The sequence below is a fragment of the Brachypodium distachyon genome, chromosome 1 (assembly GCF_000005505.3).
Source record: "Brachypodium distachyon strain Bd21 chromosome 1, Brachypodium_distachyon_v3.0, whole genome shotgun sequence".
Taxonomy (NCBI): Eukaryota; Viridiplantae; Streptophyta; class Magnoliopsida; order Poales; family Poaceae; genus Brachypodium; species Brachypodium distachyon.
Window position 1 is genome coordinate 55996912 of NC_016131.3, and position 64125 is coordinate 56061036.

The window sequence follows — 64125 nt, forward strand, 5'->3', positions numbered from 1 at the left end:
TGTGCCTTCTCTATGTTTTTGGTTGGTCGTCGGCGATGCGGTGGGCGTCCGTCCATGGACGAAGCGTGGTACGGCGACCGGAGCTCCGTCGCCGTGGATCAGGAGGACTGTGGAGGAGGCGGAGGCAGAAGAGCAGGAGACGGAGGAGCTGCAGCTGCGGGAGACGGCGGCGTGCGGTCCGATCTGCACCAGCGGGAGACGAAGGACCTCATTTTGCTCTCTTTTTTCCAAGTCTCGTCAGGAGTCAGAGGAGAGAGTTTTTGTTAATTGTTTGTGAGCTGGTTGAGAGCTAGCTATGAAATGATTGCACAGTTGCTAAGCCTAATCAATGCTGACCCCTTACTCATATTTGTGTTGCTGAGAAGATTCATTGACCATATTTGCATGTTCTTTTTTTAAGAATTTGTATGTTCTCGTATTTGTTTTTCCGTCTGTGCTCTCTGTCGCTAGCTTTGTGTGTTCATGGATTGCAAAGTGAACAACTCTCATAATCCTGCACACAAGATAAAAATTTACTAGATGAATTCTGGATACCGTATTTTTTTATTAGCCACACAAAACAAGAATCGAGTCTTTGCACCCCGTACCGACCGCGTATTTATGGAGGTACAATTAGATGAAGTTGGGGTACCGAAGTTATAATATAGACACATAAGCACATATTCTACATTTCAATCCATGTACCGAGCACATATTTTGTCGAGGCACCGGTGGTATTACTTGGGGTACCGGAGAACTCTAATAATCATTTTCTCGTCCGATTAAAAATTTGGGAGGCACACAAGATAAATTTAATAGATGAATATTCGATCATTCTTTTAATATGTACCGAGTGATTTAAATCTAAGTACCGAGCACATATTTTATTGAGGTACCGGCAGAATTAACTGGGGTACCCGAGATTTGTATCGACACTGCACTCGTATTTAATTACACGTGATTTTGTAGGCCCAGTATTCATTCCGGTGGCAACCGCAACATGCCGAGTAGGATGCATGTGCATGCATTGAAATGTTCGTTGGGTAATAACGTGCATGCATTGAAATGTTCGTTGGGAATAACGTGCATGCATTGAAATGTCCCTCGTTTAATAGGGTGCATGCTGCTGGGTAATATCACCAAACAGTAATGATGCATTCAAATATCCAATGGTCATGTATATAGATTTCTTTTGCTGGCACGTGAACCATTTTTCATTAAAAATCTTATCACTGCACACAAAACATGAGCGCAAGCATTATAAAAAACGGTTTATATGTAACGGCACGTCAGTAACGGGTCTGGCGACACCGTTACTGATGAACAGAGCGGGCTCCGCCCGTTCCCGTCCAGCCACACATCAGTGGCGGTCGGTTAAGAAGCCACCGCCACTGATGAGCCATGCATCAGTAACGGTCGGCCTACCGCGACCGTTACTGATGTGCCCACGATTATCAGTAACGGTCGCCCAATCCCCGACCGCCGCTGATGATCGTCGCGGTTTAAATTCGCTGGGCAGAGCCGCAGCTCGTCGCGCTGCGCGTCGTAACGGACCAGCTGCGGCCCCTTCACTTCCGACAACGGCGAGGCGCTGCCCGATGGTGCCGTGGCCGCCGACGAGCCCCCCAGGTAGCCCCACCTCCCTCCCCCTGCGCCGGCGGCGCCGTCTCCATGGCCACCGAGCTCCATTTTGGAGCTCCGATTCTCGACCCCGAAGCTTCCCTCTCCCTCCCGATCTCTCTCGCCAGCCTCCAATTTCTCTCCGAAGTTCCCCAATTTCAAATTTTTGAGCTCCGTGGCCGCCAGACAAAATGCGGCCTCCTCGTCGTCGCCTGGAGCTTTCCTCTCGCTTGCGAGCTCTCTCTCCCTCCCGATCTTTCTCGCTGGCCTCCAATTTCTCTCTGAATGTCTCTAATTTTAAATTTTTAGTTAGCTCCGATTAATTAACACTTTGATTCCTTTGTCAATGATTAGGCTAACTATTTTGCTTTGTTTGTTTTCTTGTGTATTGTGTCGTAAATCGAAGGACTGTGTTTGGATGTACGCCAAGGAAAGAATCAATGCTCGATGGATAACCGAATGGGCGGTCTTTTTTGGAGTCGCGAAAGGTGATATGGAACGAAAAGGACTTTTGATGATGCGTTGTCCATGTCGCAAATGTGGAAACACATGCATGACGAAGCCTGAAGATGTTCAGATGCACGTGCTGGCATCGGGTTTTGTGGAAGGTTATTCTCGCTGGACTTGTCACGGAGAAGATGCCGTTGATGTCGGTAGCGGTAGCGAAGATGATGATGTCCTGCGGTATGATCCGGCGAATGATTCCGAGGAAGAAACAAAGGTCGATGAGGAGGCTAATGTGGAAGGTGAAGAAGCTCCACGTGGCAGGATTACCGAAATGCTAGATGACCTGTACCTACGGGACCAGCTGGAGAACCCCGAAGATGAGGCAGAGTCTACTCAGTTCAAAAAATTGTTGGAGGACGCAGACACACCCTTGTATGATGGAACTGGCGAAGAAAACAACGTGCTCGAAGTGACGCTCGAACTTTTGAGGCTGAAGGCAGCATCATGCTGGTCAGACAAGGGCTTCACGAACTTGTTGAGTTACCTTGCTTCAGTTTTTCTACCGCCAAACAAGTTGCCCAAGAGCACATACGAGGCGAAGAAGATTACATGCCTGCTTGGATTAGATTGCGTGAAACATCATTCATGTCAAAACGACTCCATGGTATACATTGGAGAGTACGAGAACCATGAGAGCTGCCACATATGCGGTGCATCGAGATATAAGAAGAAAAACGTCAGGGCTGGCGAAGACGATGGGGAAGAAGTGATGAAGGGCAGGCCGGCAAAAACTGTCTGGTATCTTACGCCAGGTGGCCGAGTTGAGTGTTAAGGACGCGAGGTATCTTGTCTATCACGATCCGGCGCAGGCTACATTCGATCCTGACGGGCACTACCATGTGGAGGAAGGTGGGGTCCTATGACACCCTGCCGATGAGACTCAGTGGTGGAACTTTGACACGGCATTTCCTGATTTCGGGGCAGAGCCCAGAAACCTGAGGCTTGGTCTCAGCACTGACGGGATAAATCCTTTCGAAAGCATGAACATCAAGCATAGCACATGGCCAGTGATCTTGTTTGTCTACAACCTTCCTCCATGGTTAATCATTAAGAGAAAGTACATCCACATGTGCATGCTCATACAGAGTCCAAAGCAGCTGGAAATTAACCTAAATGTGTATCTACAGGTAGTGAAGGATGAGCTGAAGCAGCTTTGGAACCCTGGCAGAGTGGTTTGAGACGCAAACAGGAGGGAGTACTTCACGATGAGAGCAGCGCTTCTGACCTGCGTGATGACTACCCCGCGAAGGAGCTTGGTATCTCTCTACAACCAGTGCCGGCCCTCTATGACTCCATCTCCCTCCGCCCACAAAGGTACTTCTCAATCGCCGCTCGGCCTTTCCACTAGGATACTTCCTCCTGTCGATGCCGACGGAGATGAAGAGCGGGCAATGTCGATGCCTGCACAGCTCAAAGATAACCAGACCACAGGGTCGGCACAGGTTGGAAGCGTCTCTCCTACTTTCTCTCTCTTGGGTGCCGCTGAGTCCATGGGTGGCCACAAGATCGATGACAAGTACAAGGCAGAGGAGCAAAAGGCATGGGACAATAAGAGGAGGCATAAAAAGAGGGGGCGCGGCGGCAAGACCATCAAGGAGTCGTCCAATGTCACTCAAGATGAGATGCATTATGTGCCTGACATAACTGGAGTCTGAGAGGACAATAGGCCTGACATTCTCATCAAGAACCCATATCAAGGCCAGAAATTCGAAGACGGATCCTATTTCGTGGCTAGGGAGTTCGACCGGGTGCTTATTTACTATCCTGGAAGACCGATGGTCACCGAAGTGTTGGAGATATGCCCTAGAAGCAATCATGTGATGATGTTATTTCCTATGTATTCATGAGTTATTGTTATTGTCCTTGAACATCATCACTAATATGTATCAATAAATACGTGATTTGTTTGTAAGATTATGCATTCTATGATGTTGTTCTAATGGTCCTTGGTCATTGAGGTTATGCGGACACATAACCTACACTAGCAATGTGAATCAGTATGATGACTATGTTTCACAAGCCATAGGGCAAGGTGTTGCCGACTAATAGCATGGACTCGACAATGAAATTGTTGAGTCGGACAGACTCGCTCTGAAACACAACAAGATGATTGTCATTTGTTAGTCTCAAGTACGATGTATATGTCAGTCCTAGACCTGAAGTCATCGCATGAGCTTGAGATGTGAATCAGCCTATTTAGGAGTTACCAAACGCTACTCCGTAACTGAGTGGTTATAAAGGTAGCTTTCTTGTTCGTGCGCTGAATGACAAAGGTGTGGTTGCCCTCCTTTGAAAAATGGAATATTAGACAGTCGCGCAAGGCAATCCCATGGTCAGCAACAAGCTGCCCCCACTTGCTTCCGCATAACAAAGTTATGTCGGCGTGGACATCAACAGTGTAAAGATACCCGTCGCCGTTTTCTAGTGTTATCACATGGAACATAGCTTGTTGAACTGCTCACGGATATAGCAGGGGATGTTCTGTACAAATTCGGCAAAAAAAAAATTCAATGAAACATATACAAAAATATGTGAACATGAAACAAAAAGAGGTGAAAGGAAGAACCAAAAATACCACATGGTCATGAAACATGTCAACGGTGTACATGCAGAAGAAGCTCTTCTCCTTGTCTTTAATCCTGCATGGCCCATTTGGCTTTTTGCAGACTTGACAAGGGCCCTTGCGGCAAAACAAAAGACAAGTAAGTTCAGAGCAAAAATAAAGAGGGGTTGATTTAGGAGAGATCTATACCTCCATAACCTAATGGATGGCTGATGAACCTGCCAATCTTTTTTACAAAGTACGATTAATGGACAGAGGAGAAAACCCTAATTATTCTCAATTTGATGATACCACTAATTGTAGTGTGATGTTCAACAAAATCAAATTTCAAAAAAATCTTGCTCGGTAGTCACCTACTAGATTAATTATTGCAAATGCAGTTCAACTACCATATAAAAAATGCACTAGGATGAATAAAAAAAAGGAAGGGCATGTGCAAGTGCAACAAAAATGCACCAAAGCCACTACTAGAAAACACACCTGCTGTTCAAGTACACTGTGAACCTAAGAGGATTGTGCAACCATGAAACACAAATTGCAAATATGCAACTACTAGTCGGTAGGAACTCAATTGCGTTTCGTGTTAACTGTATTTGCAAAAATCCTGTAGCGCTCCTTCAGTTCAAAAGAACAAAGTAAGATTAACGGACAGAGAAGAAAACCCTATTTATTCTCAAGTTGATGATACCACTAATTGTATTGTGATGTTATCAAAACCAACAAAATGATTCTGTGCGGGTTATCAAAACCAAGCTGAGCATAGGCTTTGCAGGTGTTCTGCTCTTGATTCTCCTATGGACTAGCTGAGCTGTTCTGCTCTTTGTTCTGGGGTCGCTTAATTCTGTATGGGGAACTATAAGCAAGAAAAGTAGAAGGGGATTTTCACCTAAAAACAGAAATCAAAATCCAAAAAACATAAAACATAAAAGGTTACTTATGCCCAGTGATCAACTCAAAAATCAATTGGGATGAAATCCAAGTTACAGGTGCAACTGCACTTTGTAAGGGCTTCAAATCAATTTGAAACCAATTTTCAAAAACAAGTGCAATGCAAAGGCATTAACACTGCAATCAAAATAAGCTACAGGTGAAAAATTCAAAAGATCAATGCAATTGCATTTGAAAGACCTTGAAACTTTAGGATTTGAAAATTGCTACAGGTTATCTGGGAGTGGCCGTCTAACACAGGTTCCTACTTTGAAAATTCCAATTTGGATGCAACAGAATACACTAGGAAATGGATCACAAAGATGCAATTTGGATTTAAACCAGTTCAATTGTAGCAGGATGCAATCTAGATCTCGACAATCTAAAAGGGACCCAGTGCAATCCCGTGGAAAGCACCTATTCAAATTCGAAATTCAAAAGGAATTCAAAAACAGATTGGACAAGCTAAAAGGGAACCCAAAAGAAATTCAAATTGAATAGATCCACTGTGATTGCAGAAAACAGAAACTTGGACTTGTATGCACTAATTCAATCGTAAATCAATTGCAATGATGACATCTGAGTTTAGAATCAATAAAAGTGAAGCGCCTGAACTTAAAGAGCGCACCGGGGCTTCGCAATCAACGGCAGGGGCTTCATCTTCCAAAGAGAAAAAACACAAAAGAATAGAAAAGAGAAATTAGAAGGCATAGTGATTGCAAAGATGCAATTGATATTACATAGGCTAGCAATTGCAGAAGACATACATATGAATTGCAACAGTAGTAGAGATGCAAAAAATCATTCAATTGAAGTGCAATTATGAATTTCGACAACTAGAAATGGTGCAAATTAAAAATTTAAAACTGCAATGTAGCAAAGACATGGGAGGTCAATTACATAGGCTAGCAATTGCAGAAGGCATACATATGAATTGCCACAGTAGTAGAGATGCAAAAATCATTCAATTGAAGTGCAATTATGAATTTCGACGACTAGCAATGGTGCAAATTAAAAAAATTAACCTGCAATGTAGCAAAGACATGGGAGGTCAATTACATAGGCTAGCAATAGTAGAAAGCATACATATGAATTTCGACAACTAGCAATTGTGCAAACTGAAAATTTAAAACTGCAATGTAGCAAAGACATGGGAGGTCAATTACATAGGCTAGCAATTGCAGAAGGCATACATATGAATTGCTACAGTAGTAGAGATGCAAAAAAACATTCAATTGGAGTGCAATGACAAATTTCGACGAGTAACAATGGTGCAAATTAAAAATTTAGAACTACAATGTAGCAAAAACATATTATACTTTACCATTGCATGGTTTGCCGATATTTAAATCTGTATCTCCCATAGATGATACATTTCCATCGGCAGCAACAGCACAGATGGGGCAAACAGAAGGAGACATCTGTCCCCTCAATTGGGCCTAAAAAAGGCCTACCGGGACCGGAAGAAACCCGTTAAAAGGGTGCGGAGAAGAAAAATAAGGCTACAACAGCTCGAAAACAACCCATAAGCAGCCCAGGAACCCAGCCTGCTACAAAAAAAAACACGTGAAACCAAGCCAAAACACACATTGCAGCTTCATAAAAGACCAAATTGAGCTACACGAAAGCGATGCCAGACCGATCTAGAGATTGATAGGAGCAGCAGAACAACAGACGGAACACACATAACAGAAAAATGGGAACATCAATGAAAGAAAAGATCAGCTGAGCATTACAGCAGAAAATCATCACCTGGCCAACCCAATGCAGAATCGACAGAATCATGTACTCGATGCTCCTGGAGGAAGATCCCTTATTCAATGCTCTCCCCTTTTTTTTATTGTGAAAAAGGTAGATCCATGGAGTTGTTCGGACAAAAACAAGTCGAAAATCAACTTCTAAGACCTCTCACCGCGTGATAATAAACACAAGAAACTCTCACCGCTTAGACTCAAACTTCAGCTACTACTCCCTCCGTCCCATAATAAGTGACAAAATATTACATGTATCTAGACGCTTTTTGGGTATAGATACATCCATATTTGCGCAACTTTGAGTCACTTAATATGGGACAGAGGGAGTACAACTTAACTAACTAGACAAAATAGTCATTGCGGCACTAAAAAACGTGATGATTTGAATTAATCTAAGGTGGATCATGGACTTTAACTGTCAGTTCCGAGACATACAAAAAACTGAAGATACAGTGACTGATTTTTTTTTCGTAATTGTTAAGTTCTCTGTGTAGATGTTAACTTCTACCAGCTTGCGAAACAGAAAAAAAGGATGTACTCTTCAGTTTAGAGAGCAGAAATTAAACTGTGACCAAAAAAACCTTAAACTGATCAAAATTGCGCTGACAAATATGTGCTATTTGACTTGCATTAGACTAACCATGGGGCTTCTCATTCTGAAAACAAGCCCTATAGTCCATTTAAGGGCTCGAGCTTGCTTATCCAGAAGGTCGTATAACTTTAATAATCAGGTCATTCTACATGGTTCAGATATGCAACTTGACATTGAATTAAAAAATTCAGTAACTGACCGATGGACTATGGCACAGACTTTGAAACTTAGCTAAATCAGAATCATAACTGAGACTATTCTGAAACTAATTGGAAACAAAACTGACACTAATCTCAAATTTGGCCTAATAGACACTTGACTAAGACAAATATCTTCAGAATGTTTTATCATCAAGTATTTAATGTTAAGTAACTGGGTATATTATCTTCAGAATTTGACTGAAAAATTGGCAAGTCATGAACACATGCCTCAATACTAACCATAAGCTGCTCCAGAATCATTGAACCAAAACTGAAGCAATCACAACACACAAAAATACACCTGAATGACCTAATGGGGAAAGGGTGAGGAAATAGCTAATAATGCTTCTGTAGAGACTTCCCTGTGCACTAATCCTTGCATTTCACCAAATTTTCCTCTGTTAGTTCCAAATTTTGCTCTATAGAAACAGATCTAACACCAACCAGCTCACACTCTTCAAGCAAAAAAGTGACCAAACAAGTCAAAATCACATCCACCAACCAATCCGCACTCTTCAATCTCCATTCCCTAGTCCCTACCCACTTTTTCCCCTGCCAATCGGAGACTGAAGCACACCCTTCAGCTACCGTGGCCCCAAATCACACCCCTATCGGCCGGGAAAATCAAGGAATGCAGCCGCAAAAGAGCGCCCGAGCGCACTATCAGCTATTTCAACAGCAGGGCCTTCTGCAAAAAGGGGAGAAATCACCGGAAGAGCAGAACGAAAAAAAGGAACAAACCACAGGAGGGCGCGCGCGCGCGCGTAGACTTCGCCGGCGACGAGAAGAGCTCGACTGCCGACACCCTTCGCCCAGAATCGTCGCGCGCTGAGGAAGTGAGGAGGATCGAGTGCAGGCAGTTGCTCCTCTCCTCCTCGTCCAACGAAGTCGATAGGTTCCCCGCGAGAGCCTGCAGATCGGAGAAGAGGCGCGCCCCAACGGCCGTGGTCTCGAGCCGGAGACGAACCCGGTGCCGCCTGTCTCCTTGTGGGCCGGCGCGCCATGCTCGTCCGCGCCGTCCGTCGAGCGGCCGGCGAGCAGAATCTCCCCCGCCCCCACGTTGCGGGCGACGAGCAGAACCTCCACCTCAACCCCCACCCCTCAGCCTCCCTCCGCACCACGATGCGGGGTACGAGCAAAATCCCCCGCGCCGTCCTCTTGAGCGCTCTGTTCGGCAAAATGGGCAGAAGACCAGAAGAAGGTGCGAAACTGCGACGGAGCGATCGGAGGGAAAAAAGACTTATCCGAGAAAGTTGACACGAATCTTGATGCAATGATGGACGGTCCACGAATCGACTGCGTTTCAAAAGAAAACACGAGACGCCTGGTGTACAGCAAAACTGTAAAGCAAAAGGAAGAAAGAAAAGAACGAAGACAAAACAAAAAGTGGGAAACAGAGACTGGAACCTGCGACCTCCAGCATCCAACCCAACGCACGGCACAGGTGCTAGCCAGCGCAGAATCACTTCATACAGCTTTATAATAGTTGTTATGTTATATATATGTTCTCATTGTCTCTGCTTAAACGCCTGCACGAATCTCAGTGCAAGATCGGATGGCTCATAGCATCGACTGAGGCCGGACTAGCAAATCCGGAAAAAAATAGTCATCAAACGAGTGTTTTCTAGGGAAATCAAGGGAAGGGCCGAGACGAACGACCATTGGCCTTCATCTGCCGATTGCCAAGTGCTTCGTTCTTTCAGTAAAAAGAGCACACACAGACACACGTGCAACATATCAGGGCCCCCTTTAAGCATTAAAAAAAAAACAGGGGCCCCTTAGCATTGTGGGCCCTGGGAGGCCGTTCCTTAGGGGCCGGGCCTGTGTGGAATAGAGGTCAAACCAGCATTGGGCCATAAAATTCCTGCCAACGTGTCACTCTTTCGAATCGAGGAGCTCTGTCAACCAGTTTCATGGCCACGAAAGAGAATCGAACGTTTTTATCATTTTTTTTATACGATGATGGCAAGCTTGCCGTCGCCCGGCAGGGCAGCCTGGATCGGGACCGACATAAAAGCAACCATTATTCCGCCAAGCAGTACTGAAATGAACCAACAAGAAAAAAAAACAGAGGCCTCTGCTTGCTCTGACTAAAACCCAAGCCAGGGTGTACGTGTACTGTACAACCAAACGGATCAAATTCGCAGATTTGCTGGAGTAATCTCTCTGTGCACAAATGCCAAGTTCATATCACCAACTTGTAGCTAAACCTGATCGCCCTACGATTACACTATGGCGTGTGCGCGGATATATAGAAACTGGAAGGAATTAACCAGAGAGCTGAGAGCAAGCCAATAAGAGTTGACCCCGGCCGGCATGCCGGTCTCAGGACGATGGCCTTGCTAGAGCGAGCGGCGTGACCTCGGCTAGCGGGCTGGGCAGCGGCGAGGTCCGGCAGACGGGACACGTGGCGCGCCGCCGGAGCCACGGGTCGACGCAGCCGCGGTGGAACACGTGGCCGCACTCCGGCAGCGCCCGGACCACCTCAGCTTCGCCGTAGCTCTCCAGGCAAACAGGGCAGCACGCCTCCGTCTCCTCCTGTCCCCGCCGCCGCTGCTTCTTCCACAGTTCCCCGTACGCCATGGTCGGGTACGCCTCCAGAGTCGCCTCGTCCACGCCGCCGCCGGCCTCCTCGTCGCCATGACGAGGCGCGCCGGCGCCGGGCGTGGGCGCGGTGCGGGCGCAGCAGAAGTAGAAGGCGGCGAAAGCGATGATGGCGAGGAGGAGGAGGATGCCGACGGAGACGACGACGCCGTAGCCGAACCCGCCGGCGCCGCTCGACCCGAACATGCCGCCGTGGCCGGCCGGCGACGGGCTGCCGCCGCCTCCGGTGCTCATCGATCGCGCCCGCTAGCGCGCTCTCTAATAATTTTTGGACGATTCTGGATGCTGATTAACGTGTCTTTGACAGCAGCTTAATTAGTTTGGATGCTGACTCTAGAGAGGACTCGTGCAGGTGGAGGCCATGGAGACGAAGACGGCCACGGGGCGTGTTTAGTCACGGTCAATGATCGGTAATCTAGTTTGTTTATCTTAGATACTGTATGTATGATTATGTTTCTAGATTTGTCCCTTTATAAAAAAAACTGACCTGATTAACAGCAGCCTCCAATGCTTCAAATTTTTCAGTTTTCAGTTTCCAACAGTTGTGAGCCGGCAGACTTGGGCTCAGCCAACAAAAAGTTCAATTTGGGCTAGGATCTAGCTAGGCCTGAAAGCAATGAGCTACTACCTTTTTCGGGCCAGGCGGAACTGGGGCGATCATTCATTTTTGGGGGTCTTTCTATCAGTGCTTTACTAGTGCCAGTATCCATGTTCGTTCGGCCTCTTAACTATATTGGGCTGATATGGACGGCCCATCGTACCACGTTGGCCCAAACAAACAAAACATTAGAAGAGTACCGAACACCGGGGTATTTTGTTTCTCCGTGTGTTTGGAATTTTTGTGCGCTATGAACAGCAAGATTATTTTTTTGAGCGGTGAACAGCTAGATGTTTGGTATTGTATAAAGAAACCTAGATTATTTTAAAAATAATTATATTCTGGGGAGAAATAGCCGGCACGTTTGGAATAGGAGAACGTCTCGGCAGAGCAAATAAATCCCAGTTTTTTTATTTAAACTGGGGAGGAATCGTGCGCTCTGAACCAGTAATTGTAATTAGTGTTTGTCTGAGATTTAGAAGTTGAAAATCGGCAAAACCGTATTAAAAAAACTGCTATATTCGGACGCAGAGTACATTGCATTCAGCCATTCACGGATTCACCAGAAAAGAAAAGAAAAACTTTTTTGACTTTTTTCTACACGCAGCGGGAGAACAGAGATTGAGGTAGCAAAAGATGATCATCCTCCTCTGTTCTTCTCCTCCACCTTCCCCTGCAAGTAGCGTAGCACGTGAGGGATGGAGACTCCGGCGGCGGCGCCATGGGCCGCGGTGCGAGTGCAGAGCCTGGCGACGATGACGAGGTCCCGGAGCTCCCCGGCGTCGTAGGTGCCGCCGAGGTCCGCGTCCACCATCCGCTGCATCGACCCCGCGAACCCGGGCTCCTGCACCCACCGCACCAGCTCCCCGTCTCCGCCCCCCGGCGACTGCCCCGTCACCAGCTCCAGCAGCAGCACCCCGTACTGGTACACCAGCTCCCTTCTCCTCTGCTCGATCCCCTCTGAAGATTCAAGAAGAAACAACAGGCATTGTCAGTGTCATGTCCGGCTCAGGCCAGCCATGTTTGTGTTCTTGATGAAGACGACGATGGCAGGCAGGGGAGAAAGAACCTTGGAAGGAAGCGGCATTGGAATCGGTTGGATCGATCACGCTGATGTCTGATAACTGAAAACGAGTGGAAATTCAGTTTGCCAAAGGTCAGATGTTTGTCTGACATTGTAAGAAGATGTGAGAGTTTGCTCTAGCTAGTCTCACCTTGGCGACGAAGTCGGCGTCCATCATGACGCTGCTGGAGCTGACCGTGACGTGGAACACCGGAGGGTCGCAGAAGTAGTAGAGGTACTCCTGAACCAACAATCCATATGCCTCAAGGTTCAGAAACTAATTAAATCTGCAGTGATCCTATGTACTACTAGTAGGATGCAAGTTGTGAAATTTCTATCTTGTTTTCTGCAAGTTGTTGTTGTTGTTACCAGGGCTGCTGCGACATCTATGGCAACCTGCAGCCTGGTCCTCCAGTTCAGTGGCGTCCTCAGAGGATCTGCCAAAAATTCTTCAGTATTAATTTACAACTGACAAAAGAAGACAGATTTATGTGAAGGATTTTGGTGTTGCCTGAAATGTGCATATCGTACCATGTAGGCATTCCTTCAGGCTCCTGTTCTCCATCTGATCAAACACCAGGAACCTGAAACCACAAAGAAAATACTCTACTAGCAACTCAGAACAGAGCAAAATCTGAGACGATTTAGGATGATCAGGAGGAATAAGAGGCCGGAAAAGGCTTGGAGAAATGGCATGTGGAGCCATGGATGATGAACTGAACGGACCTGTTGTGGCCTTCGGAGAAGCCGCGGAGCCGGACGACGTGGCGGTGGTTGAGGCGGCCGAGAAGCTGCAGCTCCCGGTGGAACGCGGCGGCGCCGCCGTCATCCTCTTTGCCGCCGACGGCAGCAGCCCGCCGGACCGTGGCGACGAGGCCGTCGGCGAAGCGGGCCCGGTATGCCGTGCCGCGTGGGCCGCCCGTCTCGAGCGCCGTGCTGAAGCCGCTCGTCGCCGCCTCGATCTCCCTCGGCTTGAACCTCCTCACGAACGGCAGCGAACCTAATCAAACAGAAAGCCGCCATGGACGGTATCACGTCAACGGATTGCTATTAGAGTAGGGAGAGCAGAGGCGTACGCGTGGCGCCCAGCCGGCGGCGGAGGCAGCCCATGATCTCCAGAGGCGACTGGCCAGCAGGATGGATGGATGAATCGGGGGACTGAGAGAGGACGGCGCTCCGGGATTGGAGAAGATATTCAGAAGGCTCTGTCTTGGCTTTCAGAAGCAGATGCAGAGCAGAGGCCACTGTTTTCTTGCGATTCTTTAATGGAGGTTTACTTTGCAGGTATACGGCGACGAAATCGAGCAGCGGGATCTCTCCTCTTCTACTTCTCCCGTACCGATGAATTTACAGGTTGTCGGAGGGGATGCGATGCTACTATACGGGCTGCATGCTCCCCTGTCGTCCGTCCGGGTCCCGGTCCAGCGAGCCTATCCACGCTTTTGTCTCTCGCAAATGCCATGGCAAAGCTTGGAATCAACAAAAGGAAGAAAAGTTATTACAGCATGCGAGTGATTCTTCTTTGGGCCTTTTGTTTCGGGTCCCTCTCTATATCTTCTTTTCCAGAGATATCTAGCCGAAAGCAATGTTCTGTTTTCTTTCTTTCAGGCCGAATTTGTGAAACACGAAAGTGTAGCCGAGAAGTCATTATATTGGCAAAGTTTTTACAATGAGTTTATACGGCTATGAAGATTTTACAATGGCAGGTCGAACAGTAAGCTAAGCTGGCGTCTGGTCCCATGCAATTTCACATGCAAACTTTAAAGAATCTGAGGCACCCATGGCAAGATCTTCCTTCCATACGGCCCAGCCTCAGAAAACCAGAACACCATGTCCTAAACCAGAAATTTTCCCAAACATCATCGAAACAGCCAACAAGCCCAGATCTACGCTACAGTTATTCCGAAAATCAAGCAGCAGTAGCTCCATAATTCATCACACCAGGCTTTTCTTTTTATTGTAATGTTCAACTCTTGATTAAAACGTCATAGTCGAACATGCAAGCGTATATGCAAATTAGGTACTAGGATACAGAGGTTTTATAGTTACATCCACACGTGTATTTCTGCTGAGTGGCGCTCGTCAGCTCAGACGAACACATTCAGCGCAGGGCAACCGGGGCGATGAAGCCGATGCTGAACCCAAAGGAGATGCAGCTCAGTTCCTCGTCGTTGTCCCCCAGCATCTTCATTTCAATCATGTACGAACCCTGCGACAGAACAAAGATGTCCACACATTAAAACAAAAACCGGAGCAATGATTTCGTAAGGTCCTGAAGGAATGCAGCGAATACCAGATCAGAGAATATGCGCATCATAATTCAGAAACACAACTAAATATGCGCTGCAGGAAATCTTACTGGTGGAGTTATTGATGGCAAGGTCTGCCCGTGAGATAGCTCGAAGTCACCGGTTGCCGGGCAGTTAGTCTTTTCACAGATGTCGTCGGTTTCAGAGTGGACATCAACGAGCCAAGCAATGACGTAATATTTAACATCAATTACCAGCTTCCCCTTGGTGATGGTTTTATCTGCACAAGGTCAAGGAGAGGCATTATAGTCAAGATGGAAAAAAAGAAGACAAATCTTGCATTGCCAATTAGACTTACGATAACCATAATAATTACTCCCTCTGTTTCAATTTATTTGTCGTCTTAGTTTTCTAAATTTTTCCCATAAAACATGTCCTATTAGGTCTAATCAAGTCACAACATGCACGCGTTTAGAAAAGCATGCATGCAGTCGTTTTGGTTGGCCTGCAGCCCGTAGCTAATGGAGCAATATTAAATCGTACCTTTGCGTTCCCCAATCCTAGGCATCCGCGTGGTGCACCCCGAAGGCCCATGGGCTGTTAGCGCTTAGGTTCGCTCGCTAATTAACTGCCAATGCCAGAAACGATGCGATCTGCGCCTTTCTCGGCACCCGATTGTAATCACGTGTGGTTTTCTTGGTATCAGAGAAAATGCTAATACGACATAATATGGGAAGGAGGGAGTAGATTGGAATGGAACCTTTAGAATTCATCATAAAACTTGGCCATTGCTATATTTTGACTCTCATGGTCACAGGCTCATAGCTCATATGGCCAGAGTCAATACAGGAAAATAATATTTAAACAGTTGAAGGTTCGATAAAGAAGAAGAATAAACTCAAGACTTTGCAGACTGCAATTATGCAAAATGAGAACAAAATATCTACAAAGATATGCATTTAACCTATTACAAATATAAAATCATTAATTAAAAAGGGATAATTGGCATGACCCAGAGACAGATTACACTCCCTATGTTTGGATGGTTGACTACATGGGCACAGTGTGTCATGAGACTGCATGCTGCTTTGGTGTCATAAAAGGACAATCACCAGATGGTAATTGGTGCCACATGTTGAACTTAATTAGTCACTTCGACTTGTGAAATGGGAGGGCAGCAAACATTAAGGGATCGGTCTCCCAGTTCTTGGTTTGTGAAGATGCATTCTTAGGTACAACATCTCTCATTTCTATATTTTCCTCTTCATAACGAAGACGGAGGGGATACCACCCTTAGGCAGAACTATTGGCCAAGGCCACAATCTATTGACTATTAGACATGGTGATGTTTTGTGATGCATGCTGTAGGTAAATTAGAAGCTTCTCCATAGACCCAACCACTGGTTAATGTGTCTTATATGCCAGATTATATGCTGCCTTTATAATACGTGCACTGTTCTGGTACAGCAACGAACAGGTATGCTGGATACAGGCCAAATCATTACAGGATTAGCAGAGAAGCTAAAGGGACTTAATAACTTCAACTGCACGGGAAGTACACGCGGTTGCATTATCGCAGCCAACATTCTTGCTTTTTTTACAACGCCCGACATCAATAACTTCTTCACAGGCAGGTAGGAGGAAAGAGCCAACTGTCATGCATTTTTCAGTGTATGATATGATTGATATCTACGGAGAGTTGTTCATAAGAGCAAGTCTTACAACCTAGACAACGTCACGACCTCTTGATTGTGTATTAGCTAGCACTAACTTCAAAAACCGGACATGGACAAATTGGTTCCTCAGATGCAATCTTAAAGATATTATCATGTTATGCCTACCTCACTGTAATTCTATAGGCTGCTTAAAGATGGTGTCAACTTACATGACTTTCGAAAGAAATAATTATCTGAATGGCAGGTGAATGTAAAACGAGACAGCACAGCTATCAGGTACAGCTCAAATAAATCGCCCAAAGCATGCCATCGTTTGCTAAACCACACAGCTAGAGACTTGACCCATCACAATTTCACAGACAAAACAGAACATCAAATCACAATCCTCAATAAAAACTTAAACTACCACATTATACATATTTATTTTGGAGAAGAAGTACATATCCTAAATCCTAATTCCCAACAGCAGCCCCACGCAACGATTAACCTGTGACGGTACAAGCAAAATTACATATCTTTAAAGTTCAGTAGTACTACTACCACGACGCTTTAATCCAGTAGCAGTAAAATTTCTCCCAGAGCCCTAACAGAATTCATAGCACAACAACGTATACCCAACTACTAGGCAACTATGCAGGGAAATAAAAGCACATGGAGGATAGGTTATACCCGTGGAAGCGGAGATCTTGAAGGTCGCCGGCTTGCCGCTTTGGATCGGATCAGGCACGATCTCCACGCCGCTCACCTTCACGGGGTAGTGCTTGTGCTTCTCTGCAAGACAAGTTCGCAGATTCACACGAGTTCGCATCGCACGGGATTCCCACCTTCGAGAAGCCAAGAGAAGGGGGAAAGGTAGGATGCTACTTACTGCAGTATTCGAATTCGGTGGCGGCGGAGGCGGAGGGGAGGAGGCAGGCGGCGGCGACGGCGACGGCGAGGAGGGCGAGGAGGCTCAGGCTCTGCTTGGTCGCCATGGCTTGCTTCGACTTGGAGGACTGGTTTGTGAGACGAGAGGTTTTCCGGGGTTGGATTTATAAACGAAGGTGGGAGAGAGGAACCGGATAAAGTCAAGGAGAGAGTTCGTGTGAGCACTGTTTACTTTTTTTTCCCCTTCTAGCGTGTTCGTTTTGACTTGCTAGATTCGCCCGTGGATCAGACGCTGACGCGTGGGGCCGGGGAACTGACAGTCTCGGGTAACTCCGGAAGGTCGGTGGCTCACGATAACAGCGATGTGCATGCGAAAAAGAATTCTGCTAAAAATTACAACGCGAGAAATAAAACTGGTTTTCTTAATGTCGTAGAAATTTGACCACTCCGTAGTCTTAACAAGTGAACAAGAGCTCCCTCAAAAAAGGAAAAGGTAAAAGAGATCATCAACACCTAGGCACCCTCTTCTCCTGTCAAACACGATAGACTTGTCGAGCTCTGAACTAATCCAGCGCAAGAACAATAGCAATACCGAACAACAATCCAGAGATATTTTGGTAATTTTGGTAATTTTGCAGTGTTTTTGGTATTTGGGGTTTATACTTAGCACGCTGGCGGCTACTAGGGTTCATACAAGATTCGATAATCCGAGCTCCAGCTCGTTACAAGGATTAAATAGCCGGGAAAGCAGTAAAGAAGACAGGTAAAAATAAACTGTGACGGCGAAAGTAATTCCTTCTTCAGGTAATTTGAAGGTGACCGTCAGATCTTCCTTGGACGCTCCAGATCACTAGATACCGCTTCAAGCTTAAGTTTTGAATACCGGCACTTGCTACTGAAGATATAACAATGCGCTAACTGAAGATGTTCCTGACAATACCCCCTTCTGAAGATCATTCTTGTCCTCAAGGATGAAAAGCTGGGAAGATTTTCCTGACAAAGTTTGCATCTTCCCAAGTGGAGACCTCAACTGGTAGATTAACCCACTTGATCTTCCATTGGACAATAGCAACATTGATGTTGTCGGCTGTAGGACGTGGAATCATTCGACGCTCAAGTATTTCTTCAGGTGCGACTTGAATGTTGCCAGTGTCATCTATCAGAGGGAGGTGAGGAGATGGAACTGCCTGAGGACCCAAGTGCAGTTTGAGTTGGCTAACATGGAACACCGGATGTAACCTGCACCCCTCTGGTAACAATAGCTTGTAAGCAAGTTCACCAATCTTTTCCAATACTTTAAAAGGACCATAGTATCTGGAGTGTAGCTTCAGAGAGCGATGTAGACTCAGTGAAGTGTGGCGATATGGTTGAATCTTGAGATAGACCATGTCACCAACATTAAGTGTTCGTTCCACTCGATTTTTGTCAGCATAGTATTTCACCCTATGTTGTGCCTTCAACAAATTATCTTTGATGATCTGCAAAGCAACTTGACACCTCTGTAAGAGCCCAGTTGCTTCTTCGTTGTCAGTTTGAGGAAGCATGCCTTCCGCAATCATAGGTGGGGGTATACCATATAAAGCTTGGTAAGGAGTTGTTTTCAGGGAAGAGTGATAGCTAGTGTTATACCACTATTCAGCAAGAGATAACCAGTGATGCCATTTCTTTGGATGAGCAAAAGCCATGCATCTGAGATAATTTTCAAGGCATTGGTTCACCCTTTCTGTTTGACCATCCGTTTGAGGATGATATGCTGTGCTGAACTTCAGTTTGACTCCCATAGATTTGAACAGATTTTGCCATAAGTGACTAGTGAAGATTCTATCACGGTCAGCCACAATGGCTACAGGTGGACCATGTAACTTCAGAACATTATCAGTGAACATTGGATGACTTGTTTCACTGTGATAGGATTATGGTAGAAACCGGATTGGATTCGGACGGATAATGCTCATACCATATCCTATACCATATTTTTTACCGGACTTGGAAACGGAACGGATACGGATTCGGGCGTGGAAACGGAAACGGAATATAACGGATTACGTCGGAAACGGAAACGGTTCGGTAGCGGATCGGAACCGGACCGGAAACAGACAATAATGGACGAATAATACCTTCTTTCACGACATAGTCTCACACACACAGTACATGAAAGATTCATCAACATGAGCCAGCATGCAACAGTCAACATGCATTCACACAGCACATACAAGGTAGACACTCCAGAAGTGCAACAAAGACAAGATAGAGGTTCAAGCAACAGTCCAGAAGTTAAACAGCCGCAAAGAAGACAAAATAAACAGCGCCTGGGACAGGAGAGACCGAGAGATTTGAGATTTCCTTCCATCGCTGGCTATGTGATGTGTCTATGTTAGGGTTAGTAATTTAGTATATGGGCCTTAGTACACGACGTACAGGAGCAGCCCAACTTCAGCCCGTTAGTATTTTTGGTTATAAACGGATAATATCCGAATATTTACTGTCAGATTATCCGATCCAAAATCGGGATAATCCGTTATCCGTCGGATTATGCCTATACCGTATCCTATACCGAATCCGTTTAAGATATCTGATATCCGAATCCGTATCCGACCGGATAGACATTTCCTCTTCCCATATCCTGTGCCGCCGGATTCGGATCCGGATTTAGCCGGATAATATCCGATCCGGTTTCAACCATATATAGGATACTTCATAGAGATGAAATGAGCATATTTAGTCAACCGATCTACCACTACAAGGATGATGTTCCTGTTCTCAGACATGGATAATCCTTCAATGAAATCCATTGAAATTTCGGACCAAGGTGTGTCAGGGAGTGGTAAAGGTTTGAGTAAACTTGGGGAAGCACAATGTTCAGGCTTGTTTAACTGACAAACAGGGCATGATCTGATGAAGCTTTGTACTTCCTGTTTCATGTGAGGCCAATGAAAAACCAGCTGTAACCTATGATATGTTGCTCGTTCGCTTGAATGTCCTCCAAGTTCAGTTGGTGTTTTACTTCTTTGTCAGCACCAACCAGTATTTTGCCCTTGTAACGAATGATTCCCTTGGTGAGAGTATAATGAGGAAGAGCTTGTCCTTGAACTGCCAATGCTGCTAGAATGTCCAAGCACGTCTGATCATGCTGATAAGTGTTGACTATAACTGTAATCCAGGCTGGAATAACAGTTGTGATGGCCATAAGAGGATCAGGCAATGGGACTCTAGATAAAGCATCAGCAACCTTGTTTTGTTTTCCTTGTTTATACTCAATTTTGTAATCATAGCCCAGAAGTTTGATCAACAGTTTATGTTGCATGCCTTGAGTCACTCTTTGTTCATGTAAATACCTGAGACTCTGTTGGTCTGTCCTGATGATGAAGGTATTGGTGGCAAGATAATGTTTCCATTTCTTTAATGCTTCCAAAATTGCTAAAGCCTCCTTGTCATAAGTGGACATAGCTGCTGTCTTTGGACTAATGGCTTTACTCATAAAAGAGATTGATTTGCCCTGTTGCATTAAAACAGCTCCAATGCCATAACCACTAGCATCAGCTTCCAATATAAAAGCTTGAGTATAATCAGGTAATGCTAACACAGGTGCATTTGTCATTTTCTCTTTGAGCTGATCAAATGCTAGTTGCTGTGTCTCAGACCACTGAAAAGTATCTTTCTTAAGAGCATCAAACAATGGTTTACAGATAATGCCATAACCTTGTATAAATCTTCTATAATATCCTGTTAAACCCAGAAAACTTCTCAGTTCAGTTGTGTTTTTGGGAATAGGCCAAGCCTGCATGGCACTGATTTTGTGTGGATCTGTGGATACCCCTTGTGCACTGATGATGTGTCCCAAGTACTCCACTTGAGTTTGCCCAAAGGTGCATTTACTAGCTTTAGCAAACAAACAGTTACTTCTCAGTACTTGGAATATTTGTTTCAAATGGATCACATGCTCTTCCATGGAAGTACTGTAAATTAAGATGTCATCAAAGAAGACAAGTGCACATTTTCTGAGAAAAGGAGCCAATATAGAGTTCATGAGTGCTTGGAAGGTGGCTGGGGCATTAGTGAGGCCAAATGGCATGACCAAGAACTCATAATGTCCAATGTGAGTGCTGAAAGCAGTTTTGGGAATATCTGCTTCATTCATGCGAATCTGATGATATCCAAACCTAAGATCAATTTTGGAGAAAACTTTTGATCCATGGAGCTCATCAAGAAGGTCCTCAATAACAGGAATGGGATATTTGTTCTTGACAGTTTGGTCATTTAATTGTCTGTAATCAATGCACATCCTCCAGGAACCATCTTTCTTTTTCACAAGGATAGCTGGTGAGGAAAAAGGGCTAAGACTATGTCTGATAACTGTGGTTTTCAACAATTGATCCACAATGGTCTCCATCACATCCTTCTGGTGGTGTGGTAATCGATAGCTGCGTTGGTTTACTATCTTATGACCAGGAATGAGTGGAATGGTATGGTCAATGGGCCTAGCAGGTGGGAGCTCTGTTGGTTGTTGGAAGATGTCATTAAAAGTATCAAGTACAGGCTGCAGGACAGGAGGAACTGGGGGTAGATCCACAGTAGGATCCTCAATACTCCGGGCATATAAAAGAGCTCCATTGTCACCTTTCTGTAACATTTTGATGATTTTGTCCACAATGATTATACCAGGCTGGTCAGAAACTGTTTCATCAGTAAATGTTACCATGTGACCTTCAAGCATTGTAATGGCCAGATATCTGACATTGTAATCTGCTAAGATTGGGTTGTAGTAGCAAAGCCAATCTGCTCCCAAGATAATGTCAAAACCAGTTAATGGCAGTGAACTGAGTACCTTGAATATTGTAAGTACAAGCTGCACATTGTGTTTTACTCCACAAGATATTTCCATTTGTCACTCTGACTTTAACTGGTTTGGAATTACTCAATTGACAATTGGCTTTTAAGGCAGTGTCAATGTCCAAAAATGTTCCACGGCTGCCACTATCCACTAGTGCAGTGACCATGCTGTTGCCCAATTTCACTCTTAAAGTGAAGGTTTTGCTAGCTACATTGAATCCTTCAACTGCATGTAAAGATAACTGAAGTTGAGAGTCAGTTTCAGTGTTAGGTTCAGCAGAAGTAGGGTTGAAACTTTCATCAGTGTAAATGACTTCAGGTACTCCATTCTCATCTTCACCAATAACTAGAGCATTAATTTGTTTCTGATAAGGGCAGACCTTCTTGTGGCCAGGTTCCCAAGGTCCATGGCACTTAAAACAGATACCTTTCAGTCTAGCATTCTGAAATTACTGGTTAATAGTTTGGCATGTGTGTTGTTGCTTCTGCTGATCAGGAACATGTGCAGGATCTTTTCTAGCAGGAGGAGTGTTGTTGTAAGTACCAATTTTCTTCACAGGAAATGAATGCTCAATCCTTCTAGCCATCCACATAACTTCTTGGATGTCTCTTGGCTCATGGCATTGAAGATGGTGTTGAGTATAATCCTGCAGGCCAGCTACAAAGCTGCTCACATAATAATCATGGAAGTGCTGGGTTATCTCTTCTCATGAGGCCCACGGATGATTCAAAGCTATCAATATAAGTTGTGACAGTAGTGACTTGCTTCAAAGCATGGAAATTCCTGACATTGTCTATTGTGGAGTTTTCTGCAAACCTGTCACCTATAGCTCGACAGAACCTGTACCAGGGCATTCTATGGGCCCTGAAACCACTGCCTCGCCACCATTGGGCTGCTCTGCCTTTAAGATAGGTAATGGCAAATTCAGTGCATTGTTCTATGGGTAAATTGGTAGCATCAAAGTACTATTCCAGAATCTGAATCCAGTTATCAACATCATCTCTGTCAAATTCAGGCACATTCAGTTTAGATGCTTTGAGAACAGTCTGTAGCCGAGATTGGTCATGTTGATGGTGATAATTTCGGGAGTTTCTGTCATTATGGGGATAGTACTGATTCTTCATCTCATCATCATCATCCAGTACGGTGTTGTCTATGTTGGTGTAGTTTTGGGGGTAGAAGGGCCGAGCGTTAGCAGTCAATTGCTTCTCTGGGTGTGTGGGGTGTGTCACAGGGGTACCGTCAAGATTGATGAGTATACCATTTGCATTGTGGAGTTTGGCTGTTCCTATAGGCTGCATAGGTGGTGGTGTATGGAGCTGTCTGGAGAGTATGGTGGATGAAGGTTAAGGTTGATGTGGCTGTAGTGAGGTGGGGGAGGTTTGGGGAGGTAGTGTGAGTTGTGTGACTGGTGGATTTGGTAAATATGGGTTGGGTTGGGTTGGGTTGAGATTGAAGTGGAAGGCTGGAGGGTGGCTAAAATAGCATCTATGGAAGCAAATCTAGTTGTCATCATGTTCAAATTCTCCTGCTGATGCTTGAAAATATCAGTGATAGAATGGTTGAAAGATTGTTGTACCGATAGGGTGGTTGCCTGACAGTGTTCACTCTCTGTGTGGGCGGCCTTCAATTCGTCGATCGATTTCTGAAGCAACTCCAAAGCGCCGGTCACATCATCAAGGATGGTGGAGGTGTTCGTCATGGGGGAAGGAGGGAGGGATGCAGAAATAGCAGGGATTTTACACGAAAAGCAGGGAGCTAATCGAACCTGTAGATCTGATTTCACCTAGAAACCCTCCAATCGCTCTCGGATTGAATTGGTTGCGGAAATTTACAGGAACACGAAGTTCCAAACCCTTGCCAACAAGACCACGAGCACCGATTCAAGGCCAAGGAAGGTGTGGCTCTGATACCACTGTCAAGCCCTGAACTAATCCAGCGTAAGAACAATAGCAATACAGAACAGCAATTCAGAGATATTTTGGTAATTTTGGGGATTTTGCAATGTTTTTGGTATTTGGGGTTTATACTTAGCACGCTGGCAGCTGCTAGGGTTCATACAAGATTCGATAATCCGAGCTCCAGCTCGTTACAAGGCTTAAATAGCCGGGAAAGCAGTAAAGAAGACAGGTAAAAGTAAACTGTGACGGCGACAATAATTCCTTCTTCAGGTAATTTGAAGGTGACCGTTGGATCTTCCTTGGACGCTCCAAATCGCCAGATACCGCTTGAAGCTTAAGTTCTGAATACCGACACTTGCTACTGAATATATAACAGTGCGCTAACTGAAGATGTTCATGACAAGATTTCTGAAAGATCTTCTCTACTCACTCCGTTCCATAATTCTTGTCGAAGTATTATATGTATCTAGACACTTTTTAGAAATAGATACATTCATTTTTAGGCAAATTCGAGACAAGAATTATGGAACGGAGAAAGAGGAAGTAACTTTTAACGAGAAACGATCATCCACGAAGTAGCAAGCAATATATAGAATTTCACGAGGCAAATGCTCGTAAGCAGATCGGTTTGCAATGTTGATCAATCATTTTGGTTCAGCTGCCTATGGGTGGACGGTCGCGCTAATTGATTTAGTGGCATTTCCTTGTTTAGAAGAAACTATAGAGATTTTTTTATGCCTGATAACCCCCTGAAAATTCCATCCTAATACTCGTGGCAATGGAAGTTTTACTAGGCGGGTGTGGACTACACGCTTATCCAAAAGCTTAGTGTCCTGCGTGCAAACCTGGGAAGCGTAGTGGCTGGGATCCGCTTTGTAATCTGAAGGCCGATTTCTTTCTTGTTGACCCATGGCCTGGTACTCTCTCTCTCTTCTTTCTTTCTTTCTTTTTCTTTTTTGCGAAGTACTCTCTCTGTCTTCGAGAGCAGAATTTATACATTTCATTGCAAAAAGTCTACGTTGTTGTCCATACATAGGACGTATTTACTTACATTCATTTTGGGGTTGACAGATGTGAGTGTGATCAATCGATGCCGGCAAATCATGGATCATGGATGGCAGATGAGAGCAAACATATATAAACAAACAAGCAGCTGGGGATTTATTATTCAGGGTACGTACTGTATGCGTATCAGTTCAAACAGATGAGGAATTCTTGGTGTGGTGTACCATATCCCATATGCAATCATGCCAAGACAGCACCAACACACCAACCTCCTCATCCCTGATCCAAATGGCTACTAAGTTATGTATACATTTGTTTTTTGCAAGAAGAGAGTAATAAAGGTTCTTTTCTCTAGGACCACCACACACTGAAGAGAGAATCTTTAGGTCACTTGTGTTTTAGAAATCACAAAGGGGGGCATTCTCAAACGCCAGAAATGATGATGTACAGGGGAATTTGATTTTATCAGCTATAGCAAACTGTCACTTTGACCTTGATTTACCTGATTGATTAATCAACCATGTCTTTTTCATCGAACCACCAGGCTTCATGAGAAATCTGACTGATTTGATGTACGGCTTTGGAAATGGACATCTAAACTGGCACACATACACATCACAATGATGATGATATGTAGTTGAAGATTGAAGAACATAACTTATAAATATGTATTTACAGTGATATTACTAGCACATTATGTACATGACATGCCAACCACTGAATTGTCCAAGTCCAATCTCCCACACACAAACTTAAACAGTAAGAAGAGTGATTAACAAAAGTAAAAGGGAAGGGTGGGTTAAAAAAGGGGGGCAGGTAATTGGCAATGAATTAACGCTGGTTATTAATCACCCTTTGTTTTTACTTCAGCTGGGGTACAAGCAAAGCGCGCACATGACGAGCCCGTTCTCGTTGCATCCGCCACACCGGCCAGGCCCGCCGTCGAACACCTTGCGGCTGCCGTCGCACTCGCCGCAGACCACGAACCCCACGCCCCCGCACGCCTCGCACTTGCCCTTCTTCGTCTTGGCCCTCGTCTTCCTGCTCGCCGCCGCCGACAAGGGGTGCTGGAGGAGGGAGAGGAGGCGGCCGTCGTCGTGGAGCGCGAGCACCTGGACGGCGCCGCCGAGGTCGCGGCCGCGCACGAAGAGCCGCGGCGGGACCACGGGCCTCTCCCTCGCCCCCGCGGCGGCCCAGAGCTGCTCCCGGAGGCCCCTGTCCATTGACACGTCCCGCTCCTGGAAGGGCACCGCCAGGTTCTCCAGCAGCGCGCGCACCTCGTTGCAGTCCTCGAACGTCTTGCGCACGCCCCGGAGCGTCGTCGTGTACAGCACCACCGCCCCCTCGCCGCCCGGCGGGCACCGGGCCGGGAACTCGCGGAGCGGGTCGAGCTCGGGCTCGGGCCGCGAAGAAGAAGCAGGGGATTTCTCATTAGCGTCCGGATCTTCTTCTTCCACCAGCTCCCAATCGTCGTCGATGGGGTCGGCGTCGTCGGCGTCGGCGAGGAGGATCTTGGCGGGGTTCTCGTGGGCGTCGAAGAAGGACGCGTCGTCGGAGGCGCGGCCGGGCTTGGTGGGCGACGCCGGCGGCGATTGGTCCGCGCCGGCGGCGGGGGCGGGGAGGGAGGACCGGAGCGCCTGCAGGATGCGCGCCTTGAGCGTCTTGATGGTCATGGCGGGCGGCGAGGAAGGGAGATCGATTGCTTGGGTGAATTTAGTTTTGGTTTCTTTGGGTGCTCGCTTTTGGGATGCGTGTGGTTTTGGACTTTCGGTGATGGCGGAGGAGAAGCTGAGGAAGAAGAAGGAGACGCGGAAAGGCTCAGAGGTTGGCTTCGGCTTCTTTATTAACCCGCCTTTCTGTGTGCTGTCAAAAAAAAAACCCGCCTTTCTGTGAGCACGTTGAAAGGTTATTAAGCACTCTTAATAGTGTCTTTACTCAATCACCATTGTTTAAAGAAAGAACTTTTCAAAAATTATAATTTTCAAGAAACTAATTTCGCGGAGTGGTTCGATGTTCAAAGAAATTTTACATGAATCTGCTCAGATTGAACTTGTCTTGCGAGAGGCTGAGATGAATCTGACGAAAAAAAGGGCTTAGTAAAATGGAAAATGCAGTGTACTGAGCGATGAGATAAATTTACCAATAAATCCCCAATAGTATTATCCAAATTCTACGTAAACATGCTTAATGGGTTACACCAACCTTACCTTACTGAGCTTCAAATGTCAACGGAGTAATCTAGTCATCCTTACTAATGTTCACATGCAAACTTGAAAGAGCATGAGTTGTGCAAGGCAAGATTTTCCATGTGGCCAGTGACCAATTAGGCCATCGCATAGCTCTTTTCCTTAAGTTGGCTGCGTTAACGCGTGTGGCATCTTTATCTTTATTGACACTATGCTCTAACCTATATCAACACGGGGAAGTAATAAAACAGCATCAGGGGCTGATGTTTTTTATAAAGTTTCGTTGTACTCACTAATTTGCGCTTGCTCATATTTCAAATTCCATTTCGTGAAGGAAGTGGACATCATTGGAACACATAGCCTGATTGTCCAGACACAAGTCTGGAAATGCATGGAAGATTTTTCTTTTTTTGTGAAGTTCTACTGTTTGCATCCCCGGCCTTAAATTTTGGATCGTTAGGGGACCCATTAATTTGATCTGCACAGGGCTTATCTCGGACCATCTGGTTCGGATGACGTGCCTTGGTTGGATGTCTTTTATTTTTTACACTTGATTGTAGGTCTTGATGACCATGTATATTCTATTTATTTTTTCTGTTTTTACTTTGAACTCCCGGGCCGTATTTTACGATTCTCTTCGGCAATGAATGGATCAATCCATGCGATTTCGTAAAAAACACACAATCTCATTATAACCTTAACCATATTCTTTTTTTTTGAACGCACCTTAACTATATTCTTAATGCTTAATTCTCCGATGTACAGCAAGATAAACATGTCAAAATATTTTAAATTTAGCATAGCGGACAACGTTCATCGTTGGCACCAGGCACACCCGGCCCACATTCCAATAACGTATGGACCCCACCATTCCGGCCCATCTCAGCCCAGTGAACGGTCCGGTCCAGCTCGAGTCACAGGCCCGGCCCAAACCGAGCGCCTCAGGAGTTCTCTTTTCTTTTCCCATCGAAAGGAAAAGAGGAAGAGGAAAGAAATCCAACCACCCAGGTTCCAAACCCTTCTTCCTCCCGATTTCATGTCTTCCTAGTTCCTCCCCTGGCGGAAGCCCCCGCCGGCACAGTGATCGTGGGGAAGGCGGCGCCAGAGGATCCCAAATCGCTGACGCCTCCTCCTCCTTCCGCAGCCATCCGCCGTACGTCATCCCTCTCTCGTTTTTCACCACATCCTGCTCTATTCCGGCCGGCGGGATGATCTAGGTTGTTCATCGAATGGGATTTGGTTCCTTGGGTGGCAGGGAGAACAGGAGGTAGTTGAATGTGTATTTCATTTCTGGCCGGCAGATTGCGAGTTCCCGCTAGATAGTTAACTGACATAGGAAGCCAGAGAATGTTTCTTTTTTATTCACTAATTTTCTGATATCTACGCACCTTTTCTATTATACTCCCTTCGTCCCATAAAGACTGGAACGCTCTAGTTCAAATCCGTGATTTTTTGTGGGATGGAGGGAGTGCATACAGGGGCGGAGCCAGGAATTCAAACATGGGTATGCACAATTTTTTTTTCGAGAGACGATCTAAAAGACGGTAGGTATACCATCTGCGCCGTGGAGACAGTGGCAACCTATATGACTACATGTGATGGTCTAACATAGTTTAACAAGCATACGCCACATGTGCTTGGTGGATTTATTTTTTAACACAACAAAGTCTTAATGTATGCGATGGAGTATATAAAGCATACATCTCGACACAGCCGGCACCAAATGAACACCAAAACATGTAAAACAACGGTCGTGTATTTGGTGACTAAACAAAACACAAACTATATAATAAAATCGATTGACATTGATCTCAGCAACAAATAAATAATACGTAAACTCTACAAGAGTAGCTAATTAAGCAATACACCAACTTTAAAATCTTATCTAGGAATATACAACTGGTATTACTTTGCCAAAATACCTGGGTATGCAATACATTAGGCTGGCTCCGCCAGTGAGTACATAGGAAGCCAAAAAGAATTTTCCTTTTTGTCAGTGCGAGCTTTGTTATCTTGCCACATACCACGAGGCTGAGATGAATTGTTCTTGTACTAATCGAGCTTGTTCCAATTCAGATGTGATGAGGAGCAGCATCTAGGAGGCACAGCTGAGCCTACATCTTCCCAAACGATGCAAGAGCAGGAATCGTCCATTGCTGCCGCTTCCTCGTCCTCCCCGCCGGCTCCAGAGGCAGGTTCTCATGTCACTACTGAAGTGGTCCCACCAGCATCAGGCCTTCCTTCTACTGGGTCACTCTTCTGGGTTCGGCGAAGAAACGATTGGGGCTTGAGGTTTTACATCAGGGTTGATCTTCAGGGGTCATTCCATACATACCCTGATCTGGATGGGCCATTTCAAAGCTTACAGGAAGCTCAGAATGCTATCGACCGCCATCTTGATGCTCGCCGGGTTCCGAAAATGTAAAGTTCCTTAACTTCTTTTCAGATTTCTGCCGCTTATGTTGGATTCGTGTGCACAAATGATGCAGGCCCTGAAAGATAATCAGAGTTTTTACAGCATAAATCAGAAGAAAAAAAATGATGGACTTAACTTCAAATATAGAGAAGCCAGCAAAGTTATAAAAAATATTAGCCTACATTCAATTTTGAATTCATGTTTCGGCCCAATTAAAGTAGACTGAACATATTTATTCTGTAACTGCATTGGTCAGAGTTGTCAAAATAATGTACTGGTCACAAGCATACCCAAAATTAAGTATGTGCAGATGCTATATATGCTACCAGTTTGTATGTAGGTATATTTTTATCTAAATTCTAGTTTGCATTCGCTTTTAGCTAGCCACAACCACACAGACACAGCACTATTTCGTCATTTACTAACAGTGGGGTAGCCTGAACAAAAACTTCCCTTAACTGGTCAAAACAGTGCGGTAAGAACTACTGAGTTGGGGATATGAAAATGAAAGGATATATACCTTATACCAGTAGGCATCTAAGCAGTTCAGTTTTGTCGTACTTGGTTGGTTATTGCTACCATGAGCTTTGTTGGAGGTAACCTGGGAGATGGTTGATCATCCTTATTCAAAAACCTTCTCCCCATACTAGTTCACCTTAACTCTGATATGTGCTGACCCTAGTGTTATTTTATATGCTCTGATTAAAATTAGGTGCATGGAACAAGCCAAGGTTTCTGTAACAGAGATGGCTATACGAAAATGTCTTTACTGGCCTGATGGCACAAGGAAGAAGTGTTCAAAATCTCATGCAATTGAGAAAGACTGTGATGACAAGCGTCGATTTGTTCAAGCTTTAGTGGACAATTATAACAAGGATCACAACCTGTTTGGGGTTTGCTCTCTCCCGCCGTCACTCTCTGTCCTGCTACCAGGGTTGTTCTAAGTTTTATTGGCTTATACATGTGAGTGCTACTGATCTGATCCATGCTTCTTATTTCAGGATATTGCATATGAACTTAAAGATGTTCTGCATCGCCAATCAATTCCTGAGAACCGTATGGTGTACTATCATTTCGATTTCACAGCAAAGACTAAAGGAGCTGATGATTTTGACACTGGCACCGACAATCTATTCTTTGCTGAAGTGCAAAGTAAGCGACAAGGAGAACATGAAGAATTGGTGGTCAGCTGTTTCTGCATGGTTAAGCCTATTGATAATGGTATTTTATACTCTCATCTTAGATTAAATACTGTTTCAATACATCTTGTGGGTTGCACTAACTTAAAGTTATTGGTGAGATATAATTGTAAATGTGTTGTTTGTTGGGTTTGCCTAAAGATCAATCACATGAAGACGCACACGAGGATCACCAAATTATGGTCAAAGGCACCTGCCGTGCTTTTTTATTTATGTAGTAAATCTCACGTTACAATCTTCTTACAACTTGCAACCATCGATGTGTATATATACACATCCTCTCCTAGCTACAAACCTACACGGACTAGAGTTCCATGCAAACTCCTGTACGGACTAGAATCCTATACCGATTCAAACTAAGCTAGCACTACTAGTTAAGTACTGACTCCCTAATACTAACTCTTGTAGCACTCGGACTGACCTACCTTGATTAAGGAAAGATTATTTCCTACGATCTCCCCCTAATCTTTTCTTGCGTCTCCTCATGCTCCACCTGAACTTGACTCTTCGCAGCTTCACGACTCGTCGACTACACTCAACGTATGGTCCAGACTCTCAGTCATGCTAGCTCTCACATGTATTACACCGCCCACACCTAGCGCAATACGTGCTACCTAAACCCATAACTCCACGTAGAGACATGTTCTCATTGAAGAGACTCACCTTCACTGGTTACCACCCCACTATACGCTTGAGCTTCCGTCTTCTCGCCGAAACACACAGATGACACTCGCCACCTTGTCTGCACGCACGTCTTCACCCTTAGTGATGCACCTCACCGGACAGCCCTTCGACCGTGACGCACTTCTGCTGCAACAGATTCCCACAGTGGCAGCCCAGCTCAATATTTCGAAACCCATGGCGACGCTGCCCAAGGCTGAGGGGAATTAGGGCGACGTGAACGATTCCTCGATGTGTCTCAACCTCGTCTCTCTCCCACGACTCTCCTGGTCCGCCGCCGCTGCACAGCTCCCGCCGGCCGCCGCCATGGACAACTGCTAGCCGCTAGGAGCAGGTGCTGGGCGGCTCATCTCTTGCCCGCATCGGCCTTATGGCCGCCATGATCCATGGCGACGCCGGTCTCTCCTTGTCGACCTCGGCCTGTTCTCGCCCCTCGACGGGGCCGCGGAGGTAGACGACGACAGGGTCGCAGAGGTAGAAGACGACGACGAGGTCGCAGAAGTAGACGACGGGGCCGTGGAGGTGTGGAGCTCGATGGGAACCTTCTCTGGTCGTACTACGTCGTCTACGACTCCGTCGCCGGATCTCCCGCCTGCCTCCGTACACCTCTGCCCTCCACCAGCAAAAACGGCTCGCCGGAATTTCGGGCCGAGCCAGGCTCGGCTCGCCGGAGGCGAGCTCGTGACGAGCTGGACCGAGCCGGCTCGGCTCGGCGTCCACCCTGACTTGCCACGGACTTGTCAGCGTCGCCAGAGGATTCGTCGGCCACTGCGGAGTCGTCGGCAGAACGAAGCGCCTGCCGGGATCGATATTCGTGCCTGCGCCTCCTAGCTCGCTGCGCCGCCGCGGAGTCTTCGGCAGGACGGAGCACAAGGACCTGCGATGCTTCCTTTGCCGTCGTCGACCACGCGGACGGTGTGCGCCCGCAGCAGAAGTAGAAGGCAGCCAAGCCGTTGATGGCGAGAAGGAGGAGGATGTCGATGGAGATGGCGGCGCCGTAGCCGAACCCGCCTGCGCCTGATCTCATCGTTTTTTTTTTAGGGGAGGATTTCATCGATCTTAAAAACATTTTTTTGCCCATGCCCATTCACTAACGGACGAAACTACCTTCCAAACCTGGCCCGTATGACTCGCTGGCCCGGCCTTTTTTAACCTCGGCTCCATGGACCCGTCCATATCGGCCCAATGAACTTATCAGGCCAAACATGGGCATCGACCCTGGAAAAATCCAAATAAAAGAACCGAAGTCGGGCCCAAAAGAAATTATTGCCCTAGCTGCCCGTAGCCCCCTCTCTCAAAAAAAAAAGCCACTCGTAGCCCAGTGCTTCCAAGCCGACCAAACTCCTAGCCCAAATTGATCCCTTTGTTGCCTGCGCCCAAGCCGGTCCCGGCTCACAATTTTCCTGTCGCTACAACAGTCCCTAGCCCAAATATGAATTATCCCTGTTAAATCCACTACATTGCATTATTTTGCTAAAACAAAACAAAAATCAACAAAAGAATATTAGATACAGTTGTTGCAAGACTATTTTGGTTGGAGAACATATTTCCCTTGGTATACTTTATACTTTAATTAATATTGAGAACATATTTCCCTCGTACTGTATTTCCTTTTTACTGTTTGTCACTTACAACGCTGCGACCTGAGATGCGGGGTGGTGGTGGGCATTCAACCTGGAAGAAGAGATGGAAAGACTAAAGTAAAATTCTCGTAGACCCGACGATTTTACGGCTCACGGCACGCGACGATCGTTGATGGCCCCGATCGAAACGATCACGCGCGTACAACAGTCAACCGTGTATATAATGAATCTTTAATTTTTGGATTTCACCGTTGGCTGTTGCCTGTTGTATGTATCGCTCGGGGAATATTAATGCTATTGCGGCGCTGACATGTCATTTTTCTCTACTGGGTTTCCTCCGTCTCTACCCCCCTACTGTACTTGTCTTTCCTCCGGCCGACACGAGTAAAAATGTAACTCCAAGAGACCTTAGGCTATGGCCATGGTGGGTCAATAAGTCGCCACCACACACTACTTACCTACGGCGCCGAACACACGCGCATGCATATTACTCACCGGACAGACACAGCTTTAATTGCCCCCAAATCGCTCGACCAGTCTTCCTATATGGACTGGAGCTTTGATATTGTATTCTACTGGAAACCAACTACTAGTATATTACAGTGTATTGAAAAAAATTATATGGACAGAAGCTAGCATGCACTTCTTCGGAAAAAAAAAAGGGCAGGGGCTAGCTAGCAGCTTAACGCGCACGCGCACTGGCCGGCCCGGGGCGCGCGCCTTTTCAGGTGGTCTTCGATCTTTTTTTGACAGCAGGGTGGTCTTCGATCTCGTGTGACTCATGTCTTCCTTCCCTTGATTTTCCCAGTCGGAAAATCATGATACGGGATGGGATCTCGCCGCGCACGTACCCCGGAAAACCCCCAAAATGCATGAGTACGTGCGTACACTGACCTCCGCCCTCCTATCCTGCATGCCTCTAGCTAGGTTCCAGCACTCCCAATACTCCCAAATGTCTGCAATTCAGTTGGAATTAAAACGGTTTGGGCTTCCTTTCAATTGCTTCCATTTCCGAAACAATGTTGCAACGAAGCTGCCATTTCATATTGAGCCCCCTATGTTCCCTGTTCCCTAGGCTACGGATGCAAAAACACACGACTTATTACATACACAGAGTCACAGATGGACAAACGGACAAACGGTGCCGGGAATGAGAGAGAATTGGCCAAGAGAAAAATAAAAGGAATACTGCCCTGTAGTCATCATCTCGATCTAACGATTTAAGCCCGGCTTCTAGCTAGCTAGTTTGCCATTGGATTCGGTATGTGACCTTTATAACTATACAATCTACAATCTAATACTACTCCGTACTTAATCTTTACTATTTCTAAATTCACGGTTACGTTAGTTACGTCGTCCCACCTCCACGTAAAGAAAACCGTCGCGCCGTCCTCACGCCCGCAGCCCCTCCGCAAAAATCTTGACCCGCAGCCCTCCATCTGCTCGCGCCGCCGCCTCCTCCCCAGCGCTCCTCCTCATCGAGCCGCCGCCCCCACCCTCGTCCTCCTCCTCATGGAGCCGCTGCCCAGACCCCCGATCCCCAAATCTCTGATGCCCGTGGAGATCAAATCCGCTGCCGCCGCGCGACTCCGCAGTCTGCCGCCGCCACCAGTTCTGGTTCGGGGAGGGAGGGCGCTCGCCGCGTCGCCGGATGTCCGTCACGCCGCTCTTCCTTCTCCGCAGATGACGTCTCCCACGCAGCGGCGGCCGCCGCCCTCCTTAGGCGCGGAGGATGCCTCCAACAGACGCCCGCCTCCCTTACCCGCAGCCACGCTGCCGTTCGTCGCAGCCTGGGACGCCATCGCGGAGGACGCCGCCGTCGCGCACCGTCCGTCCATCGCCGCCATCATATCCTGCGCTCTCTCGCCAAGCTACCACCGCGCCGACGCCGCCGCGTTGCACCATCACCATCCACGCCCTGGCCATGTCCTTCTTATAAGTTTGAGTAGCAGTAGCATCTATGTGTGCCTGCCATTTGTTTGATGAAATGCACATGACGAGTACCCCACCAGGATGCGACCCTCCTCCTCGATCGATTTCGATACTCAATTCATTTCGCCATGCTCGATTGATCTTGATTGCAGCATCCCAAGTAATTCGATTCAAATTTGGGCAGGTTTCTTAGGCTGTAGACACAAAAGTTATTATATTAAAGGAGAGAAGTATTAAGCTGAACAAAGAGACATTGACAGGTAATTTGACAATCAAGGGTTTTCTCATTATTGATCTTATCCTCTGGATTATGTTCTTCTTACTGTCTATTTTGACAATGTCCAGGAACTGACAAAGTTGAGATCAACCAACAGAGAAGGCATAGATAAGTCATATCTGCAACAAGAAGGAACGGATAAGTCAGGTAGTGTTGTTGCTGCTTAAATTAAGATGATGAATCAAGGAACGTGTTGATTTGTGTTATGTCGACAATACCAAGGCCAACCTTCATGCTTGCACCTGCCATTCTCAGTCCTCTTTTTTGTGTTACCATGCTTATTCTCCAATCTTAATTTAAGCTATTCCTCCACATATTATGCTTCCCTTTCCAGAATTATTTGGTACTTTACACAATTTCCCTTTCCACTCCCTATTGATTATGCTTCTTACTTTTTACTTGGTGGTCGATTTGATGGATTTCTCAATGATTTATATATGCCATCTCTCAATTCTCGAGGCATGCGATCTATTTATATATAGCATTACTTTAAGCGAGGGAAGACTAGCTGGGCTTCCATTGGAGGAATTATGCCCATAACATGTCTGTAACTCTTAGCTGGTTCCATACTTTCATAGTTCAGCTTCTTCAGGTGCAATTGTACTGCTTCATGCATGTGCCCACAACTCAACTGGAGTTGACTCAGCCTTCGATCAGTGGAACTGATCAGGCATGCAGCTAATGAGATAAAAAGCATGGTTACCATTTTTCACAGCGCGTATCAAGTAAATAATTGACACATTTACTGATGCTTTTAGGAACTGCAAACATTTTCTGTAGGCAGAACAAGACGGTTGATATCTCTGTTACGGCCACTAATTGGTCCCATGAAGCTTTACACATCCTTCAAGAAGGGTGGCAACGCGCTCAAGACGGCGCGGGGTGGCTTCGATCTCAACAAGATCGTCGACAGCATCGTCTCCCGTGGGTACACACAGGTGAGAGCAACTTAAATGCAGAGACGAATAATGCTTACTTGGAAGACCACAATGTGCTCAGCTGAATCAACCAGGATAGTATCCATCTCTTTGATGTTGTTGGATCATATGCTTCTATTCTCCAAACGACAGGAAACTTGCTTTTTTGAGATTTGCAGCAATAATGCTGTCTATGCACAACACAGGTATAAAGCATGCTTTAAACGTTATATGCTCATTGATCCAATTGCTTTCATAAATCTCATTCATCATTGAATGCATTCTTGTAGTCAAAACTGGAAAACAAGAAATTCTTGGGCGAATGCTTGTTGAAGCACATGGCAAGTGAAGTCTTCACTGCTGCCTGCCGTGAATGATCAAAGCCTACCATCAAAGCTATAGCTGGATGATCCTCGGCATTACTGATTCAACCTGGAACTTTTTTTTCAGCCCGATTTGCATTGCCTTATATGGTATAGGGGATCTTTTGTTGTTCAAGATTACTCTTTTCTTTTTCGTACTCAATATACTACATGGTTTCTCAATTTCTTTAATACAATTAGGAAGTGCTCTGCATGTAACCACATTCTTTTTGCAAAAGGAATTTCTCATGTTTCAGATTATGAAATGGATATTTGATAAGGTATGGGCGGCTGTCTTGATCTGATGTGTTTTATTTTGCATTGTTTCCAATAATTCTGTTGGAGAACAAGTGAATTCTGTTGTCTATTTACTGAAAATTATTGTGTTACTTGTTCCGGTACTAGAGCATGCATACTTAGTGATGTTTCCATGGCCAAGTTCTTCATTAATCCTTAACGTGCATTGTATTATTGGTCCATTGTATTATCTGTTTTTCTCTCATATTGTCACAGAATTAGTGATTATATAACTTGGATTGTGTACGTGTACACAAGCAGTGGTGCCTCATTATCCGATGACCCTTGACTGCGTCAATTTTTCATGTTTTTCAGTCTTTGTGTTAAGCTATAAAATATTCATTTGCCCGTTGCAACGCACAGGCATTTAACTAGTTACTTATATACATGTGAACCTTAGGCAGGTGCGTGTGTGCCTATGTCCGGTCCCACATGCATGTGAACCTTAGGCATAAACACAAACTTGAATTTGGAAGAGGGCGGCTTGTTCGAGATCGAGAGTGACTTGAGTAGAACCGTTTTGAAATCAGTTTTGCTATATCTAAATTGTCTTGTTTTTAGTTACAGATAAGTCGATTTAATTTCTCAGCTGTTGGCGGATATGATTTGTGTTTTAAGATTCAAAATGGATGATGAAAAAAAAAGGTTACATGAGATCTAGATATTAACCCAACGGGTCAGATTCGTCAACTTGGAGTTAAAGCAAATTACACATACGGTAGTATATATGGTTTATTCAAAAAGAAAAAGAGAAACAACTCTTTCTGCAAACACACACCCCACTTGACCGGCCAGTACGTAAGTCTCATCAGGCCTCCCTCCCGCAGCATATATGTGCTTCTTTTGTCGCCTGCCTCCATGAATTGAAGCTCCACGCATTGCCTATTTGCCTCCCTCAGTTGAAAATCTAATTACTCCTGATATATGCTCTCTCTTTTTCATATTTTTTTTGGTGTATTTGCTTTTTTTAAGACAAAACTTTAACCAAACATTATTTTATCGATATGTGTTTTTTAAATTTTTTTATAATCAATAGATTCATCTTGAAAAGTTTTTACTGATAATTATGGTTTCTTTTCGTATAATAAATAACATACTAATAAAATTATTACTGGTTAGGAAACCAAATACGTCAAACCAAGTATTTCTTGAGTACTTAGTAACTCCTAAACCCTATTTATGCTTTCCTAAAAAAAATCCTATTTATGCTAGTGGAGTACAGTAACTAAAACACTCGCTCCACTCCCCAAAACCTCTCGCGTCTCCGCCTTGTCCCATTCCCATATCGGAATAGGATTATAGGAATCTCGCCGGCGCAGGCCAGCCTCTCTTCCGACGCGGCCATAAATCCCCCCCACCCCTCCACTACAAAAAGCTAGGAGCAGGAGCTTGGCAGATCATACCGATTTGATTCACACACACACACACACACAAACTGACGGTGGAGATGAGCAGCATTTTTAGGATGGAGCGCCACGGTTCCGGCTCCAGCGGCGTCGTCGACGACACCTCAGCCTTGCTAGAAGCTGAAAAAGGTGTGCTGGTGGATCTTGTTGTTCGTTACTCCGGCGTCCACGAGACCGTCAAAGCTGTGGGAAAGTTCCTTCAGTCCCACGGCTCCGGTCTCCCCTGGTTTCGAATGTACCACGCATTCCCGTCCTGGCACCAGAGGAGTAAGCCAAATCCATCATAATTTCCAAGCAATCTTCAATTTGAGAGTGAATTTTCTTTTACCATTTAGTTTCACTTTTATGGCATAATGTATTACATATAACATAATTTCTATAAATTTACACACTATTTAAGTATAGTCTCATGTCACAAGTTACGCCATCTACTCTTTCCGTCCCAAAATAAGTGAGTTGGATTTGTATATATTCTTATACAAATTCACGTCACTTATTTTCGGACGAAGAAAATATCATTTTTCTCTAATTGGTTTTCCCAAATTATGAGAGATCAGGCACTTACGTCAGTCCTATGTCTTCCACACCTTAGTTTCTTCTTCGAGCCCCCACTCTCGCCCGCATCTCCCTCTCCCGTCGAGCACACTCCGGCGGGCCACCACACTCGCCGTACCATCCACGAGATATGGTGGCCGGACGGACTCCCCATTATGATAGCCACAATCATAACAGCTAGAGGTTCCGCCTTGCCATCGTGTGTGTCCTGATCTTCGGCGTGTTCGCCGTCGACGCCGCTCTCTATTACCTCCTCCAATATCCCACCACCCTCCCCGAAGCCCGCCAAGTCCAAGGACCGAGCCCATGAGGAGGAGCAGTCTTTCTCCGAAAAACAGTGGCCACGCCTCCCCTTCTTCCCCTGGGGTCGCTCCCGCGCCGCCGCCGTGCCTGCACGGTTTACTTGGGACACAACTTTCCCCGCCTTGTGGACGTCCTCCTCCTTGAGAGGCCACTATAGCAAGACGTTGAGGAGCGCAGGGCGTGGGAAAGACATAGGCGTGGCTGATGTGCCAAGGTCCTACCTGTCATAATTTGGAGAGAATAGAGAAACACACAAGATTGGGTCATTTGTGTCACAAGTATGGTTAAATGATGTAAGTTTGTAGAAATTCAGTTAAATGTTGAAGATATATTGTGTTACAAAAGTAAAAATAAGTGGCCCAAAATAGAATTCGCTTTGCATTTAGTACGTAGAGACAATGCATATATATATATAGAAGGAGTTCGATCGCTCACGTCTTGGTGTTTTCCACACGCGCATATAATGCACGCAGGTGGGCTTAATTCTCAACCTAGCACTGAACAAAGATACTGTACGAGGACCCATGGTGTTCTGCACGCTAATCAAGCTGCGCAGCAAGAAGGCTTTGGAGAGTGGGACATGGCACAGCAAAGGACCGATGGCGATAGGCAGCAACGATTTCGTCATGACCAAATTGTACTACAGGGACGGCGCCAACAGGCCCATGCAGGGCGGATTCACAATCGTTGAGTTCGTTCTGAAGACGGATCAGGTGTGTGTGTATATATATAATGTGCTCGAATTGCTTGTTCTAAAAAAAAAGTGCTTGAATTGCTAGCAATCTCCTTTTTTCCGATTAATTTGTGGGCTGAAACGGTGAAACCTCATCTTGACCTAACCGGCCAACATGTCATTTGGGGATTGATTAGGATCAAGTGCTGATTAAAATGTTTTTTATCTATTCCATTCCATTGTGATTCGTCTACTTCCTCCGATCCACAATAAGTGTCGGGAATTTAGTATAGAGTTAGAACAATTTTGTACTACAACCGTGTCACTTATTATGGATCGAAGAAAGTAGTACTTAACACTTCTGCTTCGGTACACCTTCCTCTCTTCAACTTCAAACATAAGGATGACTTAAATTGCGCCATACCATTTCGGTAACAATGGCACCATGGTCAATTTAGAATTTATAAGTCTCTGTCTCCTTCGTGACTCTCTCCCTCTCCACCGCTTGCTCTGTGCCTTCATCTCTCTTCTGCGCCTGCTCTTGACAACCATGGTGTCGCTTCTCACCTCACCTCCCTCAGTCCCCTAACTATCCTAATCCTATTTATCTAATTTTCCCATCAATTGAACCTTTAGATCTAATCTCACTGACTCCGAACTTGGTCAAGCGGGATTTGAAGTTGCCGATACCAATCGAGATGCCATTGTTCCCCAATTGGCTGGTGGTTCACCTAGGGTCCCGTTTCCCATGCTGCTTCACCTTCCTGAGCCGCGAAACTTATGAGGTGGCTTTCTACGGGCGCTGCCATCGCTCTGCGTGCAGCTCGGATTCCTTGGCTTTTCACGGGGCGGCGGCGACTGACGAGGGAGGCGGTGGCGGCGTTGCAAGGGTGGTGCAGGTTGGAGATGAGAAAAATCTGATTTTTTATTTTATTCTTTTACAAACGTAAAAAGTCTATAATACCCTTTTGAGTTCTGGGAGGGGGATGTACCGAAGCAGCTCTCTCTACTTAAGGGTTTACATCCTAAAATGTTTAATGCTTGTAAAACAAAATACACATCATTCTTTTGTACTAAGTGTAATAATATTTTGCGCTATATATAACACCTACAGGCAAATAACAGTACATAGACATAAACGATTGAGGTTCTAATCCGCAGAGATGGTTATACATGTATTGACCAAACTATTGATCTTTTGTTGTGTTAGCCCAAGGTTGCTATCTGCGTGCTACATCCAACGGACTATCGTCATCTTATTCGGGATCTGAGGCAGGCAGCCAATGAGGTAAATACTTTTTTTCTTTTCAAAAAGTATATATATTTCAGATACATGTGGTAAATAAATTTCTGCAGTGCCTAAATGTAAGGTCAAGGTAATGCTAGACCTAAATTCTTGTGTAATATCGATCCTAAGACCTTTCTGTAGGATCAAAAGTAACAGACGTGCGATTACTCAGCTACAGTGCTATATAGAGATTGGAAGTGACTGGATCATTGTCCTTTATTTGCAGAATGACGAACAATATGCTCCGTCTGATGAAATCGATGCTGTTATGCCAAATCAGAATGAAGTGGTACGCTTCGTTTTAACATCCCCGAATTGTAATTACTCTGATTTTGCATGTTGCAATTAATAAAGATGTTTGTGTGCATCGATTGATGCAGAGGCAGGAATTTTCCTCTTTTCGAAAAAGATCTGGACCAACACCATATCGTGATTAAGGGGTGTACATGATGTTTATTGATGTATAAGAATATTATAAGAGCTAATTAGTGTGGCTTATATTCTGTAAATGAATAATTAGTTTATTGCAGAAGCTCTAGCATTCTAGTATTTAACATAATAACTGCTCGACTTTGAACAGTCCAGTGGTATACCGACTTATCCCCAGCCCGTGCATCAGATGGAAACTGCCCATAGTTTTTCTCAAGATGAAATATTTTTCAGTCATAGATAAATCTTCTGGAACACAATCCTACTGATCACAAGGTGTGGTTTGGAGGAGCTGCAGCAGCTTCTCAAGTGCAACTAACTAAAAGGAAGCCACCTCGCTTTCTCGCCTGTGTTTGAAGCTGCACTGCCGCCTCATCTAGCACGACCGGTCTGTACCTTTGTAAAAAATGGGACTCTAGAAATAGTGTAGTTTTCCTAAACGCTGGTTTACATCTGTCTGTAATAATTTGAGAGACCATCTCGAATGCCACCCTATATATGGTTCGGTCGGCTAAAGAAGGCCCATCGAAAGGTAGCCGAAAACTCTCGGCGCGACTACCTTTCCTCGCCTCTCGCGAACCATGTACTCTCTGATGTTGGAGCTATGATATTCAGGTGTGGATTGCTCTATTGTGCTGTCAAAATTCCTCCTATAGTACTGTATATATGTTCCATTTGAACCGAAGTCAACCAATTTCATGGCCATGCGAGAGAATCGAACGCTTTATTCATTTTCGTGTATGACGGCCAACTTGCGGGCAACGGTTACTCCACAAAGCAAACTGAAATGAACCAACGAGAAAAAAACAGAGGCCTCAGGCTGCTCTGAAAGCCAAGCCAAATTGGCAGATTTGCTAGACTAGCCTTTTTTATTTTTTGCGAGGATGCTAGACTAGCCTTCTCTGTAGACTAATGCCAAATGGGTATCACTAACCACGTATCCGATGAAAACCTCGTTAGGTGCAAACTTGCAAACTTTATGTTTGGTCCGTCGGATCTACGATGTGTGGCTCAGATGACATGTGGGAATCAAACTCCTCGCTTAAACGCAATTTCGCACAAAACCCCCTGATCGAATTGCTCCGTAACACTACACGCAGAGAAACGATTCGCGAATCGCGAAGGAGTTATCTCCTTCCTCTGTTTCTCGTTCCCCATGCGAGCGGCCGCGCGTCGACGACCTGCCATGCCGATGGCGACTGGGGCGCTACTCCAATCGTTGGAGAGTCGGAAGACACGGCGGTGCCCGACCGCGACCATGACCAGGCCCGATGCGTTGGCGGTGGCGGAGCAGCGGCGCTTGCTTGACGCGCTGGAGGCGAGGCGCTGGCCCCACTCAGCGGCCGCCCGACGGCGACCTCCGGTCACAGCTGCGACGTCGGCGACCCGGTGACTCTGGTTGACGCAAGGGAGACCGAAAGGGCACGTTCGCCGCTCGGCGTACCTAGCCAGGTCGTCCCGGCGTCGGGCTAGGCAGCACGGCCAGGGGCGGGATCGTGCGGAAGCGTTGACGGCGGGCAAGATTCAGGTCGATCCTGCGGCGGGCTCGCGGTGAAGAACTGACAGAGGGCGCGGAGTCGCGTCCGGCGGCTGGCTCGCGTGGAAGAACGGGCGGTGGGCGTGGAGTCACTTCCAGACGCAGGATCGGCAGAAAGACCAGCAGTTGGCCGGTGGATGGGGAGGAGCGCCGTCAATCTGGACTAGGAGGAGGCTCGAAGAGGAACGGTTCCTTCCTTTTTTTTTTTACTCGTGAATTGGTTCTTGTATGTATTGTTACAGAGCAATAGATTCAGCCGGGGCGTTTTGCGCGAATTTGCGTTTAAGTGAGGAGTTTGATTCCCGCCTCTCGTCTGAGCCACACGTTGTAGATCTAACGGACCAAACAGAAGGTTGCAAGTTTGTATCTAAACGACGGTTTTAACCGGATACGTCGCCAACTCGTAGATAAAACTGATCGCAGTCCTGCAAGTGTACTACGGCGCTACACACACGGAAATGAATTGACCCGCCGGCTGAGACATGAGTGCAAAGCCAAGAAGAGTTGACCCGGCCGCCATGTCGGTCTCAGCCTCAGGACGACGATCTTGCTAGAGCGAGGTCTAGTTCGTACGACTTGGATGCTGATTAATTAACGTGTCGTACGTTGACGGCAGCTTAATTAGTTCGGATGCTCAGTCCCTGGCCTGGGATGATTCGTGCCACGTGGCATCTTTAATTAGTCATGCATGGTCTCTCCCTCGCGGCGGGTACCTGCGCGGGCCGGAGAGCGTCGCGTTCGACCGCGAGAGCCGCGGTCCCTACAGCGGCGTCTCCGACGGCCGTGTCCTGAAATGGAACGGTGACAAGATCGGCTGGACCACCTACGCGTACGGCCCTGACTACAGCAGCGAGAAGTGCACCGCGTCCAGGCTCCATCCGGAGACGGTCACGGAGAGCCGTTGCGGTCGTTCGCTCGGCTTGCAATTCCATCACAAGTCTGAAAACCTGTACATTGCTGACGCTTACAAGGGACTCATGCGGGTTGGCCTTGGCGGCGGGGAGGCGACGGTGTGGGCCAACGAGGCGGACGGCGCGTCTCTCCGCTTCACCAATGGGGTCGATGTCGACCAGATTACCGGCCAGGTCTACTTCACGGACAGTTCCATGAACTACCGAGGTCGCAACACGAGATGGTTACGAGAACGGGGGACTCGACGGGTCGTCTTATGAGGTACGATCCGCGGACGGACGATGTCACCACTTTGCAGTCGAGCATCACGTACCCGAACGGTGCTTCTCTCTCTCCTGACCAGACGCACCTCGTGGTCGCGTCTACTGGCCCGTGCAAGCTACTACAGCATTGGATCAAAGGGCCCGACCTGGCAAGACAGAGCCATTTGCAGACCTTCCGAGATATCCAGACAAAGTGAGGCAAGACAAGAGAGGTGGATACTGGGTGGCGTTACACCGCGAGAAGAATGAGCTCCCTTTTGGCTTCGATAGCCATCTTCTTGCCGTGAGGGTCGGACCCAATGAAGAAGTACTTGAACAGATGAGAGGGCCAAAGAGCGTGAGGCCGACGGAGATAATGGAAAGAGGCAATGGCAAATACTACATGGGTTCCGTCGAGCTGCCGTATGTCGGCGTAGTCACACATAAATAGAGATCCATTTAGTATATGTGTTTAGCCTTCTATTCTCCCTATTACTTTGTATTACAGTGTCCATAATTGTGCTTCAAGTTAGGATTGTGCTCTCATGTTAGGACGCACGCTGTTCATCGATAAAACATGCTCCCTCCGTCCCATATCAATTGACTTTGTATTAAGTATCTAGATGCTCTTTAAGCATAGATACATTCATATTTGGATAAATTCGAATCACTTAACATGGGGAACGGAGGGAGTAGTATATTCCTTCCTTCATTTTGGGATTCAGCCGTGGTGTGTTTATTTTTATTAGACGCTGATGTCTTCTCCCCCTGCAAAACAAACCTTTCCACAATGTAATTGTCGCGAGGATCAGAAATGATGTCTCGAGCACAAATCATTTTATTTTTGAATATGTACATGGTTGTAAACTTGTAATGAAGCAGAGCAAATAATTGTTTCCCGCCGTCGTTTCTATAGCTTATTAACAGAGCAAAAAATGTAGTTGGTGAAGTTTGTTGAGCCAACAGGCCAATATTTCTGTGATTAACCAGACTATGATATATACAACTTTGCATATATCCCAAGAAAGTGAAATCCATCTGATGGCTGTGAAATGGGGTTCTCTAAGTTCTGACACGTAAACTCCTGTATTTCTGGACTATTTGAGGAATTACTACAAGAAAAGACAAAAAATCATCGGAATTATACAGCAAGTTTCCTTGGCTCATGCCTGACTGGATGCAAATGACAATTGCTGAAATCTGCGAAGCAGTCAACAAATTAACAGTCATGAAACTATGAAATAACTGATTAACCAAACAACATTGTCACACGCAATGTTTATGACAAAAAGCTAACACGTCCCATGCAACACTGGGATCTGAGGAAGCGACAGAAACATTAGGAAACGTTAATCCATAATATATCTAAACACTTGGACTACTATGTTCAGTATTTACTGAGTAACCCCAACATTAAGCAATGTCAACAGAGTATTTGTACGCAACACAATTCTCAGCTAATAATGTTCAAACTAGCATTTATTCTTAATGCATTGCAAATAAATACACCTATATGAGCTGTGTATACTAACTACTCAAGCCCTAACTATATCCAGATCATTGTGACCTTTGGCCGTGGTAAAGACAGGGACACGGTCAAGGCTCCATGGCGGTCCGCGTCATGAAGAAATTCAGACGCGACTCGAAGCCCATCAAGGTTGCGAGATTCCTCGTACTCATCTTCTGATGTTGATAGCTTCTCTATGGCCACCCTTGGGTCTACCTTCATCTCCTCGAGCACGACACAGTTCCTGAGGATATGATCTGCCAGCTCCAGTTGATCTTTGTGGCCATAAAATCCAGTGATATGAACCAGTTTGAGATGGGAGTGCGGGTGTGCAGGAAGAATCCTTAGATCACCATCGTCACGGCAGTATGGCTTGTGTTTACGTCTCATCCACATCTAAGAAAAGAAGTATCAGTACAAGTATTCCTCGAGGAGTCAGAACGAACAGGTTAAATTTGCAAGAAACAATGCATTCGCGTGAAATGCTCCAGTTGATCTTTGTGGCCATAAAATCCAGTGATATGAACTATTTACGAATTAGTTTTGGCATGGAATGAAATTGCACCCCAGAATACTCCATAGCAGTTGGTGTCCATCAGAATCACAGTGGGAAATTGTCCAGGCAAGCTTCCATTGCGGCAGAGCTGCGGATGTTGCTTAAGGTAGCCGCAGAATGAATGAATAACTAAAAGACAGTAGTTGATCGGATATCAATTTTTTTTAGTGAACAAGCAATAGACCGGCATCCCATTGCATTAGCACTGGGAAATGCATCAGACACAACTTACGACATGGACCTGGCGACAAATCAACTGAAAACAGAAGAAAAGAGAACTGTACAGGTGAAGGGCTAGAAAGAATGTGGCATCCTTAGTTCGAATATGCCGCGAGTGGTGGTTTGATCGAGAAGGAAGACAGATCAGAGGAAAAAGGAACCTGTCAGTTATTTGGTATGTGAACTGAGCCATTTAGAGATGATGTAATAAATATGAAGGGCTAGAGAGAATGTGGCATCGTTAGTTGGAATGTGCAGCGAGTAGTGGTTTGATCGAGAAGGAAGACCGGACAGAGGAAAGAGAAACCTGTTAGTTATTTCGTATGTGAACTGAGCCATTTATAGATGATGTAATAATAAAGGTGTCCAAACCAAATCCACACCAGGTTGTAACCAAAGCTTACTCTGCATAGGAAGCTGAGCTATTGCACAATTGCCTACTTTCGTGCTCCTACCTTAAAATAAAGGCTAAATGGTTAAGGCAGTTAGGAATTAATTTAATTTTGCTAGGTACCTTCATTAAACAAGATGGTATAGAGATAATGTAGCCAGATGTTGGGTGAGTTCGCTAATGCAGAATGAGATGTTAGCTTTTATAAACCAAGATCAAATAAATAACAGTATACAGAAAACATTTGGTCAGTTGTGATAAATATCTTAGGCTCCATTTTACTCACAAGGCACTGTTGCATTGCTCGCATGCTAGGTAAAGACAGAACTTAATTTGCTTCCAGCTAATTATTTCATCTAACATACATTTTAAGGATTAAAATGATAAGCTTACATGCAACTCCAGCTTTTCCATCGAAGGAGCAGCCTTCAGGAGATGTCCAAGGTCAAGGACATCAGTTCCACTCTCTGAAGAGACCAAAATGGTCACTTCCAATTTCACATGTCGAAGCCCAAGAAAACATGTGGAGCTTCTGGGTGGAATAGACCTCTGCACACACATACAGAACACTCCGTTACTAGCAGAACTGGGTGGAAATAAAAGTAATGTCAATCTGTCTTGTTGCAAACCTCAAGATCTCTGCATTTCGTTGCTACACTCTTGGGGCAGCTTGTAGAACCAGATAGTTCAGCGAAGAGATGTTTAAGGGAAGTACGGACATCCAGTAGATTAATACACGCATCTGTTAGGCTCGAAGTTCGATCCGATACAAAATATGTTACCGGACCTTTGTATACAAGCATTTTGAGGCTATAATTTAACCGTACCTTATGAAGTAAGGGACAACATCTGATTTGCAAATGTTTAAGCTGGTTCGCAGAATGAGGTATTGTTAAAGTTTCAAGCATTGTACAAAAGAGCACTCCAAGAAACTCCAGAACACTGCATTTGGACACGAAATGCCCAAGATCTTCATCAGTAATACTCACACCACTTAAGTAAAGCTTCTTTAGGTTGAGAAAGCCCTTGAAATTAGTTGGAAGCTTCAGAGAAACAGTACTAAGATGCAGAGATCGGAGGTGTGAGCCATTACATTCATCAAAAAGCTGAAAAGGGAAGTTATATGGTTCCATTCTTTCAGGATCCGATACCCGAAGCCTGTAGACTATGGCCGGAGAGTCTAACCACAATTCAAGGGTAAGTACCTTTGTCTTTGATGCAATTGCAAGGTTTACCCATCTATCAACATCAGCTGCATGTCTATCATCAAGATCAAATCGGATGTTCATTTTCTCAACCCCTGCACCATTGCGTTGCCTCAGGACTGCATTAACTCTCTTTATGAACTCCTGCCGAACAGCTTCCCTTGTAGACCAGGCTACACGTGGCATAATTGTTTTACAATTGAAATTTAAACTTGTCTGGTGACACCAAATATATTTCCACTGACATGACAATATGCTTGTCTTTACAGCCTCTTCCATTGGCAATTGTGATAAGACAGAACACAAAACATCCTGTTGCACATAAACAATTAATAGATAATTCAACAAAAACAAGCAAGAAAACATATTATGCAATCACTATCTTGTGGAGGCAGGACAGGCCATGAAGGTTGCTAAAATTGAAGCCTTGGTCGATCGATTGAGGCAGAACAAGTGCAATTTCACAATACGTTAGTACATACCATAGGAAGGTCACTCAATTGAAGCCTTGGTCGCTTACTGTTGGTGATGGCTCCATGCAGCGCTTCTGCAGTTTTTCTCCTTTTATCTGCCATTCGACGATGTTAAATTCTATCTGAGAGAAATCAAAAGAACACAGAGTTAACATCGAATTATCAAGTTGTGCAAAATAAACAAAAAGAAACTTACGGAACCATCCAGGACCAGGAGTACCATATACTCATCAGTCCCTCCGGTTCTCTAAAAGTAATATTCAGATTACATGCAAATCATGAGCACTTTGTCTAAAAGCGTATTTCCAAGATAACATCGTTTGTTACGATTTAATAATCGGAGTGAAGTGCAACATAAATTAGTGGCCAAAGTTGAGTACTTGGTACAAATGTCAACGTGCAAAATGATAGCTTTTAGTTTAGTAAAGGGAGTATTAAACATGGAATCCTTGATGTAGTTATCGTGCGTGCGTGCATACTTCTGTTCTGAAGAAGACCACAATTTGACAACAGATTGGGCACTCTACATCTAAAAAGTGTATCAGCGTTCCTAAATTTAGATGATTCGCCCCTAATCCTCCTATCTGCAGGCGCTTCGTGGAAAACTAATCTTCCCACGGGCGGAGGACCCAGTAGGGCAAGGTAGGGCGGCCGCCCTACCTTGATTTTTGCCTCAGTTACGGATTGGGGAAGATTATGAAACGGGGAGCTAAAGGGCGGAATCCGTTGGTGGGGTGATGGTAGGAGAAACAGTCGGGAGCGAGAGAATCGAATGGGAGATCAACCTGCGGTGGAGGCGCTCGCGCGAGGAGGAAGACGATAGGCGCTCGCGCTAGGAAGAAGACGATGGGCGCTCGACAGCGGGATGGGTGGCGGCGCTCGGAAGAGGAAGAAGATGCAGGGAGCGAGGGGGCTTGGGTTGCTCGGTAGAGGGAGGGAGGGGGTACTATTAGCCAACTACCGAGGCCAGGGGTGCCAAGTAGTACTAATTAGAAACGGAGGGAGTACAATAGTATAGACGGATGATGTCTATAATACGTATCCATGTCATGTATAGACTACGCTGTAGACATTTTTTACAACAGATTGTCTGCTTACTTGTCTATATAATCCCTGCAATTACGGACTATACTGATTAGAACTCGATCAATATCTTTACTCGCACGAGACGACGAGAACTAAAAAAGCACAGCTTTCTGGCTTTCATTGTGCATTGTGCGATCAACTATTTCTTCTCTCTCTCTCTCGCAAATTTGGGACGCAAAGTAGATCATATTAAGTTCGTAACATGCACGCCAATTAAGAGCAGATGCACCAGTGCTCCAATATCAATCAAATCAAGAACCACCGCCACTACAAAGTACAAACGCTAGACTCCGCCCAGAAACGTGGACGTCAAAGGGGAATTAACTGATCAAATAAATCGACGGATCAAAGAACATTTTTTTTTCGGGGATCAAGCAAGAACATTGAGGTCTTTCTCCACTTGCTGTCCCTGACCCCCTGAGCCTAGGGGTGGCAATGGTATCCATACATGTTTACCCGATGGGTTTCTACCCGTTTAAGATACAGGTTTCGTTAAAAAACAAATGATAAAATTTTGTACCCGACGGGTATGGCGGGTACGGGTATGGTATTGGACTGTCCGAACCCGTCTACCCATGTATCCGCACTTAAGTTGTCAGCCCAGCACTCAAAGCCCATTAACCTAAGCCCTGGCGGCCTGGCCCAACCTAAATACACTGCGTATATAAGCTGGCCAAAACCCAAACTAAACCTAATTTCCCTTTTCCCTTCCCCAGTCCCTCTCCCCAAGCCGCCGCTTGCTTCCTCCCCGAGGCGTCCGCCTGCTAGTTTCCTCAGTTCATCCCCGATCTCTCTTCTCTCCCTCTGTTCTCCTGAGCCTAGCCCGAAGACACACCGAGCCATCTCCCTCCTTGCGCCTCCTCTACCTCCATCGTCGGCCCCCTCTCTCCCTCTTAATCCGGCCGACCGATCCCTCGCCACAGCCTGATCGGGTTCTGGCCGACCCTGCCCGTGCCGCCATCGGATCCGGGCCCGACGCCATGGCGGCGGCGGCGGACGGCTGCCTCATCTCCTCGGTCGCTGCCATCCTCGTCACAGCGGTAGCGCGACGCATGCGACATTGGCTCACGGCACCGAGGTTTCCCACCAGGCGCGGGCTAGAAACTGCTGATGTGTGCTACTGTTGATGGCAGGTTGGGTAAAAATACCCACGGCGGGTGGCAGGTATGGTAAAATTTCATACCCGACCGCGGGTGCGGTTACGAGTAACGGTTAAGGGTCGGGTCGTCGGGTACGGGTATGGTAGAGATGTACTCGAACCTGTCGGTTGCCATCCGAAGCCTCCTCTGTTCATCTCTGCCTTTCATATGCCGCAAGCAGCGAACCAGCAGGAGCTGTATTCCGCCGAGCAGGTAGCACACGGGAGGAGTTTTGTGGGCGCGACGCCGCAGATCCGCCGGCGAGCAGCGGACCTTCACATGCTGGGTAGCGGCGATCTCCGGGCAATCTTCTTGTCGCCACCAAGTCCCGCTTGCAGAAAAAATAATTGGGGGAAGTTACATACGCCCCTCGTACAATAGGAGAAGTGACATTGGTTAGCATCGATTTTTATGGGATTAGACTGTCCGTATTTCTACCGACGGACTGTTTCTCTCTCTCCTTTCTCTGTACTCCACACAATAAAAAATCATGCGTGTCTTCTCTTATAGACAGCTGCAGACTGCTTGTTTTACATGTCCTTATACGTCAGTAAATTAACCGTTTTGTTCACAACATGGGTCAAAAAAGCATCGCTTAAACGCGCAAAAGATCTCATCGGTGGGAAAACGTTTCGCTTAGGGCCCGTTTGGTTGGGTTTAAAACAGTTTTTGACTTTTGGCTTTTAAACCACAAAGGTACCTATTTAATGCTTTTGACTTTGACTTTTGAGGTGGTATAAGCAAAAAAAAATCTTTGGCTTTTCACATTTGACTTACATCCGACAATGCGTGAGCAGAGCGACGTTAGCTTTGGCAGCACGACACCACCACGATGCTAGTTGCAAGTATATCTGAGCGTGGGCAGGCAGACCGGCCTGAGAAATGCGTAGGTTCTCACCCACTCTCATGTATCTCATCTACCCACTCTCGATCTGCCCACGCGGTGGCGCGTCCGGCGCGCATCCACGGCTCCAGTGCGCACCGCCGGCATCGTGGAAGACGAAGTGCGAGCGCGGACCGGGGCAGAGGAGAATGTGCAGTTCAACGTCCGCGCGGGGGGGCGGAGCAGAGCACCGATGAGAGGGAAGAATCAGGGCCGCACCTGGCTCAGGTAAGGGCGGATCGAAGCTCCCCACGAGCGTGCGGAGCCAGGGAACTACGCGGCGGCAGCGGGGATGCGCTGCAGCGCGGTTGCGGAGGCGGCGCGCGAGGAGAAAGAGGAGAAAGAAGAGGAGTGCGGGCGACTGGGCGTCGGCGAGGAGCTCGAAGACGGGGCCGGCGTGGTGGTCCTAGCAGCCGGGTCGACGAGGCCGTGGAAGCGTGGGGGTGGCAACTCTGGCGACACCTGGCCGGAGCTTGAGAAGATGGCCGCGGGGCGGACGTGGTTCCGGCGCGCGGGAGATCCATTCGAGGGCGGCGTTGCGGTGAGGGCTCGCAGAGGCTGCGCGCCGCGAGGACGCAGCAGTGCGCGTGCGCCCCCTATTCCCCGCAAAGACGAGCGCGAGAGAGAGATCCGGTCTGGTTGGGAGGAAGGGGAAAGCTATAGCAAGCTTGCTTGGAGGCATTGTACTGAATAAATTCCATGATGCTGAAGATTAGATTGCAGGCTTCAATATTATCGATGCCACAACATTACTCTATTTAATATGGGCATTTGAAACACTCACATCAATGGGTTTCGTAGAGCTTTGTGGATGCTTGCTCTGATCATACTGCTTGGTAATCAGGTATGATCTTTGAACACAGCCTACATGATCATGGTCGTCTAATAGACGTACATCATCAATATTCTTGTACTTTTTGTGTTTTATAGATATGGCATATTGTGTACAGTGTGTTCATGTATTTTTGCCTTGCATAATGCTTTCCGGTGCTCTTTTTCCACACTATAACCTAGCATATTGTCAATTACATTCCACTTATTTGGTGCCTTGTAAAATCAGGTTAATTATAATACATGTATGAGAGAATAAAGCAAATAACTCTTTTTGAAGGGAAGACTATGTTCCCCTTTTGAACTGGATACTAAATTTGGAACATGGAGGCACAAAGTGATAAAGTTGTACACTTAATGTGCAGTTGATGTTCCATTCATCAGCGAATGCCTTAGGTGATCAAGGTAGATATGCAACTGTATAAAACTGAATTGTGCTTTCACGTACATATCTTCTGTTTGACCTGGACAAGATTCCACATTAACACTCGACTATAGTTCATTGAGTCAAACTCATCAGTTTCAGGAAACATATACCCCCTCTGTTCCTAAACTAGGTGTATTTAGTTTCCTTTGACTGAGCACTTGCCCAAGGATCACTCCATCAACGTTTGAATTACGTGAACAAATCATAATCATAAACAAATAATTTTGAATAGGAATGCAATGATATAAATTTATTTCAAAAATATATATTGATAGACTAGTTCTTGGTCAAACATAATTTGTTGAGCAATGCACACGTATCTTAGTAACCTAACAGTTTCAAGATTGTATGGAGCAGTGTGGGGTGTTTGGGTTCCGTATCAAAGCAGACTCCAAAAGAAACATACCGAAACCGAAGATTATACGCCTTCCTCAGTTACTAACCAGCAATTGAAAGGCAGAGGTTGCTTAATTTCAATTAAGGAACTAAAGCTAAGCAAACAAGTGACGTAAAGTATTGATTAACTGCAGCACAAAAGAGACTAATCAAGGAGAAGAAATCAATTTGGCAATTTTGTGGCTGCAGCACTGTTACGTAAGATCCGATCATGGGAAAGCGTCTGATGCAACTGTGCACATGCCTTGTATTACTGATGCCGGGTTGAAATGGTGGTACGTACGTACGCTACAGTATGGCAGAAAAAGTAAGTGACCATTGTTTTGAGTAAGTGAGGTTTCAGTTGACAACGTCATTGCCAGTCCTCGCCCCACAACTACTGATTGCAGATTAACTTTTGTCTTGAGAAAGAGACTCACATATCCTCCATTCTTACAAGCTAAGAATTTACAGCTTCCGTTTGCTCCTAGGTTTCTGCCGCTTAGTAGCCGATTCTCCTCTTCATTTGGTTCCAGTGTAATCTCCTATTTCATCTACAAAATTTCCAAGAAGAACATATACTAATTAGCAACACAGAAAATAAGGTGAAGAAATAATATAAGCATGCAATAGGCAGAACTGCCTACCCATCATCAGTTAGCAGTCAATCCTTATATTGATGCCCATCTTCCGTATCTCTAAAGCTTGCCAGATCTGCAAAATGTTAGCCCGTAAGGAAATTCTGCACTAAAAATATAAATGTGTTCATACTTTAGCCTGTGATATAGGTAAAGTAAGTAACACATGCATGCGTGAAAAAAATACATCACAACTTGACCTAACCATCGTAGCAATCATGTAAATGCACAATCTGCATTGTATTGATAAATTGAGACTAGAGTTCTGCCAGTTAAATGCAAGTACAAACAGCATGCACAGATAAATTGGGTCACACGACAGAGGGCAGCCTAACTTCAGCAGAGCAAGACAGCAAATTAGTCAACACTTAAAAGCACTGGCAAGTTGGTTGAGTTTTATGTACAGATTGCTCGGAAGAAGCAGAGTTCATGGTTGGTTGAGTTTAATATACAGCATGCTCGAAAGAGTAGAGTTGTCCCTGAAGAACGATACAAGAAATTATAAGCTAAGCCTAATAGGGAGTCACAAACAGAATCACACAAGGTTAAAAGGTTCATGTGATAAAGCCAAAGTTAACGAACGATAGTATACTCCAGAGTCCCTACGTAGTGCAAACAGAGAAGGCGTGCAACAGTGAGATAGAATAATATTTGTCGATAAGAAAGTGTTTGCCAGCATAAATACAGACGGAGCAAGGGAATTACGATTTTCAGTTGAGTTTATGTAACAGAATGCTCTACCAGACCACAGTTCTGCTGGAAACAAAAAAACTTGAACAGAGCGAAAAGAAATGCATATTCACTCCACACAAAAAAAAGGTTAAGACAAAAAAGTTTTCATGATTGTCGAATTTATGGTTCACCAAAGTGTCTTGCTTGGAATACAAAGTATAAAAGCAGCTGCAACAAGAGAAGAAAACAAGCAGTGCAGCACTACCTCATCCATGGTTCAATCAGTAATACAAAGACACAGTTGCTAGCTGGTGACACTGACAGGTATACCAAAGACTTATCTATTCACTGCAAGCTAATCATGCACAATGCCAAATTGCAATGAAAAGTAAGTCTACGCTTGAGAGCAAAGGGTAAAGGCATGCAAACTAGCACGTAGAAGACCACTAGAGGGGGCTTGCCAGTATGGCTTCAGCTGAACAAGAGAACAACAAATTACACAACACTTCAGAATATCATTGGGTCGAGTTTAAAATGTATAGAATGCTCTGCCAAACGAAAATTCCACCTTAAGAAGAAAATTGCAAGCTATGACTGAGGTTAAAGCAAACATAAGTCAGAGAAGCAACGCTAGACAGAAAGTTCACATGATTATGTCAAGAAAATAATATGGCCTACTCAAGAACAATCTTTCAAATAGAGTATTAAATAGCATGTATATAGGGGGGAAAATACACCTGAAGCAGCATGGATGAAAACACAGATGATCATAAGCACAGCAGAACATAAATACTACTCTCTCTGTTCCAAAATATAAGATGTCTAATTTTGTCATGAGCCAAACTTTTTATTTAAGTTTGACACAGACTATTGACAAAATACTAATACCTACAATATCACATAATTATACAATGAAGATATATGTCAAGAAGGATTTCATATAATAACTATTTTTACAGTTGTAGATGTTGGTAGATTGTTTTATAAACTTGGTCAAACTTTAAGAAGTTTGACTTAGGACAAAACTAAACATCTCATATTTTGGAACGGTGGAGTACTAGCCATCATACAGCGACACATGCCGAAATGACATTGGAAGGTGAGCGTACACTTTAGAGCACCAGTGGGACAGAATAGTATTTGTCGATAAGAAAGTGTTTGGCAGCATAAATACAGCTGAGCAAGGGAACACCGATTTTTAGTACAGTTTATGTAACAGAATGCTCTACCAGACTACAGTTCTGCTGGAAACAAAAAAACATAAGATATAAACAGAGCGAAAAGAAATGCATATTCACTGCATACAAAAAAGGTTAGAGGAAAAGCGTTATATGATCGTCAAATTCATGGGGCACCAAATTGTCATGCTTGTCATACAGAGTATGAAGGCAGCAGCAACGAGAGAAGAAAACAAGCAGTGCAGCAATACCTCATTCAGGGTTCAGCTAGTAATACCAAGACACACTTGCTAGCTGGTCACACTAACAGGTATACCACAGACTTATCTATTCACTCCAAGCTAATCATATACTCCCTCCGTCCCATATTAAGTATCGCCGATTTAGCACAAAGTTGTACTAAATCAGCAAGCTATACTTAATATTGGACAGAGGGAGTACAATGCCAAATTGCAATGAAAAGTAAGTCGAGCAAAGGGTAAAGGCTCTGCCAAACGAAAATTCCTCCATAAGAAGAAAATTACAAGCTATAACTGAGGTTAAAGCAAAGACAAGTCAGAGAAGCAACCCTAGACAGAAATTTTACAAGATTATGCCAAGAAAATGATACACAAACGATCATAGCACGGCAGAACATAAATACTACTCCCTCCGTTCCAAAATATAAGATGTTCTAATTTTGGTCGTACACCAAACTTCTATAAATTTGACCAAGGTTACGGGCAAAATAATAATATCTACAATATCAAATAATGATAACGTGTTTCAAAATTACTATTCGCAGACAAGGGGTCATGTGAAATGCAGAATCATCATTAAAAAGCAAGGCAAGACTACAAAGGATAGAGAGAAGGCATACCAAGCAACATACTTATATGACTCTATGAGGAAAGGTTTGCCGGACTAAGTCAAGAGGGAACTACTCAACGTTCAATTCATCACGTTGTTTTGTATAAAATGTATGAAATGCCTTGAAGAAGAAAACCGAATGTTATAATATGTGCCCACAAGACAAAAAGGCACATTCACGCAATTAGTTGCAAGCAAAAATTGCACATAAATGACAGTATATAGTCACATAACAACTAATCTGTTCACTTGTGACAGCAATCACATAATACTCAACATTCAATTCATCACATGGTTTTGCATAAATGTATGAAATGACCTGAAGAAAATTAAATGCTATGATCCGAGCACACAAGACAAAAAAAACAACACATTCAGGCAATTAGTTTCCCGCAGAAATTGCACACAAATGACGGTATATAGTCAGTAATAATTCTATTCACATGTGCCACCAATCACGTGAAGTGCTGAAATAACATCAAAATGTTTAACTGATTATTATGACAAACCAATTAATATGGACTACTTAAGAGGCATTTTCACGGTGCACGTCAAGGAAGCCATGTGAAAATGAAGGATTACCAAAACAATGCAGAATTACATTACATGAATAATAGGAATCATTGTTACTTATGAATGGAAGATTTTGCAACAAGTTTCCGACTGGGCCGTTCAGTATTCGCAGACTAAAGGGAAAATCCAGAATCATTAACAGCGGATGGGGGTGCAAACGGATGAACACAATAGTGAATAAGTGTAGATGGGGATGACCATATTTCCATACCTGTAGGCCCACATCCGAGAACAGAAGGCACATGCAGTAGCTCCTGTAGGTGATCTACGGCCTTGCGGAGGCTATTGGCTTGGAGAATTTGGGCAGATCGTTTGAGCTCGAGGTACTTGATGTTAAATTCTTTGAATGCCTTCTGTGAGCCCTGGTTGACATCTTCAATGTGCTGGGGGCCCTTTGGGATGTAGATGGATCGATTTCGAGTTTGAGCCGTGCCGTGCCGGGCCGGCGGGGTGCGGGGCGGGCTTCCTATCTTCTTGTCACGCGCGCGAGTTATTTTTGGAATCTGTTACAGACGCGTGCAGATTCTGTGGAGTCCGTTCAAGTTTCCTAAACCGGACCGACCTAAACCTGCGTGACTATATATACAGCCGTCCCGTCCCTCCGATCGGTACGCAACACAACCGCGCTAGGATTTTGCCTGTCTCTCACTTTGCGCCGTCGTCATAGTCTACTCCATCCCGAGCGCCGACGTGCACCAGCGATCAGGAGAGCAGGTCTGTGGAACCTTTCGCCGATCCTGTACGGGAGAGGGCGAATAAGGTTTTTGAAAAGCGCTCCCCGCGACTGCTCGCTTCCGTCACCACGGGTCGTCTACCGTCCAAGTCGGGCGGTGCTACGAGCCGCGGTCTTCATCGCCAGGAACGTCGTCAAGTCAACTCGATCGTCATCACGGCTTCTTCATCTTCATCGAAACAGTACGTAATCCGTGATCCGATCTACTGTTTAGTTATGATCTGCGAGATTATACTATTGTTGATTGTGCTGTTGAATACCTCTAGTATATTCGAGATGCATATGCTAGTTGCTACTATAGTCATGATCTATATTATGGAATTAATCATTAATTTGTTATTCTCAAAATTGCTTAATTTTCCAACAATCCAAAAACCTTATTGTAGGCAATTTCCTGATTTAACTATGGGTTTAGCCGATGCATTGAAGCCGGATAAATTTTCCGGGATGTACTTCAAGAGATGGCAATTAAAGGCCATGCTCTGGTTGCAGACTCTGAAAGTATTCTGGGTGACAGACGGCAAACCAGAGGGAGATTTATCTGAGGAAGCTCAGAAAAATTTCCAGGATGCCAATGTTGCCTTTAGAGGATGCATTCTGAGTGTTCTTTCTGACCGTCTTTGTGATGTGTATATGCACATAGAAGACGGGCAACCGATGCAGGCAGTGAACTGTATACCATGGAGTCAACGACTACAAGATGGTGGATAACCGTTCTGTAGTTGAACAGGCGCATGAGATACAGACCATTGTGAGAGAGCTCAAGCTTCTCAAGTGGAATTGCCCGACAAGTACGTGGTTGGGTGCATTATTGCAAAGTTACCTCCTGCATAGAGGAGCTTCGCCACGTCTTTGAAACACAAGAGACATGAGATATCAGTTGAACAACTGATAGCGTCCCTTGATGTTGAAGAGAAAGCTCGGGCTAAGGACACCACTGAGATGGCTGCTGATATTCCGTCTAACGCCAATATGATCCAGAGGAATTTTCGCGGCAACGGAAAGAACAAAGGGAAGAAGTCCGCTGTAGTTAACAACAACAAGCTTGCGCAGACTACTACCTTCAAGAAGAAGAAGAAAGTAAACAAAGGTGAGATGAATTGTTTCACCTGTGGAGAGCTCGGCCACTTTTCCAGAAACTGTCCTGATCGTGCAGATTGGAGAGGAAAAAAAGGGCAGAAGACTGTCAACGTCGTGACCGCTAGCGACACTGACACGTACGGTATTTTACCTACTGTACTTTCAGTGTTTCAATCTCCATGTTGGTGGATTGATACGGGTGCTAATGTTCATGCATGTTCTGACATCTCTGTGTTTACTTCTTACCAACATAGAAGGGATTCAACCGTCTTGATGGGGAACGGGTCGCATGCAGCTGTTCGTGGTGTTGGTACGGTCGATCTGAAGTTTACTTCGGGAAAGATCGTGCGGCTAACGAACGTGATGCATGTCCCCTCCATGAACAAGAATCTCGTTAGTGGTTTTCTTTTATGCAGAGATTGTTTTAAGGTAGTTTTAGAGTCTAATAAAGTGGTTGTGTCCAAACATGGACAATTTATTGGTAAAGGCTATGAGTGCGGAGGCTTATTCCCTTTTTCCCTTTCTGATTTTAGTGACATGTCAGTGAACCATATTTGTGGCAGTGTTAATGATGATGCAAGTGTTTGGCACTCTCGTTTATGTCATGTTAATTTTGGTTTAATGTCTCGGCTATCCACTATGAGTTTAATTTCTACTTTCACCATTGCCAAAGGTTCTAAGTGCCATAGTTGTGTGCAATCAAAGCAACCTCGAAAGCCCCACACAGCGGCCGAGGAGATAAATCTAGCACCTCTAAAACTCATACATTCTGATCTTTGTGAGATGAATGGTGTGTTGACAAAAGGTGGAAAGAGATATTTCATGACGTTAATTGATGATGCTACTAGATTCTGCTATGTTTATTTATTGCGAACTAAAGATGAGGCTTTAGACTACTTTAAAATCTATAAGGATGAAGTTGAAAATCAATTGGAGAGAAAGATCAAACGTTTTAGGTCGGATCGTGGTGGCGAGTATTTTTCCAATGTATTTGATGAGTTTTGTGCGGAACATGGTATTATTCATGAGAGGACGCCTCCCTATTCTTCCAATCAAATGGGGTCACCGAGAGGAAAAACCGCACGCTGCCTGACTTGGTGAATTCCATGTTAGCCACTGTCGGTTGATCTAAGGCATGGTGGGGGGAGGCACTACTAACTTCATGTCATGTCCTGAATAAAGTTCCAAACAAAAATAAAGAGAAGACTCCCTACGAGGAGTGGATTGGAAGAAAGCCATCACTTTCTTACTTGCACACTTGGGGATGTTTGGCGAAAGTCAATGTTCCAATTCCCAAGAAACGCAAGTTCGGACCGAAGACAGTGAATTGTATCTTCCTAGGCTATGCTCAGCGGAGCGTGGGCTTTGATTCTTAGTAGTTAAATCCGAGATACCTGATATGCATGTTGATACTATTATGGAATCTCGTGATGCAACATTTTTTGAGAATATTTTTCTTATGAAAGATATGCATAGCATTGCTAGAATTTCTTCTCAAATATTACCTGAGTATAGCATACCTGAATCTAATACATCTGATAATGAATCTGAACATCCTGAGGATGATGTTGAGAAGGATGACAATGAATCTCCTTCCAGGAGTAAGAGACGAAGGATTGCAAAATCCTTCAGTGATGACTTCATTGTGTACCTTGTGGAGGATACTCTCAAAACCATTGCAGAGGCATATGCATCTCCGGATGCAGATGACTGGAAAGAAGCTGTCCAGAGTGAGATGGACTCCATTCTTTCTAATGGGACTTGGGAGCTATCTGACCGACCCCACGGTTGTAAGCCAGTAGGCTGCAAATGGGTGTTCAAGAAGAAGCTAAGGCCTGACGGTACTAGTGAAAAGTATAAGGCACGGCTTGTGGCGAAAGGCTACACTCAGAAAGAAGGCGAAAATTATTTCGACACTTATTCACCCGTTGCTAGACTTACTAGCATTCAAGTACTACTATCCCTGGCTACCTCCTATGGCCTTGTTGTTCATCAAATGGACGTGAAGACAGATTTCCTTAACGGAGAGTTGGAAGAGGAAATTTACATGGAACGGCCAGATGGATTTGTGGTAAAGGGTGAAGAGAGAAAGGTGTGCAAATTACTAAAATCTTTGTATGGACTAAAACAAGCACCTAAGCAATGGCACGAGAAGTTTGACAGAATTTTAACTTCTGCAGACTTTGTCATTAATGAGGCTGATAGATGTGTGTACTATCGCCATGGTGGGGGCGAAGGTGTTATTTTGTGTTTCGTACATGGATGATATTCTGATTTTTGGTACAAACATAAAAGTGATATATGAGGTAAAGTCGTTTCTATCAAATTGCTTTGATATGAAAGATCTGAAAGAGACTAATGTTATTCTTAACATTAAGTTGGTTAAAGATGAGAGTGGAATTACTTTGTTGCAATCCCACTATGTCGAGAAGGTCTTGAGTCGCTTCGGTTTTACTGACAGCAAATCTTCACCAACACCGTATGACCCCAGCGTGATACTCAGAAAAATAATGGAGAAGGGAAAGAACAATTGAGATACTCTCAAATAATCGGTTCCCTTATGTACTTAGCTAGCGCTACGAGGTCTGATATCTCTTTTGTTGTGAGCAAATTGAGTAGGTTCACGTCAAACCCGGGTATAGATCATTGGCGTGCACTAGAAAGTATATTGCCCTATCTAAAAGGTACGATGAGTTATGGAATACATTATTCAGGGCATCCAGCTGTGCTTGACGGATATTGTGATTCGAACTGGATCTCTGAAGCAGATGATCTCTACGCCAGAACCGGGTATGCCTTCATACATGGTGATGGTGTAGTATCATGGAGATCTTGCAAACAGACCATGTTGACGAGGTCAACTATGAAAGCAGAGCTTGCTGCTTTAGATACAACCACCTTTGAGGCAGAGTGGCTGAGAGATCTTTTGATGGACTTGTCGGTGGTTGAAAAACCAGTGCCGGCTATGCTGATGAACTGTGATAATCAAACGGTTATTACTAAAATAAACAGTTCAAAGGATAACGCGAAGTCATCAAAACACGTGAGGAGACATGTGCAGTCTGTCAGGAAATTGAAAAACTCCGGAGTGATAACTGTTACATATATTTAAAGAGAGAAAAACCCGGTAGATCCCTTTACCAAGGGACTATCAAGTAATGTGATAGAGAGTGCATCGAGGGAGATTGGGTTGTAGACCCATGAATGTTGTGCCATAGTGGTAACCCAACCTATGTGATCGAAAATCTCGTGAAGTAGGATCTAGGAAGAACGAAGCTATCGGTATAACAGAGAAGAGTACGTTATAACCCTCTCTACGTGAAGATGTGCGACTTTCAAATTGCTGTAAGGCAGGTTGGCAACATGCCTTAATGTGTTCATTGCGGTTATGCGTAGCGAAAGATGCTGTCCTACAGAGTATTCTTGAAAGAACACACCTATATGAGTCCGACTGTCTAACGTCACAGTCTATGAGATTTGGGTGATCTCTAGTAACTCATGAAGAGACCACGGAGTACGACACATATGCTCCACCCGCAGGGTAGACTACTGATAGCCCAGTACTGGTTGGCTTTGAGTGAAATCTATTTCACGCCAGCTTGCAATTCAAGGTTTAGTCATTGTGAGTGTGGGTGGATGTAACTTAAAGTTCTAGGCAGAAGTTCAACTTAACAGTCTCTACTGAAACACTAGTATATAAACAAGTAGAAAGAACAAGTAAATCTCTAAAAGAGTATTTGAGATCTGGTGGGAGATTGTTAGAATTTGTGTTGTGGGCCTGATCAGCCCAAGCCCAATTTTAATAAATTCTGAAAAATCTCAAAAGCCCATTCATGAAGTGGGATGAGGAGAGTGGGAATGGGAATAGTCCCACCTTGCTAGTTTAGAGTGAGTGAGATCAACGTATAAAGCATGTTCCTTCTCACCTATTGAGCAAGTGGGCAAGGAAAATCCCCACGCGCGCTCCTCCTCCTCCTCCTCCTTCTCCTCGTCACGACGCGCGCGCCGCGTTTCGTGGATCGATTTCGAGTTCGAGCCGTGCCGTGCTGGGTCGGTGCGGGGCTGGGCTTCCTATCTTTTTGTCACGCGCGCGAGGTATTTTTGGAATCTGTTACGGACGCGTGCAGATTCTGTGGAGTCCGTTCAGGTTTTCTAAACCGAACCGACCTATACCTGCGTGACTATATATACAGCCGCCCCGTCCCTCCGATCGGTACGCAACACAACCGCGCTAGGGTTTCGCCTGTCTCTCGCTTTTGCGCTGTCGTCGTAGTCTACTCCATCCCGAGTGCCAACATGCACCAGCGATCAGGAGAGCAGGTCTCCGGAACCTTTCGCCTTTGCGATCCTATACAGGAGAGGGCGAATAAGGTTTTTGGGAAGCGCTCCGCGCGACTGCTCGCTTCAGTCACCACGGGTCGTCTACCGTCCAAGTCGGGCGGTGCTACGAGCCGCCGTCTTCGTCACCAGGAATGTTGTCAAGTCAACTCGATCGTCATCACAGCTTCTTCATCTTCATCGAAACAGTACGTAATCCGTGATCTGATCTACTGTTTAGTTATGATCTGCGAGATTATACTATTGTTGATTGTGTTGTTGAATACCTCTAGTATATTCGAGATGCATATGCTAGTTGCTACTATCGTCATGATCTATATTATGGAATTAATCATTAATTTGTTATTCTCGAAATTGCTTAATTTTCCAACATTTCCAACATCCAAAGACTTAAGCACAGAGCAAGAAAGCCGAGAAGAAAACGCCTCAAGACGGCCTTGCGAGCGCGGGAGGCAACGGGCTGAGCAGCGGCGAGGTCCGGCAGACGGGTCACGTGGCACGCCGCTGGAGCCAGGGGTCGCCGCAACCGAGGTGGAACACGTGGCCGCACTCCGGGAGCTCCCTCACCACATCGCCATCGCCATACCTCTCTGCCTCTGCTTCTTCTTCTTCTGCAACTCCCCGTACGCCATGGCCGGGCACGCCTACAGCGTCGCCTCGTCCACGCTGCCGGCGCGGGTGATGGCGTTGTGAGCGTGCCGCAGAAGTAGAGGGCGGCGAAGGCGGCGGCGGAGAGGAGGAGGAGGAAGCCGATGGAGGCGCCGATGACGCCGTAGACGAACCTGGCGGTGATGATGATGCCACCCGGCGGCGAGGACGAGGTGCCACCGCCGGTGCGCAT

At 45.4% G+C, this 64125-nt stretch overlaps 8 protein-coding genes and 2 long non-coding RNA genes across 11 annotated transcripts; 3 read left to right on the top strand and 7 right to left on the bottom strand.

The window, feature by feature from the left end:
- Window positions 1–4174: 4174 nt before the first annotated feature.
- LOC104581724 lies at window positions 4175–9307 on the bottom strand. Of its 2 annotated transcripts, XR_002961046.1 has the most exons (4): window positions 6921–9307; window positions 4859–6256; window positions 4682–4786; window positions 4175–4587 (listed from the first exon to the last, which is right to left on the bottom strand). It is a non-coding gene; the product is annotated as an uncharacterized LOC104581724 (long non-coding RNA). The 2 variants fall into 2 exon arrangements; XR_729842.3 differs by having other exon boundaries at window positions 4859–9285.
- Window positions 9308–10202: 895 nt separating this feature from the next.
- LOC100836832 (RING-H2 finger protein ATL70) lies at window positions 10203–11122 on the bottom strand. The gene has a single exon (XM_014896623.2). It carries the CDS (start codon window positions 10978–10980, stop codon window positions 10468–10470), a length of 513 nt encoding a protein of 170 aa, XP_014752109.1. The 5' UTR covers window positions 10981–11122; the 3' UTR covers window positions 10203–10467.
- Window positions 11123–11818: 696 nt separating this feature from the next.
- Window positions 11819–13906, bottom strand: LOC100837140 (probable receptor-like protein kinase At1g49730). Its single transcript, XM_003561366.4, has 7 exons — window positions 13484–13906; window positions 13134–13407; window positions 12939–12991; window positions 12777–12844; window positions 12559–12648; window positions 12414–12468; window positions 11819–12304 (listed from the first exon to the last, which is right to left on the bottom strand). The coding sequence occupies exons 1-7, from the start codon at window positions 13515–13517 to the stop codon at window positions 11985–11987; spliced, it is 894 nt and encodes a 297-aa protein (XP_003561414.1). The 5' UTR covers window positions 13518–13906; the 3' UTR covers window positions 11819–11984.
- A 398-nt stretch (window positions 13907–14304) lies between these two features.
- LOC100838414 (putative phosphatidylglycerol/phosphatidylinositol transfer protein DDB_G0282179) lies at window positions 14305–17376 on the bottom strand. The gene is made up of 4 exons (XM_003557530.4): window positions 17201–17376; window positions 17002–17103; window positions 14767–14936; window positions 14305–14616 (listed from the first exon to the last, which is right to left on the bottom strand). Exons 1-4 carry the CDS (start codon window positions 17304–17306, stop codon window positions 14509–14511), a joined length of 486 nt encoding a protein of 161 aa, XP_003557578.1. The 5' UTR covers window positions 17307–17376; the 3' UTR covers window positions 14305–14508.
- Window positions 17377–18164: 788 nt separating this feature from the next.
- Window positions 18165–18758, bottom strand: LOC104582310. The gene has a single exon (XM_010231763.1). The coding sequence runs from the start codon at window positions 18756–18758 to the stop codon at window positions 18165–18167; it is 594 nt and encodes a 197-aa protein (XP_010230065.1).
- Window positions 18759–25568: 6810 nt separating this feature from the next.
- Window positions 25569–26767, bottom strand: LOC100838936 (uncharacterized protein At5g39865). The gene has a single exon (XM_003557532.4). It carries the CDS (start codon window positions 26607–26609, stop codon window positions 25803–25805), a length of 807 nt encoding a protein of 268 aa, XP_003557580.1. The 5' UTR covers window positions 26610–26767; the 3' UTR covers window positions 25569–25802.
- Window positions 26768–28114: 1347 nt separating this feature from the next.
- On the top strand, window positions 28115–30786 carry LOC100837750. Its single transcript, XM_024458589.1, has 4 exons — window positions 28115–28275; window positions 29199–29543; window positions 30251–30472; window positions 30540–30786. The coding sequence occupies exons 2-4, from the start codon at window positions 29254–29256 to the stop codon at window positions 30784–30786; spliced, it is 759 nt and encodes a 252-aa protein (XP_024314357.1). The 5' UTR covers window positions 28115–28275; window positions 29199–29253.
- Window positions 30787–34369: 3583 nt separating this feature from the next.
- Window positions 34370–36789, top strand: LOC104581725. Its single transcript, XR_001406793.2, has 5 exons — window positions 34370–35193; window positions 35279–35357; window positions 35991–36148; window positions 36281–36333; window positions 36418–36789. It is a non-coding gene; the product is annotated as an uncharacterized LOC104581725 (long non-coding RNA).
- Window positions 36790–43459: 6670 nt separating this feature from the next.
- On the top strand, window positions 43460–44582 carry LOC100838055 (protein STRICTOSIDINE SYNTHASE-LIKE 3). Its single transcript, XM_010231766.1, is given in 4 exon segments — window positions 43460–43497; window positions 43594–44090; window positions 44093–44290; window positions 44293–44582. Coding segments are annotated over 4 exon segments (1023 nt in total).
- An 827-nt stretch (window positions 44583–45409) lies between these two features.
- LOC100838353 (putative F-box/LRR-repeat protein At3g28410) lies at window positions 45410–49451 on the bottom strand. Its single transcript, XM_003561368.4, has 5 exons — window positions 49268–49451; window positions 48492–48604; window positions 47434–48321; window positions 47198–47353; window positions 45410–46034 (listed from the first exon to the last, which is right to left on the bottom strand). The coding sequence occupies exons 2-5, from the start codon at window positions 48582–48584 to the stop codon at window positions 45678–45680; spliced, it is 1494 nt and encodes a 497-aa protein (XP_003561416.1). The 5' UTR covers window positions 48585–48604; window positions 49268–49451; the 3' UTR covers window positions 45410–45677.
- Window positions 49452–64125: the final 14674 nt, after the last annotated feature.

What these genes read in the sequence shown, in the direction of transcription:
- LOC100836832 (XM_014896623.2), bottom strand. Translation starts at nt 10,980, where the DNA reads ATGAGCACCGGAGGCGGCGGCAGCCCGTCGCCGGCCGGCCACGGCGGC.
- LOC100837140 (XM_003561366.4), bottom strand. Translation starts at nt 13,517, where the DNA reads ATGGGCTGCCTCCGCCGCCGGCTGGGCGCCACGC. An exon ending in TTCTCCGAAGGCCACAACAG is followed by an intron (nt 12,992 to 13,133) that starts GTCCGTTCAGTT and finishes TTGTGGTTTCAG; the next exon opens with GTTCCTGGTGTTTGATCAGA. An exon ending in CCTGAAGGAATGCCTACATG is followed by an intron (nt 12,845 to 12,938) that starts GTACGATATGCA and finishes AATTTTTGGCAG; the next exon opens with ATCCTCTGAGGACGCCACTG.
- LOC100838414 (XM_003557530.4), bottom strand. Translation starts at nt 17,306, where the DNA reads ATGGCGACCAAGCAGAGCCTGAGCCTCCTCGCCCTCCTCGCCGTCGCC. An exon ending in CACCGAATTCGAATACTGCA is followed by an intron (nt 17,104 to 17,200) that starts GTAAGTAGCATC and finishes CTTGTCTTGCAG; the next exon opens with AGAAGCACAAGCACTACCCC. An exon ending in CAAGATCTCCGCTTCCACGG is followed by an intron (nt 14,937 to 17,001) that starts GTATAACCTATC and finishes GACCTTGTGCAG; the next exon opens with ATAAAACCATCACCAAGGGG.
- LOC104582310 (XM_010231763.1), bottom strand. Translation starts at nt 18,758, where the DNA reads ATGATTGCGGAAGGCATGCTTCCTCAAACTGACAACGAAGAAGCAACT.
- LOC100838936 (XM_003557532.4), bottom strand. Translation starts at nt 26,609, where the DNA reads ATGACCATCAAGACGCTCAAGGCGCGCATCCTGCAGGCGCTCCGGTCC.
- LOC100837750 (XM_024458589.1), top strand. Translation starts at nt 29,254, where the DNA reads ATGCAAGAGCAGGAATCGTCCATTGCTGCCGCTTCCTCGTCCTCCCCG. An exon ending in GCTCGCCGGGTTCCGAAAAT is followed by an intron (nt 29,544 to 30,250) that starts GTAAAGTTCCTT and finishes GATTAAAATTAG; the next exon opens with GTGCATGGAACAAGCCAAGG. An exon ending in CTCTCTGTCCTGCTACCAGG is followed by an intron (nt 30,473 to 30,539) that starts GTTGTTCTAAGT and finishes TTCTTATTTCAG; the next exon opens with GATATTGCATATGAACTTAA.
- LOC100838353 (XM_003561368.4), bottom strand. Translation starts at nt 48,584, where the DNA reads ATGGCAGATAAAAGGAGAAAAACTGCAGAAGCGCTGCATGGAGCCATC. An exon ending in AATTGAGTGACCTTCCTATG is followed by an intron (nt 48,322 to 48,491) that starts GTATGTACTAAC and finishes TATGTGCAACAG; the next exon opens with GATGTTTTGTGTTCTGTCTT. An exon ending in CGAAATGCAGAGATCTTGAG is followed by an intron (nt 47,354 to 47,433) that starts GTTTGCAACAAG and finishes ATGTGTGTGCAG; the next exon opens with AGGTCTATTCCACCCAGAAG.